Source organism: Mixophyes fleayi, chromosome 2 (assembly GCF_038048845.1).
Source record: "Mixophyes fleayi isolate aMixFle1 chromosome 2, aMixFle1.hap1, whole genome shotgun sequence".
NCBI lineage: Eukaryota > Metazoa > Chordata > Amphibia > Anura > Limnodynastidae > Mixophyes > Mixophyes fleayi.
Window position 1 is genome coordinate 311,953,576 of NC_134403.1, and position 65,436 is coordinate 312,019,011.

A 65,436-nucleotide genomic window follows, 5' to 3' on the forward strand; every position below is an offset into this window, starting at 1 on the left:
TATATGTGTGTTTATTATTGATACCAGTTAATGGTGACCCCTTTTTTTTCTTGTGTATGCAAATATGACAATATGTATGGTTTTATTATTTTTAGAAAATATATTGCCATGGCATGTGACAGAAATGTGGAGCTCAGGAGGGACTTCATTGAGACCTATAGATTCTATCCATGCTTGTGAAAAATAAAATCCAAAGAACACTCTAACAGTCAGAAGAGGAGTATAGCGATGTTAGACCTTGTGAAAGCATGCCTTCAACATTATCCCTGAGCTACTGTAGAGTGGGCAACGGGGAAGATACAGAACCTGAGGACTGTATTTTAAAAAAGCACTGAACAAGAATGAGGCCTCCAAAAAAATCTGGGGCCACGGCTAAGGATGTGTATGTGCCAAAGTTGAGGTACTTTGACCACCTCGCTTCACCCGTGATGAGGAAATTGCTAGAGTCCACCTGCAATATGGAGACGGACAGCATTTACGCAGCTGAAGTATGGGAAACATGACATACCGCCAAGTGGAACAGTGATTGAAACATACAACATTGTAAATGCTTAACATTTTTATTTACTTTACATGGCAATACAGTTTACAAGCATACAAATCTATTACTGCCCATACATTAACAATGTCATTCTGCCTGGGCACAGCACCCTCACCATTAAAATATAGTAAATAGTCCTCTCTGTTTACTTTGCCATGTGACTGCCATTTCTCATCTGGGATGACTCTAGTGGTATCAACCCTACAACATCCACTACAACTTCCCCTACTTTTAGATTGTTCTCCATATTGCCATGGGTACTGTGCACACTGGGGCTTTTACACTGAAGAAGATTGTGTAGGACAAACCAAGCCATCACCTCTATGTCAGTGTAGATCAGTGGTTCCCAAACTTTTGCAGTATACGGCACCCTTAGAGTCTCCAAATTTTTTCAAGGCACCCCTTCAAAATAATTACTGAGCAGTCCTGTTTTAGAAGTAGTTGGGTCAAAAAATTGTGATAAGTATTTAGGTCAGGACAGAAATACTTATTTAGTTGTATGCAAAAATGCCCCCTCTGCATCCAGGCACTCTGCCCCCTCTGCTGCCCGCTGTCCCCCCCCCGCTGTCACGATCCTTCTCACTCTGCCCCCCTCTGCTGCCCCGCTGTCACGATCCTTCTCACTCTGCCCCCCTCTGCTGCCCCGCTGTCCCCCTCCGCTGTCACGATCCTTCTCACTCTGCCCCCCTCCGCTGTCACGATCCTTCTCACTCTGCCCCGCACCAGCCATAAAAAAAGAAAGAACACAGAAACTTACCAATCCGCGCGGCGCCAGGACCCAGCATCCACCTCTCTCCCGCAGCTGTCACTGACGTCGATATTCAGTGACAGCTGCGGGAGAGAGGTGGATGCTGGGTCCCGGCGCTGCGCGGATTGGTAAGTTTTTGTGTTCTTTCTTTTTTCTATGGCTGGCCCGCGGCACCCCAGTGACAGCGCCGCGGCTCCACACACTTTGGGAACCGCCGGTGTAGATTTTCCACAATGCGCCTAGCTGTTGTTACTCTATAATTAAAGATATTCCTTTCTGTTGACAGATTGCATTATGGGCTTCACTATGGGGACTACAGCAAAGCACAATTAGAATTGAATACTCTCCATTATTAAGTATATCTCATTTAGTGTTGGCTATAAAACTCACAATGTTGGAATATTCAAATTTCTGACGTAAATTAGCAAATACATTCAATGGGGCATATTTTTAAGACTCTTCTCTGGGATTAATAAATGGCTGAAAAGCACCTCAGACGTGAATAAACATGACAAACAAAACACTTTTCAATCTGAATTCAGTATAAATATTGCATTTTTTGCTGCTACAACACTGCTCTACTTCACTCTCTATTACTTTCAGCAGTTACAGGAACATGTACATGTGCAGCAGCCTCTTGCCCTGTGTACCACGTGACTGCAGCAGTCACATGACCGGGTGATGTCAGCAGGTCCTCTCCATGCAGTGTATCCAGGCATTGCCTTCCTGTAATGGTTGTGTTCCGCCGCGGGCACCGTGCTGGATGTCCGGCTACCGCACACGATGATCCCGATACCGCTGGTCGTGGTGGTGCTTGGAGGCTGGTGTGCTATCTACCTGGCTGACACCTTGTTGATGGTGAGACAATACGGAATACAGCGAGTGCTGTGCGTCCACATGAGGGAGATTCAGCACCCTGCAGGCTGTATTGTGATCAGAGCATATTTATGTTATGTGAGCCCACAATATACATATGTCAGTAATATCACCGAGATCAGGGGTCTCTCTATATCTGCTAGTAGCTTAATACATATAAACTCTGCAACCAATCATAGGCCAATGAATCAGACCTGTCATTGTCATACACTGTAATGACAGACATCAATCAGTGCAGACATGACAGGTTAGATCCGCAAAGTCATGTCATCGCAATATCATTATCCAAATAGAGTCCACGAATATAAAGTAACTGCAGAGCTGCATTTATTTGCTGTTGCATCTTTCCATGGATTATGTATTGTTTCACTATAGGATACAAGAATATATAGTTTTCCATGGCTCCGAGCCCTTTGTGGCTACCTAGTCAGGGACTGTGTTAGTAACGTATGCAACTATGGAAATTACCTTCTGGTTGTTAACAACTGAGCATGAAGCATTAGTGAAAATAAGTAATCTGGAGCTGTGAGGTCACATTTGCCATTTAAAGCCATAGTTGAAAGATGAGGTATTTGGTGTAGACCCCCCTCCCCCCAAGAAAACAAAGTGATATCTTAAAATCTGATAAACACACACAAAAAACTTCAGTAATTTATACTACATGCATGTACCAGTGGATGTGGACAGTTGAAGCTCTAGTAATGGCAAATAAAGCTTGTAAACACTACTTATTAATATTGTTCAGTGTATGTAAGTCACCTACAGAGGTCCCTCACCTGTAGCAAATGTAGGGGCAGCCTGCTGTATTTAAACTTTATGCATTATTATATTACCAATTTTTGTGCTAGTTGCTTAATGGCATCAATTGCAAAATTCTAATGGGTGGTCCAGTGAAGCACTCCTTCAACCTGGGGTCCCCATTCTGCTCTTCTGAGCATGCACAGAGACTTGCACCTGTACAGTTAAGCCCTGGTTAGGCTTCACTACGCTTGTTTTGGCATGATAGCTGGTGCAGACGACGGAGAAAGCACCGGGCCCTGTACTCATTGCAACATCTGTAGTAGTTCCATTACTACTCAGTTATAATATATATAATATCTGCATGACAAATGCTCCCTGGTCTTCTATTTCTATTGTACCATTTCATAAATGGGAGCCTAATTCTTCTAGTTTAACTGCACAAACTCTTCTGTACCAGGTATAAATGGTGAAATATTTTTATGTTGAGTTTTTCCTTCAAATGAATGTATCTGTTTATTATTTGTTCACATGATATTCTTACTGCATAGGTTTGATAGACTAGAAAAGTGTTTGTTGCCAGCTTTATGTCCATTAGACTTTATACTTTTATTTCTGTTTTTTAGTCCTCAAAATCGTACAAGAACTCTTATGAACAGTGGCTTTCTACTCAAGGACTGAGCATCTCACCATTTCACATCCGCTGGCAAACCACAATTTTTAACCGTTTCTTTTATAAATGGGGAAGATGGAAACCAAATTTCTTGTACATATGGTAAGCTTATGTATTTGTTGATGTCAGTGCTACAGGCACTACAGTAATTGATGCGCATTATTACCGTTAGTACGGTCATTTTAATACAGAAGTCAGTGTTAAAATTACTGTACTAACGGGGAATTGAATCTACCCGTTGGTGTTGAACTTCAGTCTTCCTTTCCAAAATTAAATTGAAACATAAAAAGTTCAAATAACACACACAAAAGAAAATGCAATAAAAATCAGGTGAGAATTATCTCTACTTGTTTATTAAAGTTATTCAAATGTGAACAAACTTTTGTAAGATTGCTGTATATCAACCAGACTCCTGTTTGTGGGTAAACATTGGACAATCTTCATGCTATTTCTGAACAACCAGATGTTTTACCATTATGTCCTCTAAATCTTCTCCACCACCATAATCCTCATCTTCGTATATTTGTTGGAGCCGCAGATTCCATAGTTCCGGACAGTCATCTTAAAAATATCACACACACGAATGTAATAATCATTATAACAGATATGTGAATACAATTAAGCATAATAACACATACATGGTTCATTCACAAGGTCACAATTACAGCTAGCAGAGATATTGGTACGAATTTCAGTTGTGTGACTGAACAACAGCAGAAGATTCAGCTTAAGATATGACATCTGGGTCATATGAGACATAGGGCTAGATTTACTAAACTGCGGGTTTGACAAAGTGATGTTGCCTATAGCAACCAATCAGATTCTAGCTGTCATTTATTTAGTGCATTCTACAAAATGACAGCTAGAATCTGATTGGTTGCCATAGGCAACATCTCCTCTTTGTCAAACCCGCAGCTTAGTAAATATACCCCATAGTGTAGAGAGGACCCTGCCCAAGAAAGCTTATGTTCTATAATTCTGCAGTTTCCCTCATTTTTAAACCTTTCTTCCCCAGGAGTAATGTTGGATAGAGGAGCTTCAGTAGAATTTAAGAATATATGGGGCTAATTTACCATTTTTCCCAATGTTGCCCCGTTAAGTATCATCTGTCATTGCTGCGATGTCAGGTTACTTAACGGGGCAATTACTAATAAAGCCAAGTCGTGACAGCACATCCGATAGGAGGGTGTCCTGGGGGTGTTTTTTTCTCTAATGACAACTCCAGGGTCTGACCCGGAGACTTTACTGCTCATGTGCGACCTAGAGGTCTTTTCAGTTAAACAGCGCAGTGGAGAGCAGGAAGGCTGCCTGAGAGGGATCCGAAGATCCCTCTCCTGTGATGCTCACCCCATAGGATTGAATGGCTATCACTCATGCTGTTTGTCCATTGAGTGCCACCATTAGTAACAGCCTTAGATTTTAATTTTATTTGAGCAGAACTCTGAAAAAAAATTGATACTTATGCATAACATACATGTGGATATATGCACTCTGCACAGTACTGCAGGTATCAACAGACGCAGCCAGGAAGAAATAGATTTCATTTGGTGGCATTGAATATTATTCAGAGATTGAGAAACACCAATCTATGCCACCAACCTAGGTGTTTTGCAAGCTGGCTACAAAGTATTAATGCAATACTATCTGCTACTGCTGAGGCCCTCCAGATATTATGTGTAGGTTTCTTCAACCTGTTTATAAAGTGGTTCATATCCTAAGCTGCACAGAAGGACATAGGTTTTTTTTTCTCACTCTACTTAGGGAGTCAAACTTATCACTCATGTCCTACTCCCACAGCGCTTCTGCAACCAATTCTCCCTATGAGATTATCTCTAGATACTGTATGTTACTTTAATTAACTGTAAAATGTCAATGGTCTAATCTCAAGGTAAATGTCCAATTTCAGGCCTGGACAAGCTATGAGTCTCTAGGAGTGGTGAAACGACAAGACCCAGCACACCCTGCCAGCTATCGGCTGGCTATCAGCTATCTCCAAGTGTTGTTTCACTACACTCGGAGAGCCGCAGGTTGTCCAGGCCTGTTCTATTTTATTCCATGTCAACTTCTACAAATACTTTAATGACACAGCACTATTAAGATCAGTGTTTCATTTTCCTGTTAATAAGAAGGCATGCTGATTTTTATTCCATGGCGGTAATGAGTGTTAGTTGATTACAGCTGTGGACGATTAAAAATGCGAAAATCCTATATTTAAGCAACAAACTGAAATGTCCCTACTTTTTCAGTCAGCATAAGACCGCTGTGTCTTAAGACCTTATGTGAACATATGATGGGACAGCCAGAAGTTCTGAGTAGTGTGTCTCAATAGATGTACAACTCGATAGTGATAATTAGTTTAGTGTCCCCTCCCACCACATCCCCATTCTGTGTTCTACTTGGGTAAAACACTATTCTGGAAAGTCTCTCTAAGGTCCCTATGTGTATTTTTATCGTTCCTTCAGCTGTCACAAAAAACAGAACAGAGGGGAAATGGATTAGAAAACATCTGTTTGTAAAAGTCCTTTATAGAACCTTTGGTCTCTGAAAATAGGTGTGTCTGCATCCATATTGTTAGTAAGGAATTCTGTTGTTGCTTTGCAATGCTTGGCAACAAGCTATGTCTGAGTGTAAATTCAATTCTGTCATGATAGCAGCAGGACAATGGGCAGTATAGGTAAATAAAATGATATATGTATATATGTTTTAGAAAGGTACATGCCTGGGCTTGCGCAATCATAAAGTAAATCTGTTCGCATCAGCCTTGTTTCTTGGATACCGCTGGGTGTAATGAGCTGGTCATAGTTAGATACAGTATGGTGATTATTGCTGGTTATAATATGCTATATTGGTATAATATATAGTTAAATACAGGAAAGGGCACACAACCGTTTTCCATATGTCATATCCACCTCTTTAAAATGATCAGTATGCATATTAAAGATGCTTTATATTATCTTACAGTATGGAAGCAAATTTGCCACTTCCATGTTTCATAAATGAGACGACCCTTACTTGGGCTTATGTATTAACTATTAATGCTTATGTTCGCCAGTAACTACTTGTATACCTTCTTCTATTACAGGTTCAGTTTGGGAATGATGTTTGGAATTCTTGCCATGTTCGGATCCATGATTCTTCTGGCAAGGACATTAATGCAGACTTTAAATCAGATGATGGCTGAAAGTCCGGGGACCCAAAATGATCGAATGCTGCAAGTTGTGGTCAGTTCTCTTGATGGATTAAGACCGCATGAGGCGTAGCCAACGACCTTTGAGCCTTTCTCACAATTGTATGATATTCTTACCCATTTAGCTCTTGAGGAGTCAAATGCAATAATGCTACCTGATATTGTGCATTATGATGTTGTATTATACTAACATTTAATTTAGTTATAAACCCTAATTAGCAACCACTACTAAGGTTAGTGCACTATTGTTTTAGAAAGTCCTAAATGATTGCAGTACAGCCTCACCTTTCTTTATTGAGTACTGAGTTTAACACCGTAGAGGTTTTGGCTGCTGATATATAATGTTGCTGCAGAGTGGACTCTGCACATTAAAATATTGAAAAGAAAACAAACACTTTATTCTAAGTCTCTGATCTCATAATGTGGCCTGATGCTTCGTCACAAGTCAAATGCGTGAAACCAAGGGGCAAGTATGAAACACAGAATTCTTTTGTGTACCACTGGCATATATAGTTCAGATTCCTATTTCAAATTGACCGTACTTGGTGGCGTTCTGGGATGTAGAAGATCATGGTGGTGACTTCTACTGATGTGAAACCCAAGTGACAGGATATCTGTCCAAGTCGGCCACATACAAAATTGTTCATATGAAACAAGTTGGGCCCAAGCAGTATAATCACCTCAAGGACTATAGTTATCAAACAGCGGTTATGAAAAAAACACAGATTTGCCGCAGTTTGACATCTTATTTTTACAACAGAAATTTTAAAAATAAAGCCCAATGGATAATGTCTTTAATAAAATTGTTCTTTTAAAAACTGATGGTCAAACAGTGGTTTCTCATAACCGCCATTTGATAAATATACCCATAGGTGTCAAAATATGATCACACATAGAGGCTGATAGCAGTCAACTTCCGAAAGCTTTTACTAATATGTCTGATAATGATTCTGTCAGTTATCATAGGATCATTAATACGTTTTATGTTTTGGTTGCACACATTCTACGATATCAAGCCAATTGCCCAATATCTTCTGGGATATTGCACCTTGTGTAGCCAGCTTAACAATGGAGCGTATTGGAAAGTGGCATCTCCTTGCTTTGGGGACCAGTAATATTTTCTAGAGATGCACTGAATCCAGGGTTTGGTACAGGATTCCTCTCAACACTAAGGGTTTGTAGTAGTATTCTAGGGCCTGATCCATTAAGGATCTTAACTTGAGAAACTTCTTATTTAGGTCTCCTGGACAAAACCAAGTTACAATGCAAGGGGTGCTAATTAGTATTCTGTTTTGCACATAAGTTAAATACTGACTGTTTTTTTCATGTAGCACACAAATATCAACTTTAAATTGCAGTGTACAAATGAGCTATGAAGTATTTGTGTGCTACATGAAAAAACAGTCAGTATTGCACCCCTTGCATTGTAACATGGTTTTGTCCAGGAGACTTAAATAAGAAGTTTCTTACGTTAAGATCCTTAATGAATCAGGCCCCTAATTTCTCAACCAAATTCTATTCCTGGTTTTAGTGTGCAGGACACAGAATAATCCAATTACTGGACTAAAAGTAAAGGAAAACATATTTTTTTATTTTTTTTTATAATTCTTTATTTTGAATGGTCAAGCAATACAAGGCATACAAGATACAAAATCAGAAGACATTTATATTGTAATGAAATTCAGGGAGGACATCCATAAAAAACTTGAGACGTAAACTGACCAGTTTTTTTTATGTTATTTCTTGCTTTAACTTACATAGATCAGACAGCATCAAAATAGAGCTGGGGGAGTGGGGGGAAGGTGTAAGAAAAAAAAGGTAGGGGAAGGGAAGAAGGAAGACCACAAAAGATAGGCAAGGATGCGGTCAGAGAGAAGGCAATGAAAGTGTGTTAGACGGAGGAGGGTTGGTAGAGCAGGAGCAGGGACCCACTCGCCACACATGGGCCTCTACAAGGAAATTAAGTGTCAGAGGGAAACGCGCTCTCCGCCATTTGCCATGGAGCCCAAACTTGGCTGAAAGCGTAACCTCTGTCGTGTAAGTGGTAGGTAATCTCTTCCATTGCTGCCACATGCCAAATTTGTTTTTTAAGGGCCGAAAAAGATGGAGAAGAGCTGCGCTTCCAGTTGAGGGCAATGAGAGATTTGGTGGCTGTGAGGATGTGCGCTGTCAGTTTTTTTGAGAATTTATCAAGATCCGGGGGAGGGTAGCAAAGGAGAAAGATCCAGGGGTCCTTTGCAACGGGAGTCTCAAATAAAGTATTGATAAAGCCATGGATCGTGTCCCAGAAGGGAGTGATGATTGGACAAGTCCACCAGATATGTATCATAGAACCCCTGTGGCCACAGCCCCGCCAACAGTCAGGCGACGAGGAAGGGAACATTGCATGAAGTCGAGTGGGGGTGTAATACCAGCGATAGTAAATTTTATAGGATGTTTCTTTTAGTCTGGTCGATATAGAGCTTTTGGCTATCCCCAGTCTTATGTCCTCCCAGGCCTCCTCATCTGATGGAGGGCCGAGATCTCTCTCCCATTCAACCTCATGGGGGAGCTGAGGGTGAAGAGTGGAATCAAGTAAGATACTATAGAGCTGTGATATCATGCCTTTGGACATGGGGTGGAGTTTGCATAGGTTTTCAAATGGAGTGAGGGGACGCAGTGTAAATTTGGGTGGCAGGGATCGCAAAAAATGGCTGATTTAGAATATAACAGAAAATTTCCAAACTCAAAGGGGCTAAGTGTCCACTCTGGGGAGTGGGACTGGAGCTCAGCCAGTGGAAGCCACTGGCCTTGTTTAAGGAAAACATTTTTAGGCCCCCTCCTTATTAATTTTAATATGTAGATTCGATTTGGAGTCTGACAGAGTATTTTGCAACAGGAATCTGTGTTCTGCTGAATTCTAAATATAAAATTGGTGCATCAGTAATATTTAGTCACAGCTGTGACTGTGTCTGTCCGTTCCTAATATTAGGTCCGACACTACCATTTGTTTTGCCTAGAGCACCAGCATTTTGGGAGTGTCTAATACACTGAGTGATATGTCGCACCTTTTTAATGTTTTTACTTTTCCTGGTTTCCCTGCCCGGAGCACTGGTTGCTCTATGGAATTACATTAAACCCACACCCGTTCCTCAGCTCGTCTGACAATGGGGAAGAGGAGGTGTGTTTAGTTGTTTAAACTTAGTGCTAACCCTGCACACTTCTTACCTGTAGTGGTGCTGCTCTTCCGTGATAGGCTAGGAATGTGGTGCTGGGCTGTGATGTCACAGCCCACCGCCATATTCCCCGCCTAATACTGCCATGGAAGAGCACAATACTATTTTAGTCGCAAATGAGAGACAATTTTAACAACAAACTTAGTGCTTGACAAACCACCACACCAAATATATTTATAAGCGGTATCATCATGGATAGATTGAAACCTACATAATAGACATCACTGCAGTCCACAAGATAAGGATGGATAATGCAGGTAATGTAAGTAATAGATGATCTAACCAGATGAGGGATAGAATTGTGAAAATGCAAAATAATAAATTGATGACATGAACACAAGACATAAATGTAAATTACTTAAAAGTACAATATGTAAACAGTAGAAAGCAGAACCAGTAATATCACTTTATTAGTAGTTCAGTGGAATAGTTACAAGAATTGACACTGTCTCATATAAAATTAGGAATTTGAATGTATTTAATATTATCTGTACAGTGCTCACATTTTCTGTAGTTTCTGTACGTTTTTCCTGTAATAAGTAAAGACATCAGGGTTCGCTATTGCCATGTATTTAGTAGGCAACGTTGCTGAACACATAATAAACATTACAAAATGTGTTCAGTAGATGATATTTAAGTTCACACAGTGTCTTTTTATGTCCATAAGCATTCAAGTCTACTCTGTCTTTTGTTCTAATTATTATTTGGAATTTGCCTTATTTATTCTAGCGTTAAAGGGGTTATATTTTTATACTGGTTTTATGTGCGTAAATAAAGAAGATCTTTGCCAAGTCTGTTTAGTTGTGGGTGGAGTTCAATATGTTATGTTAATGTTAAAATACATAGTTCTACTTACCTGAGGTCCGGCGTTCTCTCGGATACAGTGAGTTCAGCAACTGTCTCTTACTACAGCAGTGTTGTTCCTCTTGCAGATGGAAATTCATAAGAGAGGGGCTTTGTCAGTACAGCTGTGTTTTTGAAATATGCCCACCTTAGTAGCAGACATGTAACTAGATTGATGGAGGGTCCTTTGGTGAAATCTCCTTCATTTGGAAAAATTTGGACCCCAGGTTAGTAGAACAATGTTTTCAGAACTTAATGAAGTTAAGGGTGGAGTTATACTTTTAAACATTTAGGGGTAAATTTACTAAAGCTTCTAAAAGTAGAAGTGTTGCCCATAGTAACCAATCAGATTCTAGCTATCGTTTTGTAGAGTGTACTAGATAAATGATGGCTAGAATTTGATTGGTCTCTATGGGCAACACCTCCACTTTTCCTTTTTAGAAGCTTTAGTTAATATGCCACATAATATATATTTCCCTCTCAGCCTTCCTCACTCACGTCATAACTCCCCTCTCACTGGCTGCATCCTGAATTATGCACACTGGTGTTACATTGATCTGCATTTAGAAGCAGATCTACAGTAAGTGGGAGCTGTCAGTCATCCTCTGTTTGAGTCCTTATAGCTTGGAGCATCTTTGGGACGCATAGTATGAGCCTGACAACATACTGCAGTGTATGAGCTGAGTAGGATAGTTCCCCACATAATTTCTGCGTGACTGGTGTCGATGTACGTGTACAATCTGTGGCTGGATTAATTTTATTGGCAATGTTTGCGATCGCAGGTACTATATAGCATTTGATATATATGTTTGTTGTCTCTGTAGTTGTACTGTATATAATATCATTTGTGATAATTACCAGCAGTGTCATTTACCTCATACAGATAAAGCTACATACATTTTATATCTATACATAATTGTAATAGTTTTTCTTCATAGTGCTTGTAACATATACATTACTTGAGAGCAGTCTGGTCTAGATGTGGGCCACCATTTGTCACTGCAGCTGATCTCCCAACCAGTATACTGTGTACTTGTGGTGTCTGTTGAATTCACGTCTTATGTTTGTCTCCATACCAACTCAAACAGGTGCCGGGTGTAAACCTGCCCATCAGCCAGCTGACTTACTTCTTCTCAGCAATCTTCATCAGTGGTGTCATACATGAGGTCGGGCATGGCGTGGCAGCCGTCAGGTAATCTGATCTTCCTCTTTTTATGTGTGGCAGAGTTAAAGCTTCATTTTGCATGCATATAAATATTTCAGCAATGTTGTTGACCTGTAACCTACAGAAGATGGACATGTTTTATTATACAAGCCTTTGTGTTTAAGGGTTGTACGTACAGACACTGAAGAACACCTGTTATCATACAAAAACATGCATCTTATGTCCTCACTTTTAGAGCGTTGGAAGCCTGTTCTCAAACCCTTCTCTCAGCATTGTGTGCTACGTACTATATAGTAATCCATGATATTGTACCAAGCGTTGGCGCGTGTGAAAGTTGCAGGCAATGTTGAAATTGAAGCAAAGCGAATACTTTCCAGAAGGGTGTGGTCCACCCGCTTGCGTTTTTGCACTTGCAGTGTTAAAGTGTGTTTACCAGGCTTTAAGTATGCATGCAGTCTTGTTCAGAGTTTGCTGTATTGAAATGTTTACTTGTTATGCATTTCTAATTCCATTTTTATTTTTAGGACATGTGTTTAATATAATATAGTTTGTTAGTTTGTTTTATTTAAAATGTGTTCTGCAATATCATCATCATCACCATTTATTTATATAGCGCCACTGATTCCGCAGCGCTGTACAGAGAACTCATTCACATCAGTCCCTGCCCCATTGGAGCTTACAGTCTAAATTTCCTAACACACACACACAGACCGAGACAGACAGACTAGGGTCAATTTTGATAGCAGCCAATTAACCTACTGGTATGTTTTTGGAGTGTGGGAGGAAACCGGAGCACCCGGAGGAAACCCACGCAAACACAGGAGAACATACAAACTCCTCACGGGAATTGAACTCATGACCCCAGTGCTGTGAGGCAGAAGTGCTTACCACTTAGCCACCGTGCTGCCCATAACCTTAGTAATATTTTTGAGCATTATAACATCTAAAATATACAGGTGCTATGGTTCCACAGTTTGAGGCATTTGAAAATGGTAAAGCGTTATTAACATTTAAAGCAAAATCATTCAATGCAGCAGTATAAATTTGAGGAGTATATATTTCAGACTTATAACGCAAAGGAGTATGGGAACTTACAATTTAATGGTATATAAACAGCTGGTGCAGGCATACTACGCACAAATCAAGATGTAAAATAAACAAATTAACTGACAAATGATAAAAAAAAAATCAACATTTTGTGAAAAAAAAAGGAGGGATATAAATGTGATCATTTTTATACAGATTGTGAGACTAAATCAATATATTACTGTGATAATGTAATGCTACTTTTCTAAGATTTTTTTTTTCTACACTTTTTTGCAATTGAAAATCTATATTATTTAATTAAGACCGCTAAGTGGTCAAATTGGCATTCGCTATGTTTGTTACGATTGGCGTTTGGAGTTTGGATCTTTATCTTTAGAATGACACCTAAAGCATGTCAGACAAAAAAAAACCTTAGGATTGTGTCCAAGGATTGGTACTTATGAAATACTGCTTTTATTCATGGTATTTTATTTCCTCAGGGAAACTGTGCGTTTTAATGGCTTCGGGATGTTCATGTTTGTGGTCTACCCAGGAGCATTTGTTGATCTTTTCACCACCCACCTCCAACTGGTTTCTCCTGTTCAACAATTGCGGATATTTTGTGCAGGTAAATAAACTACAAACATTTTCATAAGTTATTCACACCATTAGGAATGCTTTCCATGCTGGTGTTGGGATGGGGAAATGGAATTTATTTTCATAATTGAAGTGTACATACTTTACATTCATATACTCCCAATGCCATAACAGTATGACAGCATTTTCTTCTGATGAAAATAGGCCACAGTACATTTTACCAGATTAAAGGGAATGCTTTTAACAACATTTGGTATGCAAAGTATTTTCCACTGTAGTAGACCATTTGTTTGCAGTCTGAAATAGCTGCTTCGGATTTGCAAGGACTAATACCTTGCAATAGCAGTTGTGTCTGATATAGATATATAGATTATATAATATTTATGTATTAGATTGTGACAACTAGAATAGTGTTTTTTGCAGGCAGGTATAATAGTCCCAGATTTCTGGCCTACATTTTAAACCCCATTGAGGATGTTTGTTTATGTTTGGGAACTGCTTCCCAGAGACATGTTCAGCTTTAGGGAAAAGCTGGTAAGGATCCCAGGCGTGTAAATGGAGAGAGAAGGATGGGCTCTATTCTGCTGTCAAGCTGTTTAATGCTGGCACCAGTGAGAGGAAGCCTGATCTTTTGCTTTGAGAAAACTGTGCTGGAACTTCTTATGTTTTGTTTTAGTTTTAGTCATAGTGACTTGTATTTAGCTAGCCGGACAGGCAAGGTGTTTATTTTGAAGTTGGTTTTTTTTCTTGCTTAATAAAACTGTCTGAGGCCAGTTGTACCCAAAACCTTGGACTTGTGTGATCTCTCGACTGCTACACACTACCGTCTACCCCAGGAGATGACACCTGTTCTCCTAACCCAGTCACAACATGGTAGAGAATGTGAGAATTGAGATTTGCACATATTGAGAGCAGCTTTGAGAAACCTGCAGGTAAGCAGGTCTTTGTGTACTTACCAAAGCAAAATTGCAGAGGTGATACTCTGCAGAGAACTTTTTTCAACGAGACATGTGCTGGGACTTGTAGTGCCACACATAAAAAAGTAAGTCCAAGTGGTGTTTGGCCTGCAAGGTTGTGGAAGCTATTATAGTTTAAAGGGCCAGACCCTCCTGTGTGGAAAATATGGAGGACGTGATTAAGGCCTTGCTACAGCGTCTCGGCAAGAAGCTTCCAGGGTGCAGCAGTTGGCCCTCGAGGGAAACCACAGGCACATCGCCAAGGCAGCGAAGCCTTGACTCCGGAGGTATAGCAGATGGCAGCAATGACTAAACGTGTGTCTGCCAGCTCAGTGACTAGCCGCAGTACTCTGCGAGCTAGTCATTCTCTTCCAAAATGACTATGGCTGGTGTTTGGGAGGCGTATCTGACTACCTTTTTAAAGAACCATGGAGTATGAGTGGCCTAAAGAACAATTGGCACCTTTTCTGGCTGGAGATCCTCAGAAAGCCTATTTTGAATTGAGTGCTGCAGATGCTCAGGACAATGAAAAATTAAAAACATAAATCTCGACTTGCCTGGTAGTCACTTACTGTCTGTTCGAGTGCACAGCTGGGTTTTCTCCTTGGATAAGCCTCCTCATTCACAAATGCACAATCTTATCCAACTGACCAGGAAATGGTTACAGCTAGAAACATTAAACAGTCCGCAGATGGTGGGAAAGAGTCCTTATGGACCATTATTTGAGGTCTCTGACCATTTTTTGTGCAAATGGGTGAGCCACAGGGTCCCCAAACTGCTGACAAGTTGGTGGAGAGGTTTCTGACTCACAACCTAGATGCCCGACAGTGTATACTAATATCTGGTCAGACTATTCTGTGGGAAAAGGGTTCTGGACAATTAAGAGGATTAACTAAAAATGAAGAGACTGTTGGCACTGGGCCTAGAGACTGGTCAGTGAGGCCAGGAAAGCCCCTGCCACATAAAAGACTGGACAATCCTGTGCTTAAATGTTTTAGGTGTGGTATTCTATGACATATTATTGCCAATTGTCAAGTTATGTGATGTGTTACTGCCTTTGAATATCGCAGAATGTCTTTCTTTGTCAGGTTAGCCTATACAGCCTAACCTTGAGGTGAGGAATTAACTGTTTGCGTCAGTATAGTTAAGAAAAAACTCCACCATAATAAAAGTTTAGGAAAATGTGAAAGTTATCACTGGGAACCAGTAGAACCTGGTCACAAGCTTGTGTACCCACACATGGTCAATTTGCCATGAGATTTTGTATCAAATGACATGAAGGGGTGAGAATGTGGTAGAACAACTGGTAGTTTCCCAGTCATATAGGGTAACCGTATTAGACCTTGCTCATGGTCACATCACAGCAGGACACTTGGGTGCAGAGAAAAACTCTGAGAGCCTCTTGCAGCGGTTCTTTTGGCCATAACCAGGTGTTGGAATTTTGTTCTTCCTATCACAAGTGCCACTATCATGCTCCCAGATCCCATTTCGGGAGCCCACTAGTGCCCATGCCTATTATAGAGGTCCTGTTTACAAGATAGCCATGGACCTTGTTGGGCCCTTGTTAAAATCTCAGGGGCATCAGTATATTCTAGTAATAATGAATTATGCTACCCACTATCCTGAGGCAATCTCAACCAAGATTATAGCTAGAGAGCTGGTGTATGTTTTCAGCAGAGTAGGAATAACTAAAGAAATTTGTCTGACCAAGCTGCCCCCTTCATGTCTAGAATCATGAAGGAATTGTGTATATTGTTTAAGGTCACTCGCCTCAGGACATCCGTTTACCACCCCAGACTGATGGGTTATTGGAAACATTTGACAAAACCTTAAAAACCATGCTAAGACTGTATTATTTATTGCTACATTTGTTATTGGCCATTCGAGAGGTCCCTCAGTCCTCTTCATGTCTCTCTCTATTTGATTTATTGTATGGGAGACAACCCAGAGGATTGCTGGATGTGGGAATGGCAATCCACTCCTTATAAAAGTGTTATGGAACCTGTGTCTCAAATGCAGGACAAGATAGCTGCCGTGGTGCCCATTGACAAGAAACATATGGAACAGGCCGAACAAGCCCAACAGAGAGTGTATAATCAGAACACCAGTGTATGTACATTTGCCCCAGGGGACAGAGTCCTGATTTTGGTGCCCATGGTAGAAAGCAAGCTTGTGGCTAAATGGTAGGGTCTGTTTGAGATCAGGGAAAAAGTGAGTGAGGTTAACTATAAAGTGTATCAGCCGGGTAAAAGAGAGCTCGAGCAAATTTACCATATTCACTAATAAAATCCTGAAAGGGTAGGTTAGCTATGTCAGCTGAACCAATATCCCAACTTCCTTTAGTTCCAGAAGTAAAAGTTTCAAAGACAATGTCAGCGGCCCAAAAACACAAGGCTAAAGAGTTCATCATAAAATACAGGGGTATATTTTCAGAGCTACCCGGTTGATTGGCCATAGTAAGACATGACATTGTTACAAAAACAGGGGTCAAGGTAAACCTAAAACCTTGTAGAATACCTGAAGCCCAGCGAAATGTCTAGAGACACTGTGGGTTAGATTTACTAAGCTGCGGGTTTGAAAATGTGGGGATGTTGCCTATAGCAACCAATCAGGTTCCAGCTGTCATTTTATAGAAGGTACTAAATAAATGAAAGCTAGAATCTGATTGGTTGCTATAGGCAACATACCCACTTTTTCAAACCCGCAGCTTAGTAAATCTAGCCCTGTGAGTTCTCAAACCATTCATTATATTCCGCTTATGTTCATTAAAACGCATCTTTAGTGCTCTTGTTGTTCTCCCAACATAGTACAAATTGCAGCTGCATTTCAGTAAATAGAGGACAAATGTGGAATTGCAATAAAGCCCTTAATCTTGTATTCTTTGCCATCTATATGTGATTTTTACATATTGTATTATATTTTCAATAAATTTACATGTGGTACAGCGTTGATCTCCACATTTGTAGCACCCCTCAGGAATAGAAGAAACCAAACCTTTTTTATGTCATTATTTAGCTCTTTAGTCATGTCTTCAATATCAGATCCTGTTTTAAGGGTAGAATAATTAGAACATATAATCCTCTTAATATTAAATGATTTATTATACTTAGAGGTAAATGCCCATTCATGGCTATTGACTTTCTTATCATTAGTCCCTTTATTAATAGTGTCTTGTATTGCCCCACTGTCCAATCCGTGTCCACTATTTTTAACTATTAGAGGACAAGAGAACTCCCCTTCCAGCTTCTTGACCTCTTCAAAAGCCTGTTGTATAAGAGTCTGAATACCCCCAGTCTATAAAATCAGACATGTAGAAATACCTCATGATTAGAACAGTTTCTACGGAGCCGCATGGATTACCCCTTCGGAATATTCTGCTTCCATTGTATTAATCTCTGCTGTACAGCATGTTTAAACACTGAGTTTGTTGGAGGTGCCATAAATATAAGCTTAATTTTATCAATAATTGACATTGTTATTCCTGTGAGTGGTTGAGTAGGTGGGGCCCCAGTACATTGCTTTGTCCGGTAGCCTATATTGCTGAATAAACACACATTGAAGCATCACCCAGTTACAACTAGAACCATGTTGTTCCTCTGGCTGTCTCCTAATTACATCCCTATATAAATCAAATTGTATTTACACAGGCCGGCAATGGCCCTTAATAAGCCTGCAAAGAAAGCTTCTGTCTTGCCTACGCTTCTTCAGGAAGCTTCATTTTGGTTAAGGACTACACTTTGTTATAGCTCCTCTGCCCTTATGAAAATCCACCATCGGAAAGACCTCAATATCAGTAGTGAGTTACCATACCACACAGACTATGTGAACGAACCGGGATGGAAAGAGGGTCTGATGGGGAAATTATTCCTAGTACAATTTATGAGGGATCTTTGCTGCCCTCTACTTCTCTAAACACTATGAGTAATAAATAGAGATTGCAGAACAGAATAGCAAAAAGTACACTACACTGATCACCTTAATACCCCAAAATCATTCTTAATTCAGTTTTTAAGTCTCATATTTTGTAACACAATATGATTTGAATTCAATACTGTGTTTTGGGGTTTATTAAGCATTGGATGTACATCAATATAGTGATTTGCATCCCCTTTCATCTGGAGAGGTGAAGAAAGACAGAGGCGTGAAAGCATAGGATAAGTACATTAACAACGTGGATACATGAACAGATATGCCTTATAGGGGGCTTTTGCACGTTCTGGAGAGCTGGTCCAGCATTATGCAATAATGATGATTATTGCCAGCACTATGTAGCTGTTTCTGATGGGCTGATCGTATTTTGACTCCTTCAGCTGATAATACTTAAATCATTAGCGTTGCATCCTTCTATTTGCACTACTTAATTGACAATTCCATTTGGAATACGGAAGGAAAGATTCCCGTTTTATTCTTAAATGGAATTAATTTGTACTTGTATTTTGTATTTGTGTCTGTTTTATTACATTTTATATGGAAAATGTGATGTTTGCATTTATTAATAACACAGTCCAGACACTATAACCTCCAATGGTTATGATACAGTTTACAGTATTGTATTGTGTACAAATCAGATACTGCGACTTCACCAATTTATCAGGGTTTCATTTCACCAATTTATCACCAACTCTCTGAAGCCATATCTCTACACTATCTGTGCTATTGTTTGTGTAAGAATACACCCTTAACACTCCTGATGTATTCCTGGTACTCAACTTTTTTTTGTGCTGGACGCATCTTGAGATGTGTCTGACTCAACATATGCTTGGAAATGAGAATGCATCCACCTCTTAATGAGCTCCATTGAGACTCGTGATCATTATTTACTTTTCAGCAATGTAAAGTTATTCCACTAGATGGCGCGCACATTGTATTTTAGAGATTAGCAAGGTTGCAGTAAAATTTATCTTGTGTATTGGATCAACAGGCTGCTTTGGGGATGTGCGACGCTCTGGAGATAAAATCACAGGGTTTTGCTTTGCTGTTCTGCATAATGCCTTTCCACACTGTATTTGTAAATTAGCATTTTGCTAAATTTGTAACATTAGGGGGAGATTAAATTCAGTGCAAGGTGCAGCTGAACATTGCTTCGATGTTCAACTACGACTAGTGCCAACCATTACGGCAGGAACCTCCGCTTTATTTTGTACGTGTCTCTGGGTTGCAAGAAAAAACTAGCAGAGGTTCCTATAAAATCTTCGGCACAATGTGTCTCTCTGGATATACACGGAAACCCCTTGCTCTGCATTAAATCCCCCTATGAATAGTGATGGAGCAACAATGGACACTTTAATCTGCTATGTGATGTGGACAGGGATGTTTTTGTTTGTTGATTTTTTTGTTTTTTTGCATTATTGTAGATCGCAGATTATATATAACACCGTTAAATGATCAGTACTTTCTTTTTTTTTATCATGTGAACTGTTATTAATGGACCCAGATGGCAGCTGTAAAAGGATGATTAATCTTGCTGACAACCAGTTGTCAAGCCTTCTTTTAAACAAATTTTTTATTATCTCCATTTTTCTCTTGTTATTTTTAGTAATTGTTGCATTTGTTTTATTTGTTACAGGTGTCTGGCACAATTTCATCCTCAGCCTTGTGGGCCTTTTGATATTGTTTCCACTGCCTGCCCTTCTATATCCGTTTTATTACACCGGCGTTGGTGCCTTAGTCACTGAAGTTCTAGAGGTAAATAATCATTTTTATTGTTTTAAATGTTTTCTACTTGCGTTTATAAAATGGACAGTTCCTCTACCGTGTTGTACTGCACAGAGTACTTGCATTATGATGGCTGTGTCAAATATTTCGCAGAACAACCTGCCAGAAAAAGAATACATTTCCTAACTAGAATTGTTATTTACAGATCACATTTGTTATGTAACGCCCTCCTTCGGACAATCAGAGCAGAGAATTTCTATTCCATATGTTGTGCTTATTCATGTTGCTAAAGAGTTAAAGATTGAAAAAGGAATATCCCACCTCACATATCTGCATACCTTTGGGAAAAACATATAGAAATCAGGTTATCACAAATGAAGAATGGGAATGATGACACTGTGGATATCAGCTTCACAGTGCCCTCTGCTGCTGTCAGATCTGGACATTACATCCTCTTTTGTGGATACCTGTCTTCTACATGGTCCTGGCGATGCAGCGGGGGAGTTCATTTGTACAGATGGTACAGGGATGGGTGTTTTATCTATTTATTTATTTTAATCTATTTTATTTAAGGGCGTTTGAGAAAGTTTTTAAATGATTGGTTTTTAAATAAAAAACTGTCTCTTATTGAAGTTTTACAGACTTCAAGACATACAAATAATTACATAACCTCCTATTACAGGTACATCATTTGATAAGATTGTCATGAATCAACTGTAAATGCAAATATTGCCCGAGGAGATTTCTGCATTTCTTAGTGTATGACATTAGGTATCCATGATAATCCACTAGCTGTGCCAACCTCTGCATCAAGCTACAAGCTCCATTTCCATTCCATTAGTCAAACATTTATATGTGGCAGGTAAAAGGTATGTATCCTTTATCATGTGCAGTTATACATATACACCATACAAGAACATGGCTACTATGTAAACATTTGCATACAGAACTGAAAGGACATCCAGAAAGACAATCTGCTTCTCTCTGGGTTTTGCCCATTGCGGCCAGATCCGCTCATACTTCTGTATAGTGGTTCTACTGGTGTAGACAAAGCGTTCATGCCTCATAGTGCTGTTAACCAGGACCACCCATTTGTGAGACTGGGACTCTCTGCGGCCATCCAGGTTCCAGCTTTGCTAACTTTGGCCAACGAAAACTGCTTAGTCATGTATTGAGATACTGTTTGTTTAAACAATTATTAAGGTGATCTGCACTGCCACCACTGAACGCGAGGAACATAAAACCTGACTTTGTTTTCAGCAGCGAGCATGACACTAAAGACAAACACCAGCCTATACACAGCCTCCTCCAAGCTAGCAAATGACCACAAGAGTGCCTGTGCTGTATGACAGCAAAAGTCTCCACTAGAACCAGCAGATGAATAACGCTGAGTTAAGATAAATGGTTGCCAACAACTGACTTTTAGCATTCTCTCCACGACGCACCGTTGAAAGCTGCACAGAAAATGACAGTCGCCAAACGTTTTGCACACTTGGGCACTCCTAAGCACATTCCTGCACAGTCCAGTATCACAATCACATTTGGGGCAGGCCATGTCAGCACTTCTCCCACGCCCAGGATATATCCAAGTTCTTTGCATAACTGGTCAAAGAAATTCAGGTGATCATTCGAATAGAGTTGACCAATTGATGCAATCCCGGACCTAATCCAACCAGTGCCACGCCCCATTTTGCCCAGTCCTGCATGTCTGCTAACCTATGTCTCCCTATACCGGACCATTATCAGGGACGCTAGGACAGGTGCTCACTATTAATCTGCATCGATTTAGAGCATCTCCATATGTATACCAAATTGGAGAATAATATATATATCTCACTTTATGATCATATAGCTTATTTATAATCTAGGCTACAGTTCATTAGCTCTATTCTTGCCCATTACCTACCACATCTTGATGTACTACTAACCTATCCAGCGGTGGTTACTGAAGGGTTAACTTATTTTAAATCTATTTTTCTATCCTTCTATGTGTTTTTATCTCTATATTTCGCCAAGTATTTACATGTGTTATAATAAAGGCATTTGCCCTGTTACATATGATATACTGACTATTTAAATTTTGGAAACCAGAGTGCCCTTGCTCTTTGAGCTACAACTTTCTCTGCTCCCCTTCCTTTTTTGGACTCATTATTTGAGTTGTTGGTGCACCCCTCCCTACTCGTGATACCATATAATTATCATTTGATATATTATGGAGGCAGGCTTCCTCCCTAGTGCGAACATTACTCTGTTAACCTATGTCTCCCCCCAGACCGGAGAGGAGATGTATCAATCAATTTTTTTTAAAAAAAACATGTACACTTTTATATCCGGGCATGATGTTGTGCATAAAGAAATTTAGGTTCAACAACCATTTTAATTAAGTTGACCCTGACAATCGTTGTAAGGGGCAGCTTCCTCCACTTATGAATTTTGGATTTAAGTTACTAAATCACCAGATATGTATTGAGGGAGACATAGCCTGACATAAACCAAGATATTTACATATTTCTTTTCACTGCAGGGGGTGTTGATTCCACCCTGTAGTAAATTGAATTGGAAATATGTTCTATTTAGACCAATTAATCTTGAGGCCTGAAACCCATCAAAGCCCTCAACTAACTGCAATAGTTTGCGGGAGTCCTGTGTGTTGGTCAAGCGAAACAGCATGTCATCTACATAGAGAGCAATAGTGTCAACATTGTCCCCCTCTATAAGCACCCAAATATGCGGATGGAACCTGATTGCACATGCCAAAGGTTCAATAGAAAAGGGCAAAAAGCTCAGTGGACAACGTTCCGCTGCCAAGTTTAAAGGAGCTCTGAACATAAAATTTGAAGCACTCTTTTGCTGTGGGTGCGGGGTACAACGGTTTAAGACTTGAGTGGAATCAAGAAATACTACCGCTGCCTCATTGTCCATGTCATGCGGCATAGAGTGGTCGAAGTGGGCCTATTAACTGCGGTATACCATACTGCCACTTCTGACACTGCTTTCATTTTGTGGCCAAAAGTATTGATCAGTAAGCAGAGAAGTCAGCAGAAAAGCGATTGTGAGTGGGAATGTCCGAAGCGAGAAGAGTGGGGAAATAGAAAAAGGAAATTAAATGAGTGAGAGAGATAGGAGGATAAGTGAAAGGAACAGTAGAGAAGATGATGCAGGGGTATGTGTGACAGGTACAGAGGAGATGATGGTGCAGGAGGGATAGGTGAGAGGGACAGAGGAGAAGAAGGTGCTAGTGGGGATAGGCGAGACGGACAGGGAAGAAGAAGGTGCAGGTTGGGATAGGCGAGAGGGAAAGGGGAAAAGTAGGTGCAGAGGGATAAGTAAGAAGACTTAAGAATGGGATAGTTGAGGATGCAGCCACCATTTTGAGAGAAGTTGATAAAGTTTTATAGTGATAACGATAAAAAGTTACATGGAGAAATGGGGGAGCACTATTAAAAAAAACATAAGTCATAGAGAGGAGGTAATCTGAACTGAAAAATCTGTTAGAACAACCTATGGCAGCCAATTTGTTATAAAATTACAAGGCGGACAGGGGGGGTTACCAGGTGCCATATGAATGCGAAGTCTGACAGGTTGCATGGTGTAGAGATGCAGCAGAAGTATGGAAGAGTTGGATCACAGATCATCATCATCTATTTATTTATATGGCGCCACTAATTCCGCAGCGCTGTTCAGAGAACTCACTCACATCAGTCCCTGCCCCATTGGAGATTACAGTCTAAATCCCCTAACATACACACAGACCGAGAGAGACTAAGGGCAATTTAATAGCAGCCAATTAACCTATCAGTATATTTTTGGAGTGTGGGAGGAAACTGGAGCACCCGGTGGAAACCCACGCAAACACGGGAAGAACATACAAACTACACACAGATAAGGCCATGGTCGAGAATCGAACTCATGACTCCAGTGTTGTGAGGCAGAAGTGCTAACCACTAAGCCATCATGCTGCCCACAGATGTGTATAACTGCCTGATGTATGCAACTGCCTGATGGGTGTAAGATAAAACAAGTAGTAATGAAGGATGGTTGGGAATGCACAGGCAGAGATTTGGGGGGGATTGATCGTTCATGCATAGAGGGGGCAACTGTTTAAATAAAATAAAATTCAAACTATCACATTCCATTCACTTATGTTTTCCATACTTCTACTTATAAATTTCCACTTCGACCACTGGCGACATCTGTAAATGTATATGCAGGCATCTATGGTTAGAAGTTGTAGATTGTCCTGGATAAATCATGTTTGATCTGGGTGATCTTTTGTCAAGTTTCAAGTACTTTTGGCAGTATTTTAATATTCATGGGCAATCGGAAAAATTTGCCTGTACAACACAGGATAAAGTAAGTTTTTTTTGGAATATTCTATGCTTTTTATACAGTCCTGGTGCATTACCATTGGGGGAAAAATGCAATTGCTGCATCTATCTCCTCCAACATAATAGAGGCATAATGATACTAACCGGTCTATGGATTAGTCCACTCGAAATGCATATAAGTGCTTATAGTAATTGTAGTATACCCTGCAATTATTACTGCATAAGAACTGCTTTCAACCATGGTCATCCACCACCATGGGAATAGTCCTGTTTTAGTTCTCTGCCTTTGCCAAATAAGCCAGTAAGCTGCCCTCTCTATCTGCCTGACCATATTGGGCATGCTTGGTGACAAGCAGTCAGGATTTAGACTCCTTGACAAGAGAATCCAACTACTCTTTTTGGGCCATCAGCCACAGGAACAGAGATCCTTCAGTATGTGGTAAAATGCACACTATCCAAATTTTAGCATTTTTGTGCTAACTGTATTTATTTTTGTCCCAAATACTTTTGAAACCTGCCACTCTAGCTGTAAGAGTGCCTCTCAGGAAGGCTTGAAAAGCTTCCCACAGGACTGGTGGCCTTGGCAAAATACCTCTACCATTGTGCTACCAATTCTGAGCCAGAACCTATTGGTGTTAACCAAAAGGGGTTCGTTTTCCAAAATCTATTCCCTTTGTACAAAGCAAAATCAACTGTAAGATCCAGAGGAGAATTGCCTGATATCCCTTTAACTTTATATTCCACCTGTGTGACAAAGCAAAATAATCTGTGGGAAGTAAGCACCATACCTATTGTGGAGAGTGCATTATGAGTCATGGAATATCTGACTAAACCCATTTCAGATATTAAATATGCAAATGCAGAGGCTCCCACCTCAGGTTACAGGATTGAGTATTAGTCTTTAAACATTAAGCCCCCTCTACATTTGAAAATTTCAGAGGAATTTAAATGTGACAATAAACATTGTACAGTAAACGCCCAATAAATACACTACAGTGATCAAGCATATAGCAGATATATTGCAACCTTGCAAAATGCAACAATTACAAAGTGATACTCTGCTACAGATTAATTCCTGGAGTCGTCCTTTTACAGGTGAACATGATTCACAGAAACAGAGCACCACTGTCCCACAGATGTTCCAGGCAATCCATGGCCTCCTGGGCAGTAGCAAAGAGATATGATCATACGTCAACCACCACTTGCAATCTAGTCGGGGACAATATTCCGTATGTGAACTGCAGAACCCATACTCTGTATGACTTGAACGTGTGGTTTCTTGGTACCTCCATTGCAAAGTCTGGGAGAACAGCAACATTTTGCTTTTTGGAATTTCAGCGTCCCTCGCTTCGTAGCTAGCTTAAGAACAGCATCTCTCTCTTTATAATGTAGAAACTTTGCAATAAAGGAGACTGGCAGAGGTCCTGGCAGGGATTGTACAGGGAGATGATGTGCTCTCTCCACAAACTGACATGAATTCCGGCATTTTTCCAGGAATTCCTCTGTGTTGGATCCATCAATCCTTTCTGGTAATCCCACAAATCGTAACATTATTCCTTTTCAGCCTTGCCTCCAAATCCAGCTTTTGTTTAGAAGCAGCGCCATGTGAGTCCAAGTCCATTTCATGGGATTGGTGGTATCTTCCTGCCAGGAAATTTGATGATCCGCCTTTCCAACTCTCCCTTGGTGTTTGGAGATCATGTTGTCTGACAAATCAGACTGGACCTCCCCTATTTTTCTTATTTGTTAAAGGCGATAATTGCCTTCAATAGTTGTTGAAGAGAGGGTTTGCTCCCAGACGCTTAATCTGTTGGCCCCGTTGAAGTGGAAGGCTGCAAGCGTTAGGGGGCGCTGCGTTTCCACCCCTGGTCGGAGTGGAAGACCAGAATCCATAAGAGGAAAAAGAGAGTTTTTATATTGTGGTGCACAGTTATGTGAATGCAAAAAGAAAAGAAAATTGTGTTCCAGACTCAAAATCATCTTAATATGATGGCTGTGGTTCTACATTTTGTAAATGGCTGATTTGTATTTGACTGCTTGGCCTGGGTGTTGCAGGTTCAAATATTTCCTATAGGTGTCTAGTTGTAATTTTCTCTCCTCTTTATGAATGCGTTCAGGAACTGCTCTGTTTGTCAACTTGGAGAATCAAATCTATTCCAAAAGATCATACAAATAAATGTATGTGAAACAGAACAGCTGATCACAAAAAAAAACCTTTTTAAATCATAATACATGGAGCAATGTAGAAAAACTTGCAGGCCAATTAAAGTTGTTACATAACAGACAATGCTATTTCTGGGAGTCAAATAACAGCTTGTTATCTCGCCTTGTCTGCCAATTATAGTCATTTGTAGCCTAGAGTTACAGCGTATCACACTGCATGATAGCAAAAAAATGAACCGTAAAGCCTAATTATATACCTTTCTGTATACAGAATATGAGACCATGAGAATTGTAACAAACAAGAGTTTTATTTTTAAAATGTTTATGAATGTTTTATTTTCAAAATCCGCCAGTGGTTATTGAGTAGTTCCAAGAATTTCTACCAGCCACTGGCTAATTCTGCTTCAAGAAAGATACAGCTTGACCAGTAAAAGGTTGCTGGCCCTTTATAGGGACTAGGCCTTTATACATGTGCCCTCGCAGAGTTTCTTCCTCATCTGCTTGTTCACCTGTCTAAATAAGTAAACATCATGCATACAGACCATTTTTTAATTGTGTATGTGTGAAGAGCCATCCACAGCAGTGCTTATTTTGCAAATAATTAATGAAATTTGAAGACTTTAGATCCAAATGTTGTAGACTCAGAATGGTAAATTGTAGGGTCTTGTATTTTCTTCAACATCAAATTGGTTGTGTTTGCTCAAAAAATAAAGAGGAGGTTGACCACTGTACTTTTTCTTACTTGTTTCCATCTGACACTTTTTAAGACCGTTTCAGCAGGATATTTACCTTTATGTGTATCGAGTAAATTCTGAGTAAATAAAGCTGTTCTGATATTTATGGATAATGCATTTGACCTCAACAATTTCTAAATATATCCTTTTTAATTTTAGTTCCACTTAAACAGTGTATGTTTTCCATCTCCTTACCGGTCTGTATGGAAATCCTAGTGCCATAACTTGGTGACATCACAAGATTTCCGTATTACAAATGTTGCAGAGCCCAGTGTTTCCATAGATGGCAATGTGAAAAAGAGATTGCATCCAGTTTCAAATGTGTTTTTGACGCAATTAACAATTATCTAGTCCTCGCCTAAAAAGTTTTAAATCATGTGAGACATGTAACAAATAACAGATTTTCAGAAAAAAATTATAAAATCACTTCCGCGCTGCGGTTTCCTAAACACAACTAATAGAGTAAATCTTATAAATATAAGAAACAAAAAATAATACTTATATCAACTGGTGGTATGATGTTCAAGTCCTTTCAAACGGTTATGAGAATTTTCTGATGACAATCAGACCATGTGAAGAAAAAATACTAGTAATAGTGTAATACTGTATAACTCAACTGTACTAAAAAAAAAATAATAAAGTAAATGATTGGTTCTCCAATTCCAGTAGTTATAACCATATAATCAATGCAATTAGATGGATATTCCACCATAAATAACACATAGATTCCAAGTTGTTAATTGGTATGTAGTGTGGGATCCCCCACAGTTCAATCAACTTGCACCGTAGATTCTTTAAAATTGGCACTTCAAAGTAGACATAAACTTTCCACTCCTCCCTTTTTCTTCAAAACCTGGTTAGTCACTGGAGCAGGAGATACTTGTGTCCAAGTATAGAAGATGGAGTGCAGGTACAAATATTTCTGGATTGCCAGGGTAAGCTGGGAAGCTGAATACTCTGGTTTTCCAAGTTTGACAGATGACCGCAAGTAATGGATATCTAGATTGCCAGATAAGGCTGAGAATCTGGAGACTCTGGTTTTCCAAGTTAGACAGTAGACTGCAGATATTGGATGTCTGAATTACAAGATAAAGCTGAGAAGCTGGAGACTCTGGTTTTCCAAGTTAGACAGTTGACTACATATATAGGATGTCTGGAGACACTGGATGATCCACGGGAGAATCAGGCAAAAGAAGTCTCAGGAAAGCCAGGGTCAGAAGCTGGAAGATCCACAAAAAATAACATGGAGTAGACAGGAGCAAAGTCAAATGAAGCGACAAATGATGAACAAATGAGTTCATCATTTGTTTGTCGCTTCTGGTCCCTGTCAACACTCCTGTGATTGTGCCTGTTGTTCTCCTGATTATTTGATGTTTGCCTGTTCCACTATTTTGCACCTTTGACTGTGGCCCAGACCCCAGCTTCATTTGACTTTGCTCCTGTCTACTCCATGTTATTTTTTGTGGATCTTCCAGCTTCTGATTATTTTTATTGTTTCTTATATTTATAAGATTTACTCTATTAGTTGTGTTTAGGAAACCGCAGTGCGGAAAAGTGATTTTATAATTTTTTTCTGTATGTCACTCCAACTTTTGGTGTAAAGTTTTAACCCACTGATCCGCAGAAGCGGTATATGTAGCGCTGTAAGGATATTACCCTTTATTAAATAACAGATTTTATTTAATTACAATTATTTTTAGTTCAATGAAAAATAAACCAACAGGAAGCCATGTGTAAAAAAGTAGAAATGTGATCACATGACTGTCTCTATATGGGCCACATTTAGGGGTATATTTACTTAACTGTGGGTTTGAAAAAGTGGAGATGTTGCTATAGGCAACATCTCCACTTTTTCAAACCCACAGTTTAGTAAATATACCCCTTAGAGTTAGGAATAAATCCAGCTAAAAGGTGCAATTTTGCCCCTTGGCAATACCATGTTGCGCTACAGGGGGAGCATCCTAGCTCATCTTTAATTCTAGTCTTACACCAAAGCTACCAAGTACTTGTGTCATACATGCAACAACGGGCAATAATACAGAGCTGACCAACCTGTGGCTCTTTAGGTGTCGTGAAACTACAAGCCCCAACATGCTTTGCCAGTAGATAGCCAGCCGATACCATGGCATGCTGGGAATTGAAGCTTCACAACACCTGGAGAGCCATAGGTTGGCCAGGCCTGCAATAATATCCCTGCTTGCAAAATAGGAATATTTTGCATTTACACCCTGCATTGCTACAGGTTATTTTTTTCAGATTTTCACTCTTTAGATGGATTTGCACCTAACTGTAGGTGTGAGAGTATATAAGTGTGTATCTGGTAAACTGAGTCTCTTGGTTTATCACTTCATTAGGAAAACCTGTGCATTATAGGTTAATACACCTTACAGATCCTTGGCTCCTATGTCATGGTAGTGGATCAGTTAACACTTATATAATGAATGATCAGAGGGTCCTTTATTTAAAGCAAAGTACAGATTAATTCATCAGAGCAATCTGACATCTGAGACGCATATTGTTTAAGATATATTTCCCTCAAACCTACAGTGCAAGGTTTATATAGCATTACAAAGAAATATTCACAGGCACATTTATTCTGTGTAATTCATCCTGTGTTAGAAGTCACATATGCTATGCTAACAACCTTTTTCATAAATAAGTATACCCTATTAAAGGGTTTTCTTAAAAGGAATACTGTAATTTGTGCATTTTAAAAATCTCTTTTTGTTTTCTTTTATATAACAAAGTGTAGACTTTAAGGGGGTATTCAATTGACGGCGTGATCGCCGAAAATCGAGCGCTCAAAAAATATTACCGTTAATACGGTAATTACTCGCTGAATTTCAGCTCACAGCTCCCTGAGCTGCGAGCTGAAATCCAGCGAGTAAATTACCGTATTAACGTTTTTTACGCGCAGATTACCGTATTTACGGTAATATTTTTCGAGCGCTCGATTTTCGGCGATCACGCCATCAATTGAATACCCCCCTTAGTGTGAAAATATTCTCTGTTTATTATATCTTGCTACTGTGTTATGGGAAATATTGTTTGATCATTTAATTTTTATGTTTTTGTGGCTGCAAAACACTGCTTATATGGGCCCAAATTGAGCACTGATCCCAATCTGATATCGATTGAGACTGGTGGAAAATTCTGTCACACTCACATGCCCGATTTAGACATAGATCCAGCCACACTGCCTGTGTAAGGGTATTTTAAGAGTGCACAACCATCATGATGCTGTTACATGTAAATAAGCCAATGACTTTCAAGCAAATATTTTTTATTAATTTGCCTATTTATCGATATTCCATTGAAAAGATTGAGTGATCGAGACTGATTTATGTTCTCTGCTATGAACTTCCTGTTATACTTCAGACTTGATTCATGGTCCCTAATAGTATAGCAGAGGTGTATTGATTAACAATTCATATTGCTATCTGTTCCTTACAAACATATCCCCCCGATCAATCTGTGTAATGTACAGGACAGCATACAGTGGAACTTAACAATGTAGTTTGCTGAACGTAAGTGAACCCACAGGACCTGCATTAACTAAAATCTGTTATTGTTCAGTTTGTTTTCTGGAAACATGCCTTAGGTCTGTTTAAGAAAAACACTTCATCAGTGCTAATAGTTACCTTGGCCACAACTGCCCCCTGGGTGAAAGAAAATACAGTTGGTGATGTCACTTGGTAGGAGTTTGTTACCTGTGGCTAAACCAGTTAGCCAAATTAGTGTTTTAAAAAGAAAATTCTATGTGCATATGTATTTGTTTTATTGTGGTCTTGATTCAATAAAATTTTTAATAAAGGCCAGGAAATAAAATGAGGGAAAGAAAAGACTGTAGTGACTAAAGGTGGTCCGTAATTTAATCACTGATAAATCTAAAGGCCATTATATGCTTCTAATACTCCTGGACCTCTCTCATTTGGAGCCTGTTGACAACTCTTATCTCATACTCAAACACTAAATTTCCTTGGTCTTCAAAACACTGTCCTATCCTGGTTCTCATCCTATTTATCAAATGGCTCCTTTTAGTGTTCGTTTCTCTGGCTCTACCTCCTCTCCGCTACTTCTAGCAGTACCACAAAGCTCGATTCTAGGCCCTCTACTACTCTCTATTTTAATTCACTTCCCTTGAAAATTAATACATTTTTTTTGTGTGGATGATACCCAAATTTACCTATCCTGTCCAAATCTGTCACCATCTGTGTTGGCCCGTGTTATGTAATATGTCTCTGCCAATTCATCTTTGATGTCCCATCACCACCTTAAACACAGTCTTTCAAAAAGTGAGTTAATATTATTCCCACCAGTTAACAGAAGCTTCCTACCCGATACCTCTCTGTAAACAGCATGAAAATAAATAATACCCTTTAACCTCGCTGCCTTGGTGTGATCCTTGACTCACAACTGACCTTTGTTCCCCACATCCAGTCTGTATCCAAATCCTGTTACTTACATCTAAGAAACATTTCCAGAATATGTGCGTATCTGGCGCAAGACACTGTAAAGACTTGCAGGGTACTCATAATCTCCCACCTTACTGATATTACCCTAACCAGAATTTCATCCCTGCAATCTATTTTGAATGCAGCGGCTAGACTAATTTTCCTTGCAAAACTTCTTCCTCTGCTCTCAGTCCCTACACTGTACTTTACTGAATCAAATATAAAATACTTCTACTAAAATACAAAGCCATTAACAAAACTGCACCAAGATCGTATAGCCACACTAAGTACTCTTTTTCCTTTGGAATTTGGCTGCACCAATATGCAATAAGTGGCACTTAACTTCATGTATCAAACTCCTATTTCCTTATAGATTGTGAGCAGGTCTCTTGTTGGGTGGGGTACGATAAAACTAATTCGGACACCTGTCATGCCTCCAAAAAATCCTGAAAGAATAGAAATTTGACTTTGAAAATAATTAGATTTACCTTGAAGATGACGCTGGAGACCCCGAAGACAGCAGCATAATGACAGGAAGACGATTGGAGAACTGACCGCCTCTGCTGCCTGACGTCATCGTGACGTGTGTCAAGCAAAATTTAAAGCGCCAATGTGGGGTCCCCTAAGGTTAAGTGGTTAAGTTGCCGCTTTAAATTTTGCTTCACAGATGTCGCAATGACGTTAGGCAGCAGAGGCGGTCAGTTCTACAATCGGAAAGCTTTCCTGTCATTATGCTGCTGTCTTCGGGGATCTCTAGCGTCGTCTTGAAGGGAAGTCTAATTATTTTGAAGTCGCTTTTCTATTCTTTCGGGGTTTTTTTTGGAGGCATGACAGGTATCGGGAAAAAACGACTACCACCGCTCTTGTTACCACTTTGTTTGTCTGGTAATGCCTGGTCTTGTTTTATTACTATGTTCCCAATTGTAAAACACTATGGAGTATGCTGGCAATGTGATTTGGTAGGGTGTCTTAATTAGGACAGGCATTCTGAGATTGATGAGTGTGAGGGTGACCTTGATAAAAAAGCTTTGTGGGTTGGAAATATGTGTAGGACTGATGAAGCTGGTGGTAACAAGGGAACATGTTGGCTTTATTGGTGAGAGTGACTTCGTAAATGGTTAGTAAAGGACTGAAGTGGGTATTAATAAGAAATTAAAGTGGTTAGATGCCAGTGCTTCAGTGGAAAGTCATCAAAGAGATTGGGAGGTTGTATCCTTTTGTCATTCATTGACTGTGACCAGAGTAACAAGGAATGCAGTTTGATATGCAGGGGGTGCACTAGAATCTGTCAATGTCTATTAAAAACTTTTATTACTCATACCAGAATCTTGTTCTGAGCTTGCATTGCTTCCCTAACCTTAAAATTTCTTCAGACACTGAAGTGATTTATTAAATTTTTAAGAGCTTAAAGGTCATTTTATACATGCTGTATTGCATAACAGATTTTTGAGGATATGACTATATAAATATTTTGGTGTGGCTTTATTGGGAGACCAGTAGAACCAAAGGATTAACAGATCAAGAAACACCTGTTGCACCTAACACGGGTTTCACTCTTCTTCAGCCCTACTTATTTCCCTGTTTCCAGAACATCATTGGCCACTTAGAAATCCTAGACCATAACTCTCAACATGATCCATGTAACCTGGGACAGAGTGCCACGCTTCCATTTATTTGTACAGTTGGTTCAATATAAATCAACCTGAAATGAATCAAGTAATTTGTCAAAGCAGTAGAATGAGACTTCCTGACATCAATAGACTTACAGGATGCCTTTCTTCACATTCCAGTTACTCCACTTAATCTGTCTCTCAGAATTTTCAGTATGGGACACCATTTCCAGTTTTTGCGCTTGCCATTTGGCCTCTCAACTCCTCCCAGAGCATTCACAAAGGTGTTGGTGGTCCTGATGGTAGCTCTCAGGAAATTGAATTGTCGTGTTGCCTTATCTGGGTAATATTATGGTAAACGGAAAATCCGCACAGTGCCAAAACCAAAACAGTTCAAGGTAATTGCTTTTTTGAAGGCTGGATCATAAACTTCAGCAATAGTCAACTTGTTCCGTTACAACAAGTAGAATTCCGAGAAACAAAGCAGGAGTGTCGCAAGAAAGAATCCAAAAGATTCAGCAACTCAGCAGAACTTTCCTAGAAGTCTCAGACTCTTAGTAATGATGTCCTCGACTATACAAATTTGTGCATGAGCAAGCTGGCACATGAGGAGTCTACAGCTAGAAGTACTATGGGATCACAATTCGAAATTGTTGTATCAGCCTCTGAGGTTTACACAGAACATAAAAAGATCTGGAATTGTGACAAGAGCCAACATTTATGGGGTGAGGAATACCCCTTTTAGAACCAAAGGATGGGGAGCTCATCTGAGCACAGAAGTATTACAAGGTGCATGGAGTCAGAAGGAATAGACTAAATTCCAAAGTCCTGAAAGCAAGAGCAGTCTGGCGTGCAATCCAAAATTTTATGTAATAACTACAACAGACATCTAAGTATCTTGACCGACAACTGGACAGTAGTAGTAAACCAACGAGGCACCAAGAGCAAACGCATGATGGCAGAAATATCAACAGTCATTCTAAAGTCTGTCTCAGCACTTCATGTACCATGAAAGGAGCAGTGTGGTGGCTTATCTCGGTTATTATCATCTGATAACGTCTATCAGTTCCATCCAGGAGAATGGGCATTGAACAGAAGTATTTCAGCAAATAGAGAATTTTGGGATCTCACAAATAGGTTGGATGGCGACAAAAGCAGAAGGAATAGAGACTTTAGCAAATTCAAACTGTTATACGTTCTCTCTTGTTCCTCTAATTGCACATACGCTAAAGATAAGAAAGAAGATGCAGCGTTAATAGTAATAGTTCCATTTTGGCCTCCATGCATTGTGGTAGCAACGGGGTGATGCTCTTGGCACAACCATGGTATCTACCAATCCGGACAGACCCTCTGCATCAGGGCCCGTTCTTCACCCAAATCAAGAAAGTCTCTCTTTGATGGTGTGGAGATTAAGTGGGCATTGTTGAAGAATAAAAGTATCTCTGACATACTGATTGAAGTATTATTGCAAGTAAGAAAGAATAATCTGTCTATAGCATACTACAGGGTTTGGAAAACAAGATTAAGATGAGATGATTTAGAGAATTCATCCTTGCGTGAAATCCTTTGCGACACTTTGCAATCTCAATCTTGTTTTAGTAGCTCTAAAATCAGAACCCTTTGATCCCCTGAAGAAAGTTTCTCTGTAGCGGTTCACACTCAAGGTAATATTTTAGAAACCTATTAGATCTGCTAGACGAGTGGGAGAACGTCGGGCACTGTGGTACAAAGAACTTTTTCTGAACATACATGCAGGTAAAGGGGTACTACAGGCGAGTACTGCATTTTTACTGAAAGTGGTTTCCAAGTGTCCTGTTAACAAAGAAATTGTACTTCAAGCTTCAAGAGAGAGAATTGCCTACACTGATTGTGGCCAGAACAATGTCTGTGTATCTCTCTAACACAGTGTTTCCCAACTCCAGCCCTCATGCACCCCCAACAGTTCATGTTTTTTACTCTGTCCAGACAGCTTGCACAGTATGACAGACCTAGTTTATCTCGATTTAGGCACCTGAAATAGGGCCATTGTCTCTTATGAGCGACTTCACACAGAGAAAGATAAAGTGTACAATGCAAATCCGGTGGGTCACAAGGTTCTACAGGTATATGCCCATGTATAGACCCAAAGCTGCTTACCATGTTTGCAATCTGAGTACACAGGGACTTCTACAACAAAAATTACTGAACAAAAGGGAAATAAGTCATATATACAGTGTGTAATAACCACATTACAAGGAGCAATCTGATCAGTCAAGACTTCACCTGTCAGATGCAGTAAGGTCTGGCAGTAGAGGGGTGAAAGAGGGAAGTATCTTAAGGCAAAAGTCATAGCCAATTTCTCTTACCTTGTGGTGTTTTGGGTTTGACTTAAGATGTTTTAATGTACTGATTCTCCACGCCCCAATCGTTCTGCATTCCACTTTTGACACCGTAAATGTAGAAATGACCCAGATGAACGTTGAATGATCAGAGGTACCTTTCATTAAAAACAAAGTACAGATGAATTCACCATAGAGCAATCTGGCATAGAAGTACCATACAGTTTTTAGATGGCTCTCCCCAAAGCCTATAGTGCAGGAGTATATACATTTCAAGTATGTACTGTGCATGTCAATTTATCTTTGTAAACTTTAGCCTATCTTCTTTACCTGTCTTTCTATTGTACTCTTAAAACCCATACCATTCAGTAACCGCTCACATGTATAGAAGCTCTCGGCCTGTGGCCTTGTGCTTTATATTGTTATGGAACGCTTCTGTATAATATTATAGTTTACAGCACGGGGTACATTACTGATAAATAAGGGTTGCATATAGATATCCATATACATTCCTATTTAAATGCTCATGTGCAAGACAAAAAATTGTATTGATGAAAAGGGAGATGCACACTTTTGACTTTAAAAGTCAATTCATTGTTTTATTTCACAATGTGTTTGGGTATCAATTTGGACACCTAAAAAAATGCTACAAGTGGTAAAATCTATAGATATTTTTTAAAACCAAGTTTCAAAACTCTTTTTTGTTCAAGAGCTAACATGTTTATGTGAAACAAGACGTTAACTCTATAAAGCAGTGTTTCACCTGGAAAATATAGGTATTTCTCAGCACATTAAAGTCTAATATTTTATTGATACTTGCTCCTTCATTCATTTAATTGCATTCACTATAAGCAATTTGATATTTAATTTTAACATCAGATGTCATAACTCATATAACATACACATGATGGTAACCAGTGTCCAGCTCTTGAAATACAATAAAAAGAAGAATCCATTCTTCGTCACTATCTAGGTTACAAGAGCTGCATGAAATTCAAGGTATCCCTCTTTGACCACAATCCAATATAAAAAAAAAGCAAATCATGTGTTCATTGTCTTGATATCTAAACAAAGAAAATTGCTGTCTTCCTAATGGTTGTAACTGAATATTTATGGCTAGATTTAAATAATAGTATCACAGCAGGGTTGGCACTGGTAGATAAAAATACAATTCTCCTGTTGTGCACAAAGCCAATAGAGACAGTAGCCTAGGAGTTTTCATTATCTATAGTAGTATGTGTTATAATACAAATGGAACATGCTTATCATAAAACATATACTTTAAAACATTATATATGATGATCATAACCCCATTAGAATCGGTAGAAAAAAGGGTTAGTTTATGTTCTTCAAATAAGTATAAAATAGTCTTGTAATCAATGGGGTTCCTGATTCGTTGTTATAGTATGTTATCAAAGGATGTCTATTGAATAAAAAGTCTTTGGATAAATTGTATTTGTGCCTTTATGTATTTAATAATCCATGACAGTTCAGGGTCTGTTTTGCTAGTGTCCCCTTGTTTTTGACCCAAATAATGAATATTCTCTTTAGTCTTTTAAGGTCAAGTAGATGGTTCAAAGAAGTGTCCTGATTCTACTGGGATTATGAGCATCACACATTCCATTTGTATATTCCTGCAACTGACCCATTTTACCACATACTCCTATATAGAATCGATATTCCTAGGACTACAGTCTCTATCTGCTTTGTGCACAACAGGCATATTGTACTTTTATCTATCCCAGCTAACCCAGCTCTGATACCATTATTTCAATCTAACCATAAATATTGACAGAGTTACAACCATTGCAAAGACAGCAATTATCTCTGTTTACATATCAAGACAATGAGCTCATGATTTTCATTACCATCCTAATTAATTTGTTTTACAGTGTTCCCCACTTTACAGGGATGTTGAGCACACAGGCTGAAGACAACTCCAGCCTCTCAAAACAAACTGTATACAAATAGGAGGTATGAGCCTTAAAGCTAGACTACCAGCTGAAAAATGGCTGCACAGGGCAGCCATCAGGGCTCTGGCTATTGGTGGGGTGAAATCCCCTGCAGGACCACCTATACTAGCCGATGCCCCAGGTGGCACCTTTTACTATGTGGTAGTACAGTATTAACATGTACAATATATCAGTTTAAACAATTAAGGTATTTTGCAGTGCTTTCTCGACATTAAGACCTGTGAGTACTGTACTCCTATATAAATACAGTAGTTAAGCCTCCACACTCACCCTGCTATAGTTTTGAGAGTGGCTGAACTTTCCTAGCTTCTCTGTTTGCTAAGGTACACAAGCTCTTAAATTATTACACGGCTACTATACGGCAAAAATGTATACCCTTTGGGTTGATGTAAATTCTCTGTACAGCGCCACAGAACTAGAAGCTGTATATGAATAGTTGATGCTGATGGATACAACTGGAACTGGTCTCAACAATTGAATAACAATTGGATGCTATTTTGCATTTTGTTTTTATTTTGTGTAATTCAGTTCTTAGACGTCACATATGCTACTGTACCAGCCCTCTTTCCTTTGAGAATATCCACTAATATGGCAAACGTATTATGAAAAAATTTAATTTTGTGGACTTTAAAAATCGTACTTATTTTATCACAAGTTAGCAAGTTTTTTTTATATACAATTTTTTAGGGTGTAAATATTCTCTGATTACAATATCTTGCTAACTTGATGTGAGAAGTATTATTATATACAGCTGCCCATGCATGCAGCCATTCCGGTGTCCGGTTTTATTATTTTGTTGGCTACAGAACACTGCTTCTATGAGCTCAAAATGATCACTGATCCAATCTGATGTCAATTGGGACTGTTGGAAAATGCTGTCATTCTGTAATCTGACAGTGACACTGCGTGCCACACACAGACCAGTCATGGCCAAAAGTTTTGAGAATGACACAAGTATTTGTTTTCACAAAGTTTGTTGCTTAAGTGTTTTTAGGCCTTTTTGTCAGATGTTGCTATGGTATACTGAAGTAAAATTACAAGCATTTCATAGGTGTCAAAGGTTTTTATTGACAGTTACATTAAGTTTATGCAAAGAGTCAATATTGCAGTGTTGACCCTTCTTTTTGAAGACCTCTGCAATTCGCCCTCTGCAATTTGTGTCATTCACAAAACTTTTGCCATGGCTGTATAAGTGCTCAACTTGGACATAGATCCAGCCAGACTGCACTACGACCAAGTAATTGGATCTGCCTGTGTATTTTAAGTGTGCAAAACCATCCCTGATAATCTTACTGTACAGGTACAGAAAACAATGGCTTTCAAGCAATTTGTTTCTTGTTCATTTGTCTTTGTTACATTGAAAAAATTGAGTCATCGAGATTGAGTGATTTATTTGCTCTGCTGTGAACTTTCTGCTCCAATTGAGTTTCTTTCAATGGAAGTGAGTTATACTTCAGACTTAATTCATGGTCACTAATATTGTAGCAGAGGAGCATTGATTAACAATTAATATAACTCTCTCTTCCTTACATGCACACTCCTAATCCTCCAATTCTTATAGTGTACAGGACAGCATAGAGTGGAATTTAACAATGTACTTGTAAGCTTGCGAGCAGGGTTCTCTTACCTCTGTCTGTATTACCAGTATTGTTTTATTAATGTTTGTTCCCAATTGTAAAGCGCTACGGAATTTGCTGGAGCTATATAAATAAATGTTGATGATGTTGTAGTTGTTTGCTGAAAGTTAATGAAGTGACAGGACCAGAATTAAGTAAAATTAAATATTATAGCTTGTATGTCCCGATCAGCATGCCGATTCATGTGTACACACTATACACGATTTACCTTCAGATCTGTGATCTTCATCTAGTCCAACAGCAGTGTAGTTGCTTAGAGAATGTTACGAAACTGTCCGTTCCATATCGATCAACAGGATGCAGTTTATTAACATTAACGCCGCATGGGTCTCCCTGGTTATTAAGGCAGTGGTTCTTCCTGCCCTGCTGATGTCTGATCTAATAGTTATCAGTACCAGATGTACACCTGCTCTCTCATGCAATCATTCTTTCATTGAATGAAACTGTCATAAATTATGCTTAAATTATATATCACTTAAAATGTTAAGGATAAATCTTTTTCCCAGTTACTGATTTGGTGATCATCTGACACTAGACTTGGGTATAGAATAAGTTAACATTTCAATCCCTGTTTTGCCTTCATTCAAAGGTTGATTTGTAGTTGTAAAAATGTTTGCATCACAAGCATTTGTAACCTCTGAAACTTTGATTCTCTCACCCCTTCTTATATATTAATTTAGACTAGCTAGCACTGGCCAAACAGCCTGTGCCCCAGATACCCATCACTGGACAATTATTTTGGTCCACTATTACCCACCAAGCAGCCCGATACCCAGTTCTGAACAATTAACCTTCCTGAGCCAGTGTTTGCAAGAGCCAGTCCCCAGAAATACACGGAGACTGATTTAGTTTTATCTGTGAAATGTCTGAGTGTGTGATGGCAGCAGGATAAATCGGGATGTGTGAGAGATACTCACACTCGCTGCAGATCTATCAGTCTCTGGGCTGAGACCGCCTGCAACCTGCTCACCGATGTCTTGCACAGGTACCTGCAGCAGCTGCGCCAAGGAGCCCATTGTTACTCTGAGCTGTGTGAGTGTCCCCTTCTGGATGAAGGCTCTGTACCTCTTCCCAAGAGCACTGTTGTCCTGTGTGCATCCTACCTGGCTGGGAGGTCTGTGCAAGTGTTCAAATTTCAAATTTTGGGAGGTCAGTCTTAGGTCTGTGTAAAAAAACAAACAAACAAAACATTCAATCAGTGCTATAGTTGCCTTGTGTGCAACTCCCCCCTTGGTTACAGTTGGTGGAGTCACTTGGTAAGAGTGTGTTACCTGTGTTTTAACCAGTTGACCAATTTGGGGGTATTCAATTCACAGCGGGATCTCCAGAAAACAAGCGCTCAAAAAATATTACCGTTAATACGGTAATATGCGCGTAAAACCGTTAATACGGTAATTTACTCGCTGGATTTCAGCTTGCAGCTCAGGGAGCTGCGAGCTGAAATTCAGCGAGTAATTACCGTATTAACGGTAATATTTTTCGAGCCCTCGTTTTTCGGCGATCTCGCCGTCAATTGAATACCCCCCTTAGTGTTGTAAAATGACAATTTTAATGTGCGCATGTATTTGGTCTATGATGATTTTAATTGTTTTATTTTTGTACTAGTGTTATTGTGGTCTCGTCTGAATAGAGTTTAAGGTGTACGGGAAATAAATTTAGAGGGAAAAAGGAGTGGCCACAGTGATATGATTGTTATGGTGTCTTAATTAGGACAGACATGCTGATTTTGATGTGTGCGGGTGACCTTGATAAAAGGCATTGTGGTTTGTAGATATGGATAGGACCATGGTGGTTGCTTCATTAGTATATTTGGAATAATGAATCATTGAATGAGGTACTGTAATTAAAAAAAAAAAGAAGTCACAGAGAAGGAACGTTTCTTTACTTGTATGTAGTCAAAAAAATTAACAAAATTGACAACTTCTGTGTCATTGCTAATATCTTAACAAACAAAACAAGCTTTACATCTCAAATTAAACTCTTTCTTTGGCTTAAGTATGAGATTTTTGAAAATTATAACAAAACAATACAAAACAAAACAAAATCAGTCTTACAACTAATCACTTTCGTCTTACGAATCATTGTATCAGGACACACTTAACGTCTTTTTTTGAACGCCTGGTACATTTGCTGGTGGCTCATCTGGAGATTCTTCTATGAAATGTCTAAATCTTTTGCGCATTTCTCTTTGCAAATGAAAAATACCTTTTGAGGATATTAAAATTCTCATTTAAGAGGGCAAGACCCAAGGTTTTGATGAATTCACGTTGTGTTTGCATCCCATTATTATTATTATTACACTGATATATTGTGATTGCATTGTTTCCAGGCATTTTCAGCATGGCATAAAAACTAGTCGGGGGCCATTTTCTCAAACTATGGCACACATCATATGTCAAACAAAGCTCCTCGGCAGCATGTACTCAAAAGAATAAATAAAACATCACATACTAAAATGGCACAAAATTGTTACACCGACATTGAGGTTGGGTCATAATAACCTTTCTGGAGTTTGTGCCTGTCTACTTCTCTGCGCTGACACTGGCTGACTGAGTTGTAGTGTGAAACGGGTAAGGGGGAGTCTTAACTCCAGGTACTGAGAGGTTTGGCAATGTCGCATAACTAGGTAAAAAGATACATGTCATTTAAAACTCCCCGGGTCATTACGACCCAACCTCAATGACGCCGGGTTATAAACACCATTACCATCAATGATTAAGTTCAGGTCAGACTCATTCATATAATGACTGCACAGAAAATGATCTCTCCCTGGTGGCACGCTGTGCCATGGGTCAAGAAGAAAGAGAACAGTGCTTTCATCTTCTGGTTCCACACCACCTGGGGCTCCTGCCATACAGGGGGACATGTGTTACTGCACAGGCTTCATGTCCACATCAATGAGTATAAAGTATAGTCATTTGCTTCTTGCCACGGCTGCCTGGCACATAAAAAATTAAGTAGTTGGCCTATGTTCTTGGATTACACAAACTTTTGGTAAACCTAGCTTTGTTTTTGTTATAGGAACTTTAATCCCTTCATGTGAAAGCAGTCACATAAAGTATAGTAAAGATTGCTAATCTATTCACAAAGAAACAAGTCTCATACATTTTTCATTTAGGACATTGAACTGATACTGTATTTTGCCTTGCACGGTGATTTGATCCTTTTTTTCTAAAATGTGTAGAAAGGACATGATCATGTTTCCTGCACAGTCTGTGTATGTCTTTGGAGTCTTTGCGCAGTCATGGATTACAAGCACAATGATCCTTTGATTATTAAAACTCCTTATCCATACATAATACCTTCCTGAGCCAGGTGTTTTGCTGGCTTCCCTGCCAGTGGTAACATGTATTTCATCATGTCAGACATTCATTTGGAACTGCAGAGTCTCAAGGTTCAAAATGTATTTCTGCACATTCATAGGCTATTTAGGAACAATGCTATTATGTGCTCGCAATGAATAAAAATACAAGTATGCGTTGAAGGCATGGCGAGTGCGAAAGCTTAAGCATAAGCTATAGTTAAACTCTACTTGTAATCGTTTATATACTCCCTTTGAAGAACTGAACTGTTATTTAGCTGGCTTACAGCGTAATATATTTGCTGTCATGTTGAAGGAGGTGTCTGTATTTTAGAAATATTCTTGATTATGTTGACTGTAGGCTCCATTTATAAAAAGATGTATCATGTAGTAGAGGACAAGGAAGGTGTCAGGGAAGCTGTGGACATAAAAAGATTTGAACGACACGACTGGAACAGTATTGGGACCAGCACCTACTTCATCTGCCAGAGGTCTACGAATAATAGAAGAAATATATATATATATATAAAGTTAACCCGTGCCCCGTGCATGATACTCATGCATTTTTTTTTGTCAAATAATGTCAGTATACCAAATTTCAGGTCATTCGAATGAGCTCTTTCTGAGAAAATAGTTTTTTCCACAGACACACACACACTAACACGCCGCTACACATGCAGGGGCGGATCTAGAAAATGTTTGTTTCCCGGGGGGATGTTGGGGCGGGGCGATTTAGTCCCCGCCCCCTTTCCGACTTCTGAGGCTGCCGGGGGCTGCACAGTATGTGCAGGTCCGCTCGGCAGGGACAGTGTGCTGCCCGGCTGCTCTGATTGTGTTTAAAACACAATCAGAGCAGCCGGGCAGCACACTGTCACTGCCAAACGGACCTGCCATCGGCAGCAAACCCCTGCTAGGGGGGGGGGGGGGGGGCGATTGTCCCGATTGCACCCCCCTGGATCCGCCACTGTACACATGTGTGTTCATGAGGTTAAAATTACCTCACGAAAATGAGTTTGACCCCTCAAATTGTCAATAATGTCAGTATACCAAATTTGAGCCCTTTTTGAGGTTTTTTTTCCACACACACTTAGAATTTAGTAGGTCAGTTAACCCATGTATGATACTCATGCATTCTAGTCAAATCAAGCTACTTAAGGTGTTAAAAACTCCCCACTGTCACCCCTGGCAACCACCAACCACTCCCAACTGTCACTTCTCCTTCAAGAAATATATAGGTCAGTGTATAACTCTGCCCAGCAGGTGACGTTGCAGCTTGGTTTTCTTTTTTTCCACAGACAGACAGACAGACGCCACTAGATATAGATATATATATATATATATATATATATATATATATATATATATTAGTGCTTAACGTGTATTACATTATGTGGAACTAACGTTTAATGTACAGGGTACACCTCGGAGTAGCTAGAATAGCTTTAGTAACATCTTTGATATAAGTGTGGTATATGTAATATATTGTATAGGCAGACTGCGCTTCAGCTGTTTTCCAGTACTACAGGAAAAGTAATGCATGACAGGGTTATATTTCATTTTTACATGTTCGTGTTTGTTTATGTGCTTGCTACTCTAGTCTATCCTGATTTGTAGGAATGTTTTCTCTTTAAGTTCCAAGAACCACAGGGGGTTACTTGTGGATTGCTTGGCAACTGCTCTCTACAGATGTGCTGTGGTTGCTGATTGTTGAAGGGCTCTTAATGATTACTGTGCAGTGATCTTTTGATCGCTTCCACACGAATACTGGCATGCTGGTAGGTGCATCGTAGAAGTATATACGACTAATATTCAGTATTTATTTAGATCATAGTACACAGTAGTGTATTGTGGCTCTGAAAACCACATTTTCTTTTAAGCATGTTTGTGATGGCTAGTAAGCATATAATTAAGTTTACATTCAGTCAAATGTAATAATTATTTATTGCACCATATACAATTATCTATTAAAATTAACAGCTGCATAAATGTGGTATAGTAATTCTGTTGAACGTCGGTGCTACCAATAAGTGAGTGAACAGTGGTCCTTCATGCTTAGGATCACGTATAAAAATATTGGGCATGCAGCAATTTGTTGACAGATCAGGACATGACAACTACTTGTTTGTTATGTGGCAAATGAGCTTAGTGCAGTTCTAAGGAATGGAAAGCTGAACGCACACAATCAGTGACAAGGTTCATATGCATCAAGGTTTTTGGTTGAACAGCTAGGCAACCAGCCTTTGAACATAGGTGACTATTGAGATCTCATAGCAGTTCATAATCATGGTTTATTGTAAACCACAACAGTAATAACTGAATGTTACATGGATCTAGGTGTGCTTCCCTTTATTCACTTTTAACTCTATACAACATATCAAAAGATGATACTTCCCGTGTTACTTCTGTTAATTTCTTATAATTTTCTGGTTTGAAAAACCAAAACTTATTTACACACAGTCGAGTTTTGAGAAACCCACAATCATTGTCTGCCATGTACTTCCTGCAGTTTTGCCTTAGGCTGTTGTTAGAATGTGTCCTATGAGCTGGTGCACTTCTCAGTTATATCTCACTTGTGATTACTCAGAGGCAGGGTGCTAGCTGATGAGCAGTGAGCATTGTCCTGAGAGTACAAGTGATTTCATGGAGACATGTGACTACAGAAATGATAATTGTATCATAGCGGGGCTCATGTACTATTTTTGTGTGGGAGATATGCGTTTCTGCACTGTGCATGCACGCATAAGCTACATATATTCTTCTGTATGTTGATTATTGAATATTGTTGACTTGAGCCTCGAAAGGTGTAACAATGGCGGGCAAACAGAAAGGGAGTGTTCATGTAATGGCGACATAATTAAATGTGGATGCGTCTGCTAATACACCTTTTAGGAGAGGTATCTCTTGATACTGGACGGCTGGTGCGATAGTGCTGCTGGTAGTTCTCATCATTGTGTACCAGAGCCCCTCCAGCTAATAGTACTTGTCATCATGGCTCTATTATACTAAGTCGTACATGTATGTTCACATTATTTAATTGAAATTTCCATTTGGAATACTGCAGGAAAAAAAGATTTCGATTTGATTTTTAAATGGAGAAAAAACAAATATTGATGTCTATGTATCTACTTACATTTATAAATGACCCTTCATTGCATTATTATATTGTACGACTTTTACTAATAATACTGTCAAGCCACATCTCTGTTATCATGGGATGTAAATATATAGACTTCTTACACCTTTCGTACGTCTGTTTTTATTTACATATTTCAGCATTAATTAAAACAACGATTATAATTGTTTGGTTAATCATTTGTAATTGAATTGTAATCAATGTAATCAATTTAAGCACAAAAAGTTATTAAGTATAACTTGTTACTTTGTCTGAAGTCTGCAATGAAGCAGAATAGCAGCCCGCTTATTTTTTATCTCATAAAATATGACCTGACCTTATTTTATTCCTGGGCAATTTGGAATCTGATACATGTATTAATAGTTCCCTTTCCTCATTTTCATGTTCATGGTTCAAGTGTTTCACTGCTTTTACTTTCTCTAATGCCAATAGTTTGAGACAAAAACAGGAATGCTGGGATTAGAAATTATAATGTTTCTCCACAATGTACTTTTACAGTTCTATAAATTAAATTTGATAGTTTGGTCGATGACGCTCTGTTTTCCTTCTCCTTAGGATTCTCCAGCAAGTGGACCAAGAGGATTGTTTGTTGGGGACATTGTAACCCAAGTTCAGGACTGCCCTGTCAGTAGTGTGGACGACTGGCATTCATGCCTAACAGACATCTCACTCCAGCCCCAGATTGGTTACTGCATAAATGCTGCATCTCTCCAGCAACTGCATTTCCCTAGCAGAGGTACAAGGGCATGTCACAAAACAATACATAAAATACATTCATAGGTAAAAAATCGAAGTGTAGCAAGGTTACATTACAGATGCTACAATCTATCCCAATGTGATTAATAAATAATATTCTTTCCTCTACCCCAGTTATGTTATAACCTTCCTTCCCTGTGACATACAGTAGGGGGATATCCTGCATACATTCTTTAACGCTATATTGCCATCTTTGCCTGCATTAAACCGCTTTTTAGCTATTGAATCCATTGTGGCTGTGGAACGCCACAACAAAACGGCACTTTTATAGAATACATGTTATATACTAGTTTGTTTGTTTTTATTTATTTATTTTTTTGTTTGACTGAATCATTTAGAAAAAAATAAAAATGAAAAATTATCCTGTCTGAACAAAACAACTTTAAAACTATTTTCTTAAACAATGTTTTTGTATCCTAAAAATATATTAGAACCCATAATTGACCCGGTTGCTGGGGTCATAGGTTCTATCCCCGACTAGGTCCTTATCTTTGTGGAGTTTGTATGTTCTCCCTGTGTTGTGTGGGGTTCCTCCGGGTGCTCTTGTTTCCCTCTCCATACTGGGGATCCAGGATTTGGCAGAGATAGGGAGACTACATAAGAGCTTACACCTATATCCCTGGCACTCTCAGTGCTTGTTGCCTATAGGGCATGCTGCAGCACTGCAAGAAAGCACATCAATCATGGTTTGGGCTTTCTTGTAACTCCTCAACTGCAGGACAATTGGGACATGCCCTTTGCAGTTTGGGACTGCATGTCCAACTCGTCCTTTACAGTCAAGGGGTTAAAGGAAAACACCACCCAGAAATAACATTTAAATGTAGTATCTCTATCCACCCAACCGATGAAATCATTGTATGGGTTAGGTGGCTAATCATGGAAGAGGCAAGAGAAGTTTGAAATTCAAGAGATTTGACACCTTTGCACTTTTGTGTATGGGAAGTGCTATATGGATAGCTGGGCAGCTACTAATCCGCAATCTCAACACAGAGATGTCAGAGCACTTGAATGTAAGAATTCTCTCTCCTTCTCCAACAGGGTAATTGGCAATTGATCAGATGCTGGGATTGAGAATCTCCTAAATGGCAGGGTCTTGGACACTGGATCCTCTCAGTTCGGCTACCTGGGGGAGGTGGGTTTTTATATCTGGTACAGCTTTTTTTTTTAAAGCGCTTAATGTTTGTATATTACAAATATAGTTTATGTTCACATTCATGCAGATATCTTTCTTTTGTATCATTGTGGAGTAAAACTTAATGAGTTAAATATCTTACCTCTTTAATATCGTCTCTAGGCTCAATTAAATGTGGCCTGTTTTTATTTTTTTTATTTTAACCTACCTAAAGGTGTATGGAGGGTCTGCAAAAGCAGCCTCTGTTGGCCATATTACTTGTCATTGTGATCCATTAATAACCTTTCTTCCAAAAATGTAGTGTAAATTCTTTCTTCATGCCAATTTTTGGTTACCCTACAAAAACAAACAGAACTTTTCTGGCATATTATGTATGGCAATATCCTAGCTGAGCAATGTGACACTAGGGGGTATATTTACTAAACTGTAGGTTTGAAAAAGTGGAGATGTTGCTTATAGCAACCAATCAGATTCTAGTTATCATTTATTTAGTACATTCTACATAATGACAGCTAGAATCTGATTGGTTGCTATAAGCAACATCTCCAATTCTTCAAACCTGCAGTTCAGTAAATATACCCCCTGGTGCTGAAAATAGGGTATCCAGTGATCAGTTTCTACTGAAAGGTAATTGAAGTTCACCTTCTACTAAGAACACGTATGATTTCACCTATAGATCCTCCGTAAGCTTGTTATTTTATTAGACTATGATATATAGGATCCCTTTGCTTATGGTGATCAGTTTAACAGGTTTGTTAATTTATACCAAACTTACAGTGTCCTCTTTACTGGATTTTTATCAAATGCCATGAAAGGACACATAGAATGGGATAGTTGTAGGCATATGTTTTGTGATGGACTCATGTTTAATGTGAACTACTAATGGTAATTTCATTTTTTTTTTTTGTATTTTATTTTCAGTGTACAGAAGGCTGGATGGTTCTGTTGAATGTTGCAGTAACAACAGTCTATCTGATGTTTGCTTCTCATATAATGGAAATGGACACAGTCAGCAGGTAAACTTGTAGTTAATGGTTTCCTTTAGAATTGTTTGAATAATTGAGATTTGAGATCTATATGATCTGCGTGCTAGTGAGAGAGTAGAAACTCTGTCATTGCTTCTCCCATCTTACCAATGCGGGAGGTGACAAGTGGTGATCCGGTCACTCATTGACTTGTCACCATGCTCCTCCTGCATACAGTAGAGCGCTATCAAGAAAGCTCATGTCTGGGTAGGTCACATGGACATGACCCAGCTACATTAAATATTTGAGGATTTTTTTCAATCTTTTTATGTAAATCAAGAATCAACTCATTAAGAAGGACAGAGAATGACTTCAGATGGATTTTGGGCGAGGACCATGCCTGGTTTCAGTCTGTGATTATAAAGCAATTTGTACAATAATGTAGTTATACAAGCATAAATGGCACCAATATAGATGCCCGAGCTGCGTGCTTCAATTACGTAGTGCAGTGACTGCTGGGGGCTTCGTCTTTGGACACTTCCTCACCAATCACCCAGAGCAATAAGGCCCCTTAGGCGGTTAAAGATCTTCAAGTTCCCCTTTGACAAAGTTAAGTGGGGCTCCTTGACATGCCCCAGAGCCTAATGGGACCTTATGCCTAATGATCTTTGCCGCGAGGTTCGGGTGGGCCGCTTTCTCCCCAAGGTTGGCCAAAGCTTTTCTCTGGGAACTGTGTCTCGTGACACAAACACAAAAAGCATAGAAAAGTGCCAATATAATAAGTGCTTTGTGTCAATAATTTAAAAATGAAAAAAGTGCATGTAGGCTCCAGCCTTACAGCTGGAGGGTTTAAAATTATTGGATTTTTTTTTGTTTTTGTTGCCTAGTGTGATATTAGGACTCATTCACACCTTTTTGTTGTACTGTTCAATTTTATAACAAGCTTCATAAAATATGATTTATTTTGTTTGTCCACCTGGAGGCCAATTCCGGTGATTAAATCAGAAACAATGGTGGATGCATGAAAATTGGAAGGTTTTTTTGTGCAAATAGGTTTTGTTAAAGGCATTAAATATATTCTAAATTGTATAGTGCTAAATATAGTAAGTCTGTCTTCCTAATTGTAGAACCAACTTAACTGAATTGTAGAAGTTTTGTGATAAGCAATAAAATGACATGACCTCTTATCTCTGTTTTGTTGACAGTATACTTGTCTGCCAGCAAGGAAGGCAATCCAAACAAACCCAGAATGTCAATCTAATACAGACTGTCAGAAGTCAGGTGCTAACATGGTCTGTGCTGTCCCGTCAATAGAGAACCAGAGTCGCCTGATCAGAGTAAAGCATCCGCCTCAAGTAGATATGTTGTTTATAGGCTATCCTGTACATCTAGAATATGGAGGTGAGAAATTATTCAGATGACTCTAAGATCAAAACAACTTTTGGCATTTTGGTGGTAAAGAATTGCATTTGTCTTAAAGGGCTGTATAACTCGTGTACTCTTAGCCACTTATGATTTTTGTTTGGTGTGTAGGCTATGCTGATATAGATCACCACAGTCCACGTCTTAATGGCTGAGGTTGATTAGTGAAGGCTGACACGGGTTTATATGTGTGACAATATGATAAATGCCAAAAAATTAATGATTGCATTTAAAGAGGTTAAATAAGATTTACATAGTGTTTCACCAGGAGCAAATACATGAAAAAGCATCGTCATCATTTATTTATATAGCGCCACCAATTCTGCAGCGTTGTACAAAGAATATATGTCATGCATCAGTCCCTGCCCCATTGGAGCTTATAGTCTAAATTCCTTAACACATACACAGACAGACTCAACACAGACTAGTGTTAATTTTATCAGTAGCCAGTTAACCTACCGTGTTGGGTACGCTTTAACGATGACGATAAATCCGACAAAGAGGAGGCCTAGAAAAAGTCTGATTTGACAAAAACACGATTGCAACATACAGACTTACCTGAAAACCGAACGTGCACATTTCCGATCACACCAGGATGCTTTAATTTAAAGGGGCAATGTCGGGATCCCGCAGGTTAAGTGTTTAAATACTTAACCTGCGGGGTCCCGACATTGCCGCTTTAAAACAACATTGATGGAGTTCGCACTGATGTCAAAGTGTACTGCCGGAGAGCTGTATATTTGGACTGAGTTGCTGTCAGCATCCTGGTGTGATTGAAAATGTGCACGTTCGGTTTAGAGGTAAGTCTGTGTATATTGCAATCGTGTTTTTGTCAAATCGGATTTTTTTTTGTTGGCCTCCTCTTTGTCGGATTTATAGTTATTGTTAAAACGATTATCACCGAACTTCTCAGTATGACTTTTTGGCGTGTGGGAGGAGACCCACACAAATACCGGGAGAACATACAAATGCCTCTTGAAAAATTGACAAACATATATAAGTTCACATACATCACAGAATTTGAAATTTTTATGCCTTGTTGTGCAGGCTATCTTTATCAGTACTTTATTAATTTTGAACCCTGGCCACTTGTATTGGATCAGCTTACATTTCAGGCTTAGAGTCACTTTCATTATCTGTTTCCTTATGAGGTTTAGTGGCACATTAATGGTGGTCTAGGTACGGATCCAAGGGGTTTGATTGGGCGATCGCCCCAACTTCCTCCACGTCCTCCCCCTTTGTACAGCTCCCTTTCATAGCTAGGAACGTAGATTCTACTTTCCCAGCAATAAAAGGAATTTGGATTGGGTCGCCTTCTAAATGTAACTTTAGCTCACAGCATGCCAGCAAAACAGTGACTAACCTGGCATGCTGGGACGTGTAGTTCCACAGCAGCTGGAAAGCTCAAGAGGAGAGCTGGAACATGTAACTAGGAGACATGGGATAGCTGGGATATTCATTTTTATTTATTACTGTTTATTCATATAGCACCACCATATTATGCAGCTCTGTACAGAGAATATTTTTCCGGTCCCTGCCCCATTGGATCTTACTGTCTAAATTCCCTATCACACAAACACACCCATAATGGACTTTTTTTGTCAGCGGCTATTTAACTTACCAGGAAGTCTTTGCAGTGGAGATGTAACCAGAGCACCCAGAGGAAACACACGCAAACATGGGGAGAGCATACAAAGTTCACATGGATAGGTCTCCAGCCGCCACCTGTCCAACCCAAACAAAAAGTATAGGTCAGCTCCTAGGTCCTGTTTTCTGTGGTATAACATTGGAAACCTTTGTGCATACTGGTTGGTTATTCTTTTAGTCCCTATATACATGCACTGCCAAAATAAACATTTTAGTAAATGAAGAATAAAAAATGATATTGCATGAGTAGGACAGGCTCATACAGCAGTAGAGTATTAGTCACACTTGTTATACAGGAGCTGGAGCACGTAGACAGACTGTTTATGGGTAAATTGATCAACCAAAACACAACTTATTAAAGTGAATGACTATTATATTTGTTTCCACAGTGAACCTGAGCAACTTTATTCCACGGTACAAGTTTTTCAGCATAGACTTGCCAGTGGTAATAGAGACATTCTGCAAGTATCCTTTTCATTTCTTAAAAAGCAGAAACTACCAAGGTTACCTGGGGCAGAAATTGTACAACTCACATTTCAAGACCTATAAAACATATACTTAATATTAATGATGTCTTTAAAAATGTAACGCCTATTCCAAAACATTCACAGAAGTAAGGATCATACTATTCAAAATCTTTGTCCTTGTTGCATGTTGGGTGAACTGTGCGCCACCAACTACAAACATAAGTATGATGGACCACATATGCTAGCCCAAGGTGGCATGTGTGCTTTGCAAGGTCACAGCTCCATTGCACTTCAGCTAAGCCATATTTAGCATACTCTTTCTAAAATTACATTTGTCCACCCCTCCCTCACTTCATAAAATGAATATAGTTCAGTGGATTCAATTCCAGTGGTTGGAAAGTCACAAGCACTACTGCAATGGACTTGGTACATGTTAATAATAATATCCTTTATTTATAAGGTTCCACAAGGCTTCCGTAGTGCCATACATAGGGGGTTAGACAAAATGATAAAATTACATAAGGACAAAAGTAAATAAATACGAAAGACAAATTTACACAATTACAACTATAATTTTTATTACATTTTATATTATAACATATATAATATTATATATATTATAATATAAAAGTGACATTATTGCGTAAGGAATACACTAGGAAACAGGGCCCAGCTCATGAGAGCTTACATTCTAGAGGATGTAAGTTACAGGTTTTTGCATTCTACCTGCTAAGTGAATCATACTTAGTGAGCTGCCTTCTTGTATAGCACAAAGCACATACAAGCATGTGCAGTGATGTTACTGAGAAGGCTCATGCACACAAGCGCTATTGCATTCCAAATATGACGTGCTGTGTTAACCCCCATTGTATATGGAGGCCGGTCTGCTCTTTTCACCAGGTAATATGTTCTATTATCTGTTGCCTGATTAAAAATGGATCAAAACTGCACAGATTTTGGATCAGTAACAGAGCTCAACAGTACTAGTTTGCCTGAGCTCAAAGTGTGCACACGTATAATGAAGGAAAAACAGTTCCATAGAAACAGTCACTGAAAATGTACAAACTAGTTTCACTTAACACAAAAGCAAATGGGACTTCTCTTTAGGACACTAAAATGCAAATCTGCATTGTGTTGTTCCTTCCCTCATCAACATGATTTAAACACTCTTAAAGTACATTTTCTGCACAAAGAGTGGAGGTGCTGTGTGTTATGATAATAACACATAGTAATGCTGCCTATAAATATGCTATTTATGAATGAAGTTTGTTTTGCCTTAGGTGATCTTTAAAATGTTTCAACACTGTGTAAAACATGACTGTACTATAATACCTACGCATTCTATACAATGCCAGAGGTGTGTTTTTTGTTTGTGTTTTCAATCAAGTGTGGTTTTTTTTAATTGTTGTTAAGCAAGAACAAAAAACAAACAAGCAGCAAAACATTAACTGCCATCAAACAAGCATCACAAAATAGAAAATTAAAGCTGCAAAAAACAATAAACTGTTCACATGAGCATCATCCAGGATTATGAAAGAGAAAACAATATGCAAGATTCAAGGAGAACAAGAGTAATCCAGTGATAAGGCCCCAGATACTCTCTTACTTCAAAGGGTATTTTCTACTAGTTTATACAAATCGTACATGCTCCACTATGTCATTAACTAGTCAAATTCAATCACGAACGCGAGGACTAGCTGGAGCCATCCACAACCTGGATATACAAGTCTTGGCCAACATAAATATATTAATCATATATTGTTGCGTCTCTCTATTTAGCATATTGTCTAGCTTCAATCCAAAGAGACATGGGCCCGGTGAATATAGAGGTAGTATCATGCCAGGTTTGTTAATATACTCAATGACTCAAGTCCAAAAGTGTTTGATTGTAGGGCACGGCCATAGGAGATGCCAAAATGTTCCACATGAGTCACACACATTTGAGGCAGTGAGTTGTTTGGTTGCTCATAAATTTTGCTAATCTACTGGAGAATATATATTTGTGTGTATATATATATATATATATATATATATATATATATATATATATATATATATATATATATATGTATATATGTGTGTATATATATATATATGTGTATATATATATATGTGTATGTATATATATATATATATATATATATATGTGTGTATATATGTGTATATATATGTATATATATGTATATATATATATGTATATATATATATATATATGTGTATATATATGTGTGTGTGTGTATGTATATATATATATGTATGTATGTATATAATTAAAATATACACTCCTCATCTTGGAGAGGGCAGAGATCCAGTTCCCACGAGTTTTTAGGTAAATTATGAAATGCCAGTCAATGCAGTGAATGGATTCTACAGTTTATTTTCCTGTAAGCAGGGGGTGGAGTATTGCAGTCGCTATGGGGCTCAGAGTTAAGAGGGTCCTGTCAATGTCTGTGTCCCACAACCTTACCCCAAGCAAGTGCTTAGAAGAGGCTCCCTCTCTGCTCTTCTCAGTACACAGTGGGGAGCCCCCGAGGATGCATCTGGAACACCTGGCCCCTACCCAAACCTCATTATGGGGCCCGGGGATGCAGCGTTTCGCTGATGTATGCAAGTGTTTCTACGTTCTAGAGTCTTCTTGTTAAAATTAAAAGTATAGAAATTTTAAGGCACATTGGGTGTTTTTTTTTTTTTTTTTTTCTTCCTGTTTTAAGTCTGCTTAGTTTTGTGATATGTTTCAGTTTGGTTGTTTTATACTGAATTGCACTCAGATATGTGATTTCTCTCTCCGGAGCCCTGGCAGTGATCAATGCTGTTCCTTGCTTTGCGTTGGATGGACAATGGATACTAAACTCTTTTCTTGAAGCCACATTGAGTTCAGTTATAGCAGAGAAGGAGAATAGAGAGCTTTTGGGGTTTTTCATACTCCTAGCAGGCAGCGCTCTGTTAACCTCTAATGTGGCACTGGGACTTTGGATGGTGACAGCTCGGTAGCCAGGCCTCAATTCCTGCTGCTGGCTTTTTAGAAACTGTTAATGATGGATAATCATGCTCCGTTTTAAAGAGATCAGCTTACGAAAAATATGCACTATTCCTGTTGGGTTTTTATGTGTGGTTTTTTTTGTTTGTTTTTTTTTTTTAAATCAAAATAAATATATGACCAAAATATTGAAACCTGGACCTCTGAAAGCAAAACCAAGAAGCCCTCACTGATTAGAACAGTTAAATGGAAAATTAGGTTTATTTTTTTTTCTGCTGGAATGATCAGTATTTAAAGGTCTCAAATGTGTTTAGAAGATCACTGTATCAACACAAAGGGCTTGTTTGGTTTGTATTGAAACAAACACAGGAAATACAATATTTTCATTTTTAATTAACACAAAGTCGAAAGGTAAGCCTGTTAGACATTTAACACTGAAAATTACAGTCTTCTTACTCTTCCATTGCCTTTATCATCAACAGGTTGTAATTGCTGCAAAACAGGTTCTTGTTAGGATCACACAAGCTTTGTTGTACTATGTCTTGATTTAGAGTTTAAATAAGTTGAACATTTTTGTAAAACCAACAGTATACTGGTAACGGTTTCATTTTTTTCTTTAAAAATATATTTTAAGCGCCAATATGTTTTAAGGAGAGGTGTGACCTATGAAAGGGCAGGATTTATTTTTCTATAAATATTCAGTAAAACATGAGAATAATGTTATGGGCAAACAGGTGTTCTGTAAACCTGTCCGTCCCCCCCTCCCCCAATACCTTTTTTGAAAAGATGAACAGAGGGGAGGCTACAGATCAAATAAATTTCATTGATCAGTGCATTGCACATAGCTGTCTTTCAAAAAATAAAATAGAACAGGGACAGGAGAAAATAGAACATGCTCTACTTTTCTGTCTATACTCTATCATTCATCTTGCTAGGTCGGTTGTGACAATTGTATTGGTGTTTCTCTGAAATCGGTGATATCTCTTTTCATCTGTCAAAAACACAACACAGGAGAGTCAGATTGAAGTACAGCTTTTGTTCACAAGTCTGAAGTCATTCTGAACATAGTCGATTTCTATGCAAAGGAATACTCTGTGATATAGATACGTCTAATCATCCATAGACTTCTATGTAACAGTGTTCTTAGTGATAAAATTGTCATTGAAATTGGTAGACCGCCGTTCGGACTTTACCACGCAATAACTGCTCCAAACATCTCTGATAGACTAAGCTTGTCGTGTTTAAGAAACAAAATCTACTTCCTCTTTATACCATCTCCCTTTATAACACCACTGTGGGTTACCACCAGGGTTTTCTCAGCACAAATGCACATTATATTTATTCCATTATATGTTATCCACCTACCGCCCCCCTCCCTTCCCTTAATGTCACCTTTGCTATAACAGGTTTGTCCTATGTTTTTAAGAGGGAAAACTGTATTAAACAAGCTGTTTCAACAAGTAAGTTCCTTTAAAGCGAAATGCCCCATTAAACGGAGGAGAAACAGGTACAGTTCATGTCAGTCTTGGTGTATTATACTTTGTAGGACTAGTTGTATTTGAGATTGCTCTGACATAGCTTAGATGACTTGGCATATAACAGTCATGATGAATGACAAAATACTGCTGTTTTATCAGCAAAATGAGATTGGCCAAGTGTATACGGTTTTTAAAATACAAGTGACCCTTAAAGAAAATTACTGTTGGTCTATCTGAGGGTTAATAATTTTATCAGTAAAGAACAACCCTTATAGCACTTAAAGTTGTATGTCCCCTTTAAGAGAGAAAAATGCATCAAAGTCTAAAAAAGAAAACTAATTTCTTTCACATTTTGCCATTGTTTTATTAGCATATGGATACCAGCCATTGTATAAAAATGTACCCATAATGTTGAATTTTAAGTTTCTTTTTCAGTGAACCACATAGAGTAATGGCCAAACCTATTGGCACCCTTGCAGTTTTTTCTAATAAAGCACAATTTCCTCCAGGAAATTGTTGAAATCAAAAAATATTTTTGTATCCACATATGTATTTCTTTGGTTTGCATTGGTATAAAACATAAAAATTTAGAAAAAGTCATAGCTTATTCCACACACAAACCCTTAAATGGGCCAGACAAAATTATTGCAACCTTTTTTGAAGTAGTTAGAAATAATTAGATTTCAAGCAAGTGATTTATTCTCTTTCCCTGAAAGTGAACTCACCTGCGGTAAGTAGCAGGTGCCTGCAGTATAACCATCACTCATTAAACAAGCTTGAATCTGTTTGTGGCACTGTGTGTACTATAATTACAATGGAGAAAATAAAGATAGCTAGAGAATTGTCTGAGGAGGTCAGACAAAAGATTGTAGCCAATCATGGATAACGAATTAATCTTCAGAGACCGCAGTCTTCCAATTTCCACCATATGTAATTTTAGTAGGATGTTTATGGCCCATTGCACTGGAAAGAGAAAACTTGATTGAAACTTATAGAGCAGTATTTTTTTTTGTATGGTGGAGAAAGTACCTCAATCAACTGCTAAACAAATTTAAGCTGACTTTCAAACACGGTACAACAGTTTCAACTCGTACTGTCTATTGCTAACTCAACGAAAGGGGGTTATATGTGGTAGGAAGGCCACACTGCTGCGAAAGAGAGACAGAAGAAAGCAGACACACCTATGGACGGATGAAACTAAATTACAGCTTTTTGGTAAAGCACATCATCCTTATGTTTACAGAAAGCAAAATTATAAAAGCACTTTCCCTAAAATCAAACGTGAGGTTCAGTGATGTTTTGGGGCTGCATGTGGCTCTGGGTACCTTTAACATGTGCATGGCATCATGAAATCTGACATTACCAGGCCATTTTGAAGAGAAATATTGAACCCTTTGTCAGAAAGATCTAAGGTCATGGTTCTTCCAGTAGGACAAGATAAGACACTGGGCTGTTCTGAAGTGGCCAGCACCAAGTCCAGATTTAAATCCCATAGAGCACCTGTGGAGAGATCTGAAAACAGTAGTTGGGAGAAGGAACATTTCAAATCTGGGAGAACTATAGTGGTTTGTACAAGAGTGGGGACCTAACTGCTAGTAGAGAGGTTCCGGCATCTCTGCCATGGCTATAGCCATCCACATCTATAGGAAGCAGTTGATTGTAGTTATTTTGACCAAAGTCTGTGCTATCAAATATTAAGTTTAGGTTGTCCATAAGTTTGCCAATGCTATTGATTTTCATTTTCTGATTTAAAAGTATATACAGTATTCAATTCACAATAAAAAACAAAGGTTCTGTAAATGAACAGAGAATTGTAGAGACCATATAGTGTTGTTAATTTCACTTTATCTTTAGAAGAAATCATGAGTTATTTGAAAAAAAAAGTGCAAGGGTGCCAACTCTATGTATGTTACTAGCATGTGTAGGTTTTTTTCTTTTGTTTGTCAGTAGGGACAGTCATATAAGATGATTAGTGGGTCTCATAAATTCTAGGAATTGAAAATCATGACTACTGATGCAGAAGAGAGAAGTGGATTATAAATGTAATAACATAAGTGCTTATATTAAAATGACAGATCCATTGAAATCTAGGGAATTATATAAAGGTTCGTTGGGAACGTTTGAGTTTTCCACTGGGTGAATACTTATTGACCAATTTGATGATATGCACATAACAATGCTCGTGAAAGGATAACTTTAGATTTGGATGGAGTTTGATGACAAAACTGGGTTGAAAAGAGTGATCCAGTAAAATGAACTAACTAGCTTAATTGTGCAGTTTTATGTATAAAATGTTGTTTTTACTGTGTTTAAATATTCCAATTGCAGTTTATATCCACTAGTTTTAATGGCAGTAGCAGTTCTGTTGAGTTGTAAATATGTTCCTTTGTTGTCAGGCTTAAGTTTTGGAGGACATAGTATACAGCCAAGCCTGTTTGAGATACATTCTATATTTAAATACAAGTTTTCATAATTTTCTAGGCACAGTGTCCCCTGTCTAGTCTATGCTGTAACCTATTTTTGGCTCCTGAGATATAAATAAAGGTGGTTTGCATTGGGATTAGAACTAAGGTGTCAGGCCACACTTGAATTCAAGCCATTTGTTTAACCTCTGAACCAAATTCTCAGCCAGAGTGGTAAGTTATATTTTTGGATCATTATTATTAAATCTAGTAATCGTCATATTGTTGGTAAATATATTTTTTTCTACACATAATATTGCATATTTTTTTAACCATGTGCTTTTTCTGGTAAAGTTTTCTTTAAAAAGAATCCTACCTCAAACTTTGAATTTCCCAAATGTTACAGCTGTCATAGGTTTCAATGAATTTCATAGCTGATTTGTGATTTGAAGTAAAAAATGTTAGTATTTTTTACCTTTGACGGGACCGTGGCATAATATTAACCCTTATTTAAACCTCAGACATATCTGCATACTCTATTACATTACAGGAACATTATGCTTTCAGAATAGGGTCACCTAAAACCTTGTAAAACAGCTGATTCAGAAGACAAAAGATATATTTGAGTGACAAAGACCACTTCTAGGAAACTGTTTTGCGAATGTATGCTGAATACACCAAAACATGCCCAGCTCAAAAAGCAATGCTAGCATGTGACACAACGTAATGCATGTACAAGTGACTGCTATAAGAAAGGACACATTTGAGTAAATGGGGGATACAAACTGTAGTGACATAAAAGTTAATTATGCAATTAAAATCCCATCACAATTAGGGTCACGTATAAAAATGCTGGGCAGGTACAGTTGCCCGATAAAATTTTAGCTACTATGAATAGAGGAAGAGACCTCATTAATTTAGAGAAAGTAGTAATTGTTGGTGCACATATGACAGAGCCAACAGTGACAAAGACTGCTGAAGTAGTTGCTTGAGAAACAGTGTAAGGTCATGTTGACTTGGAAGACTGACAGAATGACATAATCTACACAAATCAGCTGCAGACAGCATTTTCAATCCAACAAATGAATATCAACTAATTGAATTTCTCAAGGAAGAAAGGTGTGACAGTAATTGATAGAATCTAGGATAGAAACATGCTATATTACACTATCGGCTCATGGTAGTACACAGGTCATTCCTTGATTTTAGTATTTGGAATAGTCTTGTGAGTAACCCACCACCAGCACCTTTTATGCTTATCCGATAACAGCAAGTGGTGGACAAGGGAAGACTATAGTGTACAGTACATTTGGAGAGAAAAAATGTAATAATATAGTCTGCCAAGAAGGACTGAGGACAGAGACAAATTTTTCAAACAAAATTTCAGCTATGCAGTCATAGCCAGGAATTTAACTAAAGATTTCAATGTGATTTAGTTTGTTCGAAATTATATTTTTTTTGATGACTCAATCCCTTCTGTTTCAACCTTGCAATCTATAGCTCTGGAGCCTTCAGGTGGTGAAGATTTTGATAGCCTTCGGAAGATTACATGTTTTTGGCTATCTATAACAAATATCTAAAAAAAAAAAAAAAAAAAAGTTTTCCTAGAAATATAAATGTTGTTCCCCCAAATAAAGTATGACTATCTGCTGTCAATGAACTTGATTGTTTGTTCATTTATTTTTAAAAATATGAATTTTACAGAGACATTAACAGATGTACACTGATGCGCTAGATTAAAGGGTGCCTATCACATGGTCAGAATTAACACAAACAAAAAATTGCTTGTGTTTTCCACTGCACTGCTATTAAAGTTATTTTATCATTTTCCAATAAGCATTGTCTATAAGCGATTTCTTGTGTTTCCAAAGCACAAACAATTTATTTAGTAGATGCAAAAGTTTTAGAAGTTCAATACATAATTATAATACATTACAGGCGATACATGATACATATTAAAGATGTTACATTAAAGCTGGAAAGTATAAAAAGCAAAATACATGATATCTTCCTTATAGGGTTCACCCAGGTTCAATGAATGCACCCATGCTCTCACGTTCCCAGGATCAAAAGAGATAGAACAAAAGCCAGCATGCTTGTATATACTTGTACAGATAACACTTAGTGAGGTCTTCATTGGTCCAGGGTTACTGATATTCCAATTCCTTGCAAGTTATAGGTCAGTTCATTTGATCCTTACAAAGGGTGAGGGGAACATCCCCCACCCTATTGTGCCCATAGCCGTTCCGACTTTCTGGAACCTAAAATAGTTGTGAGTTAACACAAAATGGATGCCATCAATAATTAAAGCTTTTTATCCTTTTGAGTATGTGGTACTCTCCGTACTTAAAAGACTAGATGTGACAGCCTCTATACCCAAATTGTGTTCAATTATGGTGTATAGGGATCTCACATCCGCTGTGACCAAAAACAGATTTTTCTCCCACGTAATTTTAGACAAATTGCTTAAAAAGTCAGTTGTGTCTTTTAAATAAGACCTAGATTGTTGGGACATTGGTTGTAGATAATGATCTAAAACTTCTGATAGATTAATTGTGATAGATCCTGTCCTTGACACAATCGGCCTTCCAGGAGGATTGTTCTTATCGTTATGGATTTTCGGTAACACATATATTACTGGAGCTCTAGGATGTTCTATCTGTATATATTTTGCTGTATCTTCATCTATGGCTCCATTTTCTTGATGTGCCCTTACAAAAAGGTGGACCTGTACCTTATGGGGTATGTGATTTCAGTTTTATTAAAAAGTTAATGCACCAGATTGCTTCTTCCTCTTTTTCAAATTTACATCTGATTGTGGAGCTTTGACGTGGAACGGAGTCTCGGGTATAATATGTTGTGAAGCGCAATATCAACTCGCATGTTGTAAGCATACATCCAATAGGGTGGTGACAAAGAGTGAAGACACTGGTGATTAAGGGTGCACTTTCCTAATTAAGACACGGAGATATTGGAAGAAACTGTCCCTCTTTAAGTGCCAATTTGTGTATATATATATATATATATATATACTGCACTATGAATAGTCTTGTGTTGTAGGCTTCTTGTATAATCATCATTCATATGGAAACATGTAATTCACCTACTCTTGATTGAAGCAGAAACAAGTGCGCATGAAGAAAGCGCTCGATATATGCATTACCAAGTTATCTACGGGACAGTGAGTGAGAGTGATACTAATCTTCAACATGAAATTTGCCTGGGCTCAGGGAAACTGGCCTAGAGGTACAGAGGGTGACTGAGTAGTAGAAGGAAAACAAGGAAAGAGGGTCCTTATCATGAGAGCTTACATCCTAAACTGAAAGGGAAGACACAAATGGGTTCCAACCGAGTTGGGGAGTGGAGGTGATAGCAGAGGAAAAGGAGTTAGGAGGACTAAAAGGCTTGAATAAAGACATTAATTTTAATGACATGCTTGAAGCTTTAAAGAGTAGAGAATAAACTAATAAGACATGGGGGATTGTTTCACAGGTGGGTGACCAGCTCGGGCGAAGTCCTAGAGATGGGAGTGGGAAGAGGTAATCAGTGTGGTAGTGAAGTGTTGACAGAGGGCAGGAAGCAGTAAGGAGTGTAGGCAGAGATCAGATTGGAGATGTAGGGGGAACATTGGTTGAGAGCTTTGTTAGGTGAGGGTGAAGAATTTAATTGAATTCTGTAGGCTTTGGGGAACCAATGTAGTGACTGACTGAAAGGTACAGCAGAGTTGAAGCTGTGGGGGAGAAAAATAAGCCAGGCAGCAGCATTGATGATAAGTTTAAGAGGGACAAGTCGGGAGTTGGGTAAGAAAGAGAGAAGAGGATTACAGTAATTGAGGCAAGAGATTACAAGGGATTAAATAACAGTTTTGGTGGCTTCAATGGTAAGCAAAGTCTGGATCTTGGATATATTCTGGAGGAAGAAGCAGCAGGATTTGGAGAGGGAGGTGTCCAGGAAGGCTCCTAGGCAGCAAACTTCAGGGACAGAGAAGAGCCCTGAATGAGGAGGGTGTGGGGAGGGGAGGGTATTATCTCATTCTTGTAAATATTGAGTTTAAGAAAGCACTGGGAAATCCAAGATGAGTTGGCTGAGAGTCAGTAGAAGACAGATAGTAGGGAAGAGGAGAGGTCAGGGGAGGTAACATACAGGTGGTACTAGAGGCCAAATGATCTGATGAGGTCACCAAGGGAGACGATGTAGTGGGAGAAGAGCAGGTGGCCAAGAATGGATCCTTGGGTAACTCTGACAGGTAACGGAAGAGGTAGAGAAGTGGAATCGTGTGTGGAGACCGACAATAAGTGGTTGGAAAGATAAGAAAAAAAACAGGAGGCTTAAAGATTGAAGAGTTTGCAAAAGGACGGAGTGGTCAACGGTACTGGAGGCAGCAGGAAGGGGGGTCGAGAAGGATAAGAAGGGAGCAGTCTCCCATAGGTTTGACAAAGATACGGTCGTTGATGACTTAAGTGAGGGCAGTGTCGGTAGAGGTAGGGAAATCCGGATTGGAGTGGATCAAGGAGGGTAGTAAGATGACAGAAAGAAGGTGATTAACTTGTAGGCCACCCGCTTGAGAAGTTTAGAGGCGAAATAAGGGAGATATGGCAGTAATTAGAGAGGAAGGGACTGTTTTATGATCATGGTGGAGACAATAGTATGTTTGAAGGAGGGGATGGTACCACAGGAGAGCGATAGGTTGAAGCAGGTGTGCAGAGAGGGGGGTAGGGGCATATATATATATCTATCTATACACACACATTACTTTTAACACAGACTAACCCAGGTAGTTAATGTACCAATCAAGAAAATAATTACTGATACTTTTAGCGGAGCATAACCATTAAATACATAAAATGATTGTACATGAAAAGATATAAATAAGTTAGCGTATAATATATAATTCCTTGATAGGAGCATAAATATCAATGCTTAATAAAACCCTTTAGCGATCTCTGTTCAATATTCAGAATTCATTATGCTGGTTGGTCTCACCAGAATGGAAATGATTTGTAAAACCAACCACTTAATTGGTATAAAGGTAGCAAAATGTGTCCAATTAAGAATCCTTATTCCTCAAATTGTTCCTTTATTCCTCAAATTTAGGCACAAGGAAACCGCCAATGGTATATGTTGGCTATATAAATTATGATGATGAATGGTAAGTGTATACTATTAGTCCCATGAGTCTGTGATATAAAGAATAGAAATGTGTCCCAATATCTAACTGCTCACCTGAGAGGAGGAAAACCTTCAGATGAGTCCACCCACAGCTCTCACCTGACAGACGGTCAAATCCTCAGTGGCCTCCAGTCCTCTGCAAAACAAACAGGTGTATCAAGCTGAACATAAAAGATCACTAGGATGAACCCACTGAATGGTAATAATGCTCAAAGCAAAAATTGAAAACCGACATCTGCTTGTGGGTCACTGTTAGATGGTAAAACAGCAGCTTAACTTGCATGAACACATAGGTGTAGCATGGATCTCAACAGGCTCCAAGTGACTTGTAAAAGCACATAACCATACATTCAGTGGAAGAGCACAGAATCAAAATAAAATCATATGAGCAGGCTTGAATGTGTGGATCTGTATAATAAACTGACGTGTTTCATTACACCTGGTGACTTCATCAGGGTTTCATAATGACCCAAACTCTTCTGGGTCCAGCTTAAATAACGTAGCCAATCAATACAATAATTAAATAACTAAAACAATTCAACTGGTGATCCATGAGAGACAAAGTAATATAATACAAACTGATTGCATTTTAACACTTTAGATACCACAGCAAGATAATAATACACATAGTAGATACATAACTATTTAATCACATACTACTAAAATAAAAATAATAATAAAAGTTAATAAAAATTGCAAATGAAAACAGGAATAAAAATATAAAGAAATAAGGAAATAAAAATAATACTAAATATCAATATATAAATAAGAATAATGAATAATGGAGTATATATGTATCACTTTCATTTACATTAGTAATAAACAACAGTGTAAAAACTGGAACTACAAATAAAACTGCAGAAAGTTTTCAGGACAACAGCATATCTTCATAGAATGTTGTTAAGCTCTATGGCTTTGTTAAAGCCTTTTGGATAGATGGCATTTATCTAAAGCATCCACAAGACTTTTTGTTTGCACAGTTTTCAATATCTGTCTCCACCTCTATCAGTACTGTTAATATGTTCCACAACATACACAGATAAACATGTTGGGACCCCATTGTGAATAGTGGTGAGAAACACTGGGGGGATTCAATTATCTGGGCTGTTATCAGGAACATTGCGGCTGTGCAGTTTTACTGCTACTACAG

At 38.7% G+C, this 65,436-nt stretch overlaps 1 protein-coding gene across 1 annotated transcript; it reads left to right on the forward strand.

Annotated features, from left to right (window-relative positions):
- Positions 1-1,952: 1,952 nt before the first annotated feature.
- Positions 1,953-55,425, forward strand: MBTPS2 (membrane bound transcription factor peptidase, site 2). The gene is made up of 11 exons (XM_075196565.1): positions 1,953-2,147; positions 3,530-3,678; positions 6,659-6,797; positions 11,910-12,013; positions 13,513-13,640; positions 20,132-20,250; positions 46,427-46,607; positions 48,681-48,775; positions 49,930-50,125; positions 52,183-52,258; positions 55,029-55,425. Exons 1-11 carry the CDS (start codon positions 2,073-2,075, stop codon positions 55,249-55,251), a joined length of 1,485 nt encoding a protein of 494 aa, XP_075052666.1. The 5' UTR covers positions 1,953-2,072; the 3' UTR covers positions 55,252-55,425.
- The last annotated feature ends 10,011 nt before the right edge of the window (positions 55,426-65,436 follow it).

What these genes read in the sequence shown, in the direction of transcription:
- MBTPS2 (XM_075196565.1), top strand. Translation starts at nt 2,073, where the DNA reads ATGATCCCGATACCGCTGGTCGTGGTGGTGCTTGGAGGCTGGTGTGCT. An exon ending in TGGCTGACACCTTGTTGATG is followed by an intron (nt 2,148 to 3,529) that starts GTGAGACAATAC and finishes TCTGTTTTTTAG; the next exon opens with TCCTCAAAATCGTACAAGAA. An exon ending in TAGTCACTGAAGTTCTAGAG is followed by an intron (nt 20,251 to 46,426) that starts GTAAATAATCAT and finishes CCTTCTCCTTAG; the next exon opens with GATTCTCCAGCAAGTGGACC.